The sequence below is a fragment of the Eschrichtius robustus genome, chromosome 7, assembly GCF_028021215.1.
Source record: "Eschrichtius robustus isolate mEscRob2 chromosome 7, mEscRob2.pri, whole genome shotgun sequence".
In the NCBI taxonomy this organism is placed as follows: domain Eukaryota; kingdom Metazoa; phylum Chordata; class Mammalia; order Artiodactyla; family Eschrichtiidae; genus Eschrichtius; species Eschrichtius robustus.
In genome coordinates, this window is record NC_090830.1 from 135170983 (window position 1) to 135233313 (window position 62331).

Genomic DNA, 62331 nt, shown 5'->3' on the forward strand with positions numbered 1-62331 from the left:
GTGTGAGCTGTGAGGATGGACAGTCTGGCTTTGCCCAAACTCAGAGTGACGGTCCCTGTGCAGGGACCCTTGTTACAAGGAAGCACCAAGAGCCTCTCCAGGGAGCTCAGGATTCTCTCCCTGGGCTCCCAAAAGGCTTTGCTGGGAGGTGGAAGCCATGTGTGTGTGTGCTTTGCAAGGGGCTACTGTGGGAATGAAAGGCAGAGAAATTATGCTCAAAGCCAGGAAAATTGATCGCTGGCAATTGACGGTGGGCCTTCTTACTGAAGTGTCAGAATTTAAGCAACCCAGTGATGTGCTTTAGATGCGACAAGGTGCACAGTTGTGCCTCAGAAAATCCTGACTTTGTTCTTGGCTCAAGGGTGACATCTTGCACTGATGCAAAGCCAAGTTTTTACTTGATTTTGATTTTGCTGATTGATCTCTTGACCCCAAATCCAGATATAATATCATCGGACCACAAATATAAGCAGTTTTTTCACTGAACTTCTGCCGTTTGGTTGCCAGCAACAGAAACCTCCTTAAGGACAGTTCAGTGTACAAAAGAAACTGCCTTAGTCTGACCGTGGGTCGGTATTTGGGTTTTAGAGCCTGGATGACTAGATAAATCTGGATCTAACCTCGCCTCGGTTTATATTAGATAACAAAACGACACACTGGGCTTTGGAATGACAAAACGGCCAGTGGCTTCTGCGGATCCCCTGGCCAGCTGGCCCGCCCCCTGGGGAGCCCTGCCTCCACTGTCCTCCGGGATTCCCACCAGCTGGTGCCTTTCCCTCCGGTGTCGTGTGGGTCGAACTACCAAGAGCACAACCCTGGACGAGCTCACAGCGCTGAGGCTCCAGGTCCATCCTGAGGGGTCGGTGAGGGGGTCCAGCCTGGCGGCCACCGGCAGGCTTTACTGGGAGCCACGTGATTTGAGAGGCATGGCTAAACCGTATCTCAGCCCCGCTCAACTCAAGGAGAGGGCATTTGTGCACAGGAGCGTAGAGGACCCAGGCGCTGAGACCTAACGTCTCGGGTGCAGGTGGCGTCCACCCTCCAGGTGCTGTGCTGGCGTGGAGGAGACTGTGGCCTCCTCGGCGGGGCCAGGGTCCTCATCCTGTGAGCCTTTGCAGCCAGAGCAAAAGCCCTGCGGGTTTGGGAGCTGCTCGCAGAATGGAGGCAGGCTGGATTTAATGGAAGTTAAAGTGCAGTGATCGGCTGGCACCTTGTTCCACAGACACTTGCAGCCTCAGGGCGGCTTCTGCACCCCTTCTCCCGGGGCCACCTCCACCCTTCCCCAGGGAGTGGGTGCTCCGGAACGCACGCTGTTTCCAGAATTAGCCCAAGTAGAGCACTCGGAAGAAAGTCAAGCTACAGCACCCTCCAAAGCCAAGAGTCTGTCATTCAACGCTCCTGCCGGGACCCAGGGTCACCCAGCGATCTCTTCTGCTTGCACTGTGCCCAGGAGTCTGGCCACCACCCATTACAGGACCTAGGTTGCCTGCTACAGAGGGGAAGAGAAAGGTCCAAAGACACCTTTAAAAATGCTCTTGGGGGGAAACAAAGAAGAAAAAGATGATGCTGGAGTTCCAAGTTTCTTACTGGATCTTTTCCCTTTTGCTTCTCCTGAGGCTGCTTTTAGGTGAAGGATCACCATCTTTATTTGGCTTTTTTGTCGACTCTACATCTTTTTCCCAAGGGCTTTGATTCCCAGTGTAATCAGCCTCAGTTTTCAGGAACGATTGTAGAATGTGCATTTAGTTACTGATCCCTGGCCGAGCTCTGTGCCCAGGCGATCGGCATATTTGCTGAGTTAAATTAACCCAAGGCTGCAGCAAGGATATCTAAGCAATTAGATGGAGGGTGTTGGCTTACGGTCCCTGGAGGTAGGGATGGAAGTGTTGGTTTATTTACGGACCCTGTTTGAAGGACGTCACAAATTGATTTACTGACAACAGCCCGGGTGAAAGTTGAGAGGAAGTCACGAGGTAGAGGAAGTGGTCTTACCTGATCACCCCCTCGGAGGTGTCCTGACCATATTCTGAAGCCCCGGAGAACTCTTCACACGCCTCACTTAAAGCACAAGCCCCTCCTCCCTCAGCAGCACCTGGGCTCCCCAGGGGCACCCAGCACACCTGCTCCCTGCAGGTGCGCTTCCCAGGCAGGACCCTAGATGAGGGCCGAGTGAGAAAGCAGGGCAGGCTCACCAGGCTCTTTGAAAATGGTGTCTGTGCCTCTGAGAATCTTCCTGCATCGGCAGGTGGATCCACATGGCCCTGATGGGTGTTCTTCCGGCTGTTAGTGAAATTCAGGTCCAGAAAAGGAGGCTTGGCAGCTTCAGAGTGGTGGGGGCCTGTCCTTCCCAGACCCAAAGCCGTCCCCCCGGCAGAGGCCCAGGCTTCCCTTGGCCTCCTCCTGACCACATCCCTACAATGTTACTGGATGCTTTGCAAACTCTGCCCTCCCCCTGTGTAGCACCTCCCTGCCACGCTCCCCGCCCTCAGGAAATGCAAGACCCTGAGATGGCAGGACTCCCAGGAGTTCGCATTCAAGTTCAGAAGAGGCAGCAGACGGGAAGGCACATGGATCAAATCCCACCCGCTGTAGGCACCAGCAGAGACCTCCAGGGTGCTGAGCTAGGGTGGAGAGAGCAGAGCTTCCCAGGGCAGGGGCAGGGGCAGGTGCAGGGCCCTGGAGGTGGGTGAGCTGCCCAAGTGGACGAGGGCACGGGTGGCATCTGCCCAGGAGAGCCGCGTGGACAGGCCTGAAATGATGGCTCAGGTGGAAAGAAACCACCATCACTGAAGAGTCACCTTCAGTGAGATTGTAGTGCTTTGGGCTGTAGCACCAGGACATCTCCGTGAATGTTACGGTACGATATCATGAGAACAAAAAATAATCCTAGTACCTTTCCCAGGGAGTAAAGATCACCCTTCATATTTGCTACACATAAATTGATAGCACCCTCCCCTAGGGCCATGGCGATTTCTGATTGAAAAAGTAACAAGAACTGAGAAGGCATTGGGGCAGGATCCTTGGTGTCTATTAATTGTTGTTTACTTATATCTGTAGAGATTAACTTTCTGTCTTCTGGGCACTTTTTTTCTGGCTCGTAAATAGTTATTCTGCAATAATAATTTGGTTGGTTTTGGTGAGATCTAAAGACTATCCCAACAGAAATGTCTTGTCACTGCTGAGGTGGTAATTTTTAAGGAAGAAAGGATTCAGTGATGTTATATCTTCTGTGAAATGACAATCCGCTACTGCAAGTGTAGGAAAAATTAATTATTGGTAATTTGTGAAGCTCACGAACAATTGATTGTGAGACATTGTTCACAATATTTGAGGTGAGGCAGCAGAACCTTCGTCTGTCATCTCTGGTGTTACGTAACTGCCACTCAGGATGAAGAGTTACACTTAGAGCTTTTCAGGGGTTTCTTCCTTTGTTCTTTCATGATAATAAGAAGGATGGTTTTCTTTTCAATAGGGAAAAAAACTTATGCAATAAAAGTCTAGTTGTACTTCATTCCTGTCTTATTTGGCCCCAACTGTGGAAACATGGTAAGTTTCATGTTCTCTAGTAGGTGACTGGTCCGTGGGCTCATCGGTGTTTAAATACATTCAAGTACAGCTTTGGGGTCGGTGAAAATGTGCTTTGGAGAAGCTTCCTTGGATCTTTAGTTATCTGTCATTCTGTTGTCTCTACTGTGATGGAGAAAAACTTACTTCTTACAGAAGAAGCTCTTCACTTTTTCTTCATCTTCAAGAGGGCACGTTGCATAATTGGAACTTGCAACTTCTGTAGGAAATTGAAATTATCCCCTAACAGACTTACAGACACGCCTGTGTTCTTACGGGTCCTTCCTTGTGGCCCGGGGAGAGTGCTGCCATGTCCTCAGCCCCTTGCTGTGCTGATCTGCCCCAAGTATCAGGCCCTGTTCAGTTTGGCAGGCAGGGAATTCAGTGCGGACCAGTACATGAGAGGTTCAGATACACAGGGGCTTTACGTCGTGCTTGTGATTTTTCAGAATTCTTTGATGAAATCCATTTCAGCATATAATCCACAAGTGTGCACACAGGTCTTCAGCAGTGCGTATAAAATAAAGCACAGAGATGAGTTATAAAGGACCTTTTACTCTTAGACGTAATGGACTTCCTGAATTCCTTGAAGAGCAGCTGCCACTCTCTGTTGCTGTGTCAGCATCAGCGGTAGTAGATTTGGTGGAATTCCCAGTGTGGACATTTTGCTTGGGATCCTCCGTCTGTTCCTTTGACGGGCCCCTGCTTTGCTCCGGGAAATGCCTTCTCCAGGTTCTAAGCCTCGCACTATAAGGAGGTAAGCTCAGCACACGGCCAGCTGAGGATGGAGTAATAGTAGGTTTATTGTCCCACTTTACAGACAAGTAAACTGAGACATCCGTCCACAGCCACCTGCTTTCTCCCCCTGAATCTAATAACTTAAAGTTTCCAAGAGACCAGTCAAATTTGGGCAGAGGTTGAACTTCCAGGGCTCGTATTCCCCCACACTGTACACCCTCTTCTTCCAGAATGTACCCATTCATCCAACAAATCAAGTCTTGTTCTCGAATCATGTAAAGTTCAGTTTACAGGCACCAACTTGGGCGTGGAAGCCGGGTCCTCTGCGCCCTGCGCCTGCACGTTCCCTGCAGACCTGAGCCCCTCCACGCAGCCTCGCCTTGTGTACCTGAGCAATCCGTGCCCATTTACAGGTGGCTCCTGCACACCTGGTCTCCTTTGAGCCCCCAATCTCGTGGACACAAGAGAAGAAGAACGTGACACGAGGACAAGAGAGAGATTAAGCTAAATGTCATGTACCCTCTGCCCTGCCATGGAGGACAAATTACCTACTTTTTAGGAAAAAGTTGAATGGCTAAAGATCCAAGTCCAATCACCATGTTAAATTCTACTGACTTTATTAAACAGAAAGGATTTCGTGTTGAGACTTTTACTTTAGACAGTCCTCGAACCAAGCCTGTGATGTTTGTAACAAAACTCCCAGTTCTGCTGGGAAAACTCCCACATTCCCAGGGAATCTCAGCTGAGGGTCGGGGGCTGCCCTTGTCTGCGTCTGCCTGGGCTGGGCCAGGGGAGCTCAGGACCAAGGACTGGCCAGAGATCCACTTACTCGTGACCACGTTCATCACTAGCGTTGGTGTAGTGGAGTTTCCGGCCCCATGTCTGGAAGGGTCTGAAATGCCAGGACTTCAGTGAGACCCAGAATCTGGAAAATCTGACCCGTGAGGTGAATGATCTGAGCTTGTGCTGTAGTTTTCTAAAGGAGAGTGAAAGTCAGTGTCACGGCAGACTAACTCCCAAACTGGACACGTGGAAATCTCCATTGCCACGACCACTGGAGGAGAAAGGACGTCAACAGCCCTGCCCGGTCACAGCTATCACGGAGGAAGGACTTGCGCCCCCGGCGGGCAGGTCTTGGGGCCCGGGGGGGGCCAGCCCTGCCGGTTCCCACGGCCTCGCAGCGATCGGCCCCTCCTCTGCCCGCCCCCTGCTTCTCCCAGATCTGTCTGACTCTTCCTTCCTAGTCTGTATGACTTTCTTTTCTCCAGGAGCCTCTAGGCGTCAGTGGTCCCAGCGTTCACTCCATGCCCCATTTCTTCTTTCACTTTTGCTTTTCTCAGGTCCTTCAGCCATTGCCAAGGTCACCTGCCTGCTGGCAGCTCCCAAGCTCCACCTCCAGCCAGATCTCCCTCGGAGCGTCACACCTGCCTGATGGACATCACCTGCCGGGGGGTCCACAGGGCTGCGAACTTGACCCTGAAGGCGCTGTCCTGCCCCTCCTCCAAACCAGCTCCTCCCCAAGGTCACTTTCTCCATAGAGCTCCTCGCTATTCTCTGGGCTTGTACTCCCCTCCTTCCAGCGAGTTACAGACCACGACCCTGACACCCTCTGGTAGGGGAACCAGATATAGCAAATTAAAACTAGCCAAAGGAAGCCCAGCGAAACCTGAGTTCCCAATAAACAGCGGATGAGTCTCAGTATAAGTATCCCCGTGAAATATTTGGGACATACTGATATCTGGGTGCTGCGTGTTTTATCTGGCAACCCTACTTCCCAAGTATTTCTCCAGTCGTTCTGTGCATGCGTTTCCGATCCTTCCCATTTCTTGCCTGCATGCTGCTGCCTTCCGGACACACCGAGCTCCACAGAGACATCAGGACCCTCTCCTCTCCCGTGTCCAAGGCTCTTAAACCTGGAAACCACCCAGCGTGGCTGTATCACTGCCTGCTCATGACTAGCAGTCCCAGCGGCCCTGAATTACTCATCATACCGGACCCATCATTTAGCCAAAGGGCCTCGCGGATAAAATATGTAAAAGTAAGTTGCTGCGTTGCGGCCGGCCTGCTGTCCCTGTGCTGTGGAACGTCCCACTCACGGCAACATTTGCACTCTGCGTGGATTTGGAGGGTGCCGGCCTGCGGGGGGTGCCTCTCACCTGCCCTGTGGCCGTGAGTTCTCTGGGCTTCCCCAGTGGTGGTAAATCGTGAACTCTGGGTTGGGCATGAATGGGCTGCAGGTGGGTGTGTGTCTACAGACAGGGGTGGGAACCGAGGGGCCCCAGCAAAGCAAGCCCCCAAAACTCCCAAGGGTGGAAAGGTCGGCAGACTGATTTGCTGTAGCCTTAGTGACGGGGGGCACCCCAGGCAGCAGGGTGCCCGCAGCCCTGCACACGCCTTTTGCAACTCAGCATCTCCAGCGCCACCTCCCTGCACCTGCTACAAACCTCTCACCTGCCCACGCTGCCCGCAGCCTCAGAGCGCATCTTTACACTTTGGAAGCTGCCCTTCGGGAGCGCAGAGGAGTGGGGAGGCAGAGGCCTGCGTGGGGGAAAGCCGAGCCCCGCGTGCCGTGCAGTACACGGAGCAGAGCGTGTGCGCCCCGTGGGAGCGGGCGAGCGCCAGAGTCCCGCGCCGGGCGTGGGGACTGAAGGCCTCCGGGAGCTGGGATGGCCAGCCTGGGCCTGTCCCCTTGGTGTTCACAGGGGAGGGCAACTTCCTTTCCGGCTGTTTCTGGCCCCGCTGTTTCCCACACACCGAGTGTCTTCATGTCTCTGCCGTTTGTGGTTAGAACCGGCCTGGTTGGGACGCTGTAAGCTGCCCTCCAGGCCGGCCGCCGAGGCCTTGGGAGGTGAGAGGCTGCACAGACCCGAGGAGCTGCCCTCACTTCTCACCCCCACTGGTCCAGGATGGCTCTGCTCAGACCTTCCTGCCAGACAGCAGAGAGCCCCGGAGAACCTCAGAGACAGCACACGTGGCCCAAGCCCGGAGCCAGTGGGGCCGCGTCTGAGGGCTGACCCACACCCGTCCATCCGGGCTCCATTTCGAGGACCCACTTGTCCTTGAATTAAACACGTGGCTCATCTTCTCTCTGAGGTGAGAACTCTCAAAGTCCCTCCAGTCATTTCTCTGAGGACAGTGGTGAAAAATAACCACGCAGAAAGTTTGGACAATAGATCGACGTGCTCATTGCTCCCAGTTTTCAGGATCTACTTTTCTTTGTAAGACCCGTGGACCTCGGTGAGCTTGAAGCAAGCCTTCAATAGTGGAGAGCAGAGAGGCCCCTTTTGCTCCTAAAAGCAGGCAGCACTTTGTCTCCTAAATATATCACTTTGTCATTGAACAGCAAGATGCATTTTCAGATGCTATTACATCAGCTGATTCTATTGTATCAATATTTCCCCCAATTAAAAGGGAGAGAATTTAGTTAGCTCTGCGGAAGGGCCATTTTTCCTAATGGATTGAGAACCCATGGCCTCAAATTTGGAAAAAGACTGTGGTATCCATTATTCCGAGGCCAGGTAATGTCACCTAACGGTGGCTGTGACATCTGCTTTCCTCACACCTGTCTCCCCAAGCTGCATCCTCTCACTCAGGACCCAGCCTCTCCTTGAGCTGAGTTCTCTAGTTCTCTTGTCTCGGGGATTCGCTGAGCCCAGGACGTGCCTCAGGCTGCAGACGGGGCACCCTCATTCCCCCCGTGCTCTCTGCCCTGACAGCCTGGGTGGTGACCAGCAGCTCACCCTCTGACCTCCCTGTCCTTGTCTGTCCAAGGCAGAGGTGGCGCCCGCCTCTCTGGGCGGCTGTCAGGGGAGGCTCAGACGAGGGGACCCTGGGGGACACGATGGGCGACGCAGGCCCTGCCTGGCCGAACTGCCCAGGCTCGCCTCCTCCATTTCCCCCGGCTGTCTTTCCCCCTTTTCTCTCCTAACACATGGGCTTCTTTGCTAGTCTCCTTTTAATGATGTTTCAATGGTTTGACACTTAGACCTGTGCAGTTGCTTTTGTCCAAACGCAGTTAAGTTCCAACCTTCACCAGCTATGATAAAAAGCACTCTTTTGCATCTTTTCCTTTTTAACAAGCAAAGCCTTCTCTGAAAAGGCAGGATGGCTGTGGATACAGGGGGAACTTGCTAAGTCTGCACATTTTACTGATTAAGGGGGTCTTACAATTGTTATTGAAATCTGTCATCCGTGTAAGTATATTCACCCCTGAAGCTTGGGAAAGGTCTGGGTTTGTTTCTCCATTACCGTGAAAATACATCTTTCTTCTTCTTTTTATTCTTCCCCAATGCATAGAAAAGTAATAATTTTGCCCCGTGGGTAATATTGTCCTGATTTTCTAGAAGACAGGTGTGGTGGGATCAGGTACCAGATACCTAGATAATCAAGGCCCCAAGGCTCGTAGTGGTCCCTGCTTCCTCAAGGGTTTATCAGGAGGCTGGGAGGGGCTCAGCTCTGTGCCCGGCAGGCAGAAAGGGCTTGACTTGTCTTATTAGGGGTGATTTCAGAAAATTGGTGCTGCCCTGCCCTGTCTGTTTCCCAGGCGAGCAGTTGAGGAAACCCGCTGTCCGTCTGTGCTCCTGGCGGCTGTTTTCCAAGCACAGTCCCTTCTGGGGGGCCTGAGGGATGGAGGGATGCCCGGAGCCCCAGGTTCACCTCTCACCGACCTGCACGCCACGGGTGTCGCGCGGTAACCCCGACTGTAGGTGAACAGCAGTGCTTGTTGGTTTTCTGGGAACATTGAGGTCCCATGTGTGATCATCCTGGTTGAAGCTGCCTCTCTGCCCTCAGGATTTGTCAGCAGGCAGAAGTCTCGTCCTCCTGGCCTTCGCTTTGCTCCCTAGTCCGGAAGGGTGCGGGCAGCGTGTGCATAACTGCAGGCCTGGGAGCGTGTGAAACTCTCCATCCGCGCATACAACCCGCCGCGCCTTGTGCACAGGTGGCCTTGAAGGGTCTGTAAAGCAATTTGGGGTCACCTGAGAGGGGGCGTGGCAGACATTCTCAGCCGCGGTGTTCAGGCTCAGGGGAGGTGAGGGGCCGTTTTTGTCTGCAGTTAGATAAAGGATCTGCACTGCTCTGCCTGCCTCCGGGCCGGGGGGTTTTCTGTGGAGCCCGGAGGCCTCGCCCCGGGAGGGCACACACGCTGCCACCCCGGGACCTGAGCCCACCGCCTGCCCAGGCGGAGTTGCCCACCCTGAGCTCTTCCATCTTCTCCTTCTCCAGCTGCCTCTGAAGGTCACTGTGACCGCCATTCCCCAGGAAAGATTGGGGAGCAGGGGACACAGTGCCCTTGGCCCTGGCTCTGCCCCGCCTGGGCAGGTGACAAGGGGCATGGGCTGTGCCTAGCTGGAGGAAGCTCGCACCCCTTCTACTCCTGGCCCGCAGCTCCCAGCACAGCTGAGGGACCCGTCACTAAAGCTGAGGGGCACAAGGGAGAGAGGCCGTGTGTCCGGGTTGGGGCCGACTTTGGACTCTGATTGTGGGCTGGCTAAGGCCCCTGCACAGCCGGGCTGGGCGCACGCACTTGGGCTCAGGGGCTGCCGGCGCCTTGCCCCACCTACGTGCATTGGTGGTTCCTGGGCATCAGTGTGGCAACAGCCGGATCTGTCCAAGCTGCTTCTGAAGCTTGTTTGCAGAGAAATGGTTCTTTTGTGGGACAACAGGGAGCTTATCTCCCTCGACACAGACCATCCCAGGAGGGCACGACCTCCACAGGAGACAAACGGAAGGGACGGACGAGGCACAGACCTTCTTGACGAGGACCACAGAGTGAGTGAGCACCCGGGCTCCGGGCCGGCAGGCTCAGTCGTGGAAATAGCAGCTGCTTCCCCCGCCCCAGGCTGTGCCCACGGCCCTGGCTGCTTCCAGGGGGAGTGATGGGGAGGAGGTCTTCTCGGTAAATACCAGCAGTCACTTTGCTGAGTTTAAAGTCTCCCTGCAGCATGCGTGGTGCCCCGGTAGTTCTAATAACTGGCCCAGGCTGATGAGTTCACAAGATTCACTCACAGTTATTATCTCGTTGGATCCTCTTGTTTTACTGATTGGGAAGGAAGCTCAGAGAGGTGAAGTGGCCTGGCAAAGACCTTCATCCTGGTGGGGGCGGGAGAGGAGAGAAAGAGAGAGAGGGTGAGAGCAACAGAGATACAGAGACAGAGAGACACTAAACGCAGCTGGGCCTTCAGTCCCAGTAGATGATGGGCAGGAGCCTGCTCTGCTTTGCCTCAGGGGTTTATTTCCTTCCACCACGTTCCCTGAGCATCTCCCCTGTGCCAGATGGACACACGCATGAGAGCAGCTCCGCCCTCAGGAAGCCCCGGGGCAGGAGTCATTCTGCCCCATGGAGTGAGCTTTACTGCAGTCCTGCTGGAAAGCTTTTCCTGGATGTCTTTAAGGTAACCATCCTCAGCGTTGCCAGGAGAGACCCTCGGTCTTCCTTACCCTGGGCAGGTCCTGGGGCTTCCTAAGGACCACGTTCTCTGCATGGGGGGGCCCCCCTGGCTCCTGCTGTCCCCCTGCTTCCTCCTCCCACTCCCCACCGTGGACCGGTTGACTCCTCATTGAGAAGACACCCCTCTCCCCAGGCGGCTTTTCAGACCTCCCTGGAGAGGGTAGGTGTCCCCGCCAGGTGCTGCCACCACACCGTGTGTGGCCCCCTCATGGCACGTCAGAGTTGCATTGTCATTATTTAGTTATTTCCTGTCTCCTGCTGAAACACCAGCTCCGAGGGAGGGAAGGCGGTGCTCGCTTTGTTCCATTGTCTCTCCAGACTTTGGCAAACAGTCGACTCGGTAAATATCGCTGAAAGAGGAAAGAACGAATGAACAAATAATCAACCCAACAGATCGTTGCAGGTCTACAGGGTTCACGCAACCAGCCAGTAAACTCATGCCTTTGAAATCAAACGTGTGTGTAAACCTAGCCACCGAGGTTTAGTCCACCCCTCCCCGTCTTTGGGCATCTCCACGTCTCATCCCAGGTGGGTGGAAGCAGCGTGGTCCGAGGTTCACCCAGCGGGGGTCACCCGGCCCTTGGAATTGGCCACCTTCTCTGTCGTCCATACTCCTGAGTAGAGGGTCAGTGGAGACCCATTTATCACCATCCTTTCACTGAGTCCCAAGGCACTGCTGCATAAGCATCTACTTAGCAGCTGTTTTAGGAACTCTGTGCCTGAGGATGGTGGATGGAAGATGCAGGGCATAATGCTCCGCAAAGCATGACTTTTCATTCAGATCAAACGGCTCTTCTTCGTTCATTTTGCCTGTTTTCAGCTCCAAGTGTCATTGTGCACTTACCGAAGGTGAAGTGATAGGTGTTAATGCTCCCATAGCAGACGAACCTCACAAACCATCAAACGAGGCCAGTTTGAGATCAGAGTCATTGTCAAATAGTGATTTTCAAACAGAAGATCAGTTAATTCCAATCTTAGTTCTGTGGTTTTTCCATTTCACGGAATCCAACCACAACTTGAAAATTGGCTCTGTCAAAGATAAGCACCTGATGTGATTGCTGATGTTACTGCAAATTTGATGAAAGAATTCAACATCTGTGATACAGTTATTTGTTTTGTAGGGTAATATAAATGTTCGTGGTAAGTGTATCACCCTCAGAATTGATTGTGGTGTACAAATAATTTATAATTGTGTCCAAACCAACTGGATGTTCTGTCAGTTAAAATAGAAGCTGTAGATGTCAGACTTTATAAATGGTGATAGCTACAAGAGTAACTGAACGAAAAATGTACGGTAATGAAGCCGATGTTGAATTTTCTAAAATACTTCGGCTTATAGCATGCATTTTCCCTTCTCTATTCAGCATCAGATTTCAGAAATGTTTAGGCCGTCAAAGAATTACTTTGTAAATCAATCTGAGTGTCCAAAGATGGTGAAATTTTCTCTAAATGAGGCCCTAAATGTTGGCTTCATTCTGTTATAAATTAGTTGGAAATAGTTAATAGTAGCCATCAACAAATAGAACACCAAAAAACACAACCGCAGAACAAAACCAAACCAAAAACTCTCAGCTTTGAGACTCTTATAGAATTACAAGTATTGAAAACATAGTTTATGAACAGGAAGACATTAAAATTTATTCCTACAAAAGCAAGGAAGGGATAAACAAATTAAGTGATGAGAGCTCACAAGATGCTATTTTGAAAAAAATTACAGGCAATTTCATGAAGAAATGTAAATATTAAGGATATTGAAGAACATATTAAAAAGTGAAACATACGAAGAACAGACAAGGCTAAGAAATTTATTGGAGCAGGTGAATATGTACTGAGAATAAATATTCTGTTCATGTTCTTATTTTATTTTCATAGAGATAATATAAAAAGGTTTTCCCCCCCAAATATTGCTGTAATGTGCATTGATACGTTAATTTTGTCATCTAGAATTTTTTCTTAAGTTTTAAAAATAGTTTTTGAACAGAACTCCTTAATAGTTTCCCATTTTAGTAAGACCAAAATGCTCTTCAATAATTATTTTAGAAAGCATATAGCTTTAGTTGTTTTAGTCCCTCCTTCACTCTCAAAAGGGTCCTGATTTGGATGAGAATTTATACGGCGCCCATTCTGAGGGCTCTAAGTGTGATGGCTTTAAATCTCCAGCATGATGGCTCCCAAATCCTCATCTGCTCCTTTGTGAAGGAGCCTGGTCTGTTTTATCAGTGTAATCGAGAACAGAAGAACCACCTGGGAGGGGCTGGAGCTGCAGAAGGAAAACACTACCCTCTTGGGGAAGCAGGGGGCAGTCTGGTTCGGTCTGCCAGGACACCCAGGGCTACTTGGAAAGGGCACTTCCAGGCCCCGCTGGGTAGGAGGGGTCAGCCAGGCAGCCCCTCCTCAAAGACACCGGCTCAGGGAAGGCGCCAGCCCTCCAAGCGCTGAAGATCCCAATCGCCTGGGGTGGCTGGGACAGCACCCGGTCTGCTTGGGACACCCAACACCCAGATGACTGTAACTCACACCGGGTGGTATGACCCCAGGGAGCAAGCGTCGGTCTCAGACTTGCTGGACCTCAGAAGCTGATGGGACAAGTCAAGGAAAAGGAGAGAGGGGGTCGCGCATGAGGGGAAGCTTGTGAGCCAGGGCTGGGGGGAGTGGGCAGGGGGCAGGAGAAGCCCTCTCCTGCTCTGGTTCCACCTCCATCTGCTTCTGTCCTCCTTCTGTCCCCCCGCTGCCACTGCCCAGTCTCACACCCAGCTCCCCTTCCCGTCCCTAAGCCAAGCACCCCATCCTCACCTGTCTCCCTCCCACTTACCCTTGGAGTGAACTCAAGCCCACCCCTCCCTTCCAGCCAAACCCCAGACCCCCCTCCTCTTGGTGGTCTCCACTAGAATGGCCCACAGCCCCCTGAAATACAACTTGTCGTCCCACTGCAAGGACAGCAGGACATTTCCTGTGGGATTTCGGTGAGGGTGGGTGAGGAACTTTATCTCAGAAGCTCAGCTAGCCTGTCACACGTCATAGGAGCCCCCCAAAGCGGGGCCCCACTCCCCCGTCTCAGCTGATGAAGGATGTCCCCTCCCATCCACCTCCCAAGATGGAAATCCCAGCGCCTCTGACACCCCACTCTTCACCACGTCTAGCTGATTACCATCCACGTGGATTCCACCCTTGAAACCCCCCTCACGTGCCGCCTCCCTTCCATTCCCATGGTCCTGCTTTAGTCCAGACCTGCCCCATCTATTGCCTAGACCAGCACATCTCAAATTGTAACGCACATAGAAACCACCTAGGGACCTTCCGAGAGGGTGAGAGGTCTGGGTGGGACCTGGGATCCTGCATTCCTAACCAGCTCCCAGGTGAAGCCCATGCTCCAGGACCATCCTGGGGCAGAAAAGGCTAAATCACCCCCCCTCCCCGCCCATCTTAGCAGTGGCTCCTGATGGCTTCCGGTGCTCACTCGAAACTTTCATGGCGGTTCATTGCTCAGAGCCAAGGTTTTCAGCTTCAGTCTATGTAAAACCCATCACTGCCCATATATTTGGATTTCAAACATCTGGAATCTGGAGTTAGGCCCAGGAATTGGCATCTTTGTTTAATGCCCCTAGTGGTTCTAATAATGTAGGTTTTGGTGGGGGGTTTGTTTTGGTTTTGGGGGGTTTTATTTATTTATTTTTGCCTGCACCTCGAGGCTTGTGGGATCTTAGTTCCCCAACCACGGATTGAACCTGGGCCCCAACAGTGAAAGCACTGAGTCCTAACCACTGGACTGTGAGGGAACTCTGATAGTCTGGGTTGTTGATGGAAAATGAGCCTTTAACACCAAACCAAATGCTTTACCATGGCACTCAAGGGGCTTTCTCAACTCAGCGCCATCTTTCTGCCTTGCTCATCCCTGCTGCCTTCACGTACCAGAGGTCCAGCAGAACAAACCGTCCACTGTCTGGACAGTAGGTCGTGCCGTCGTCTCCCTCAAGCCTCTGTCTGTCCCCTCTGTGTCCTGGAGGGACCGCTTAGCCCTCCACCTCTGGGGAGCCTTGGTGACCTCCCAGGTGAATCACTGCCCCCATCTTCCTTCCTTGGTGCTGTGGCCACACGTCTCCGGAGCGTGGGAGTGGGTGTCTTAGGGTTAGCTGTTTCCCACTCGTCCTTCCAGCTCAGGGGAGCTGCTTTAGGGCAGGGACAGGACTGTATTCATCTTTGCATCTCCAGGACCAAGCGGGCTGCCTGCCCCAGAGCCATTTCCTAAAGAATGGTATTAAAAAGGCATCAAATGGGGTTTAAAAAAAGACAATTTTAATCAAATGTATAGCTGGCTGACTTTTGAAGGGTGTGAAAATTAAGTCTGCTTTTTTGGAAATAATCTGTTTTGATAATCTCAGTTTTGGAGAGCAGTGTGCTTCATGCCCCACAGCACTTCACATTTGGAGAGCACACAAGCACTGATTAAATACAAATCAAACTCAGTATATATTTCATTACTGTTTGAAGCATTATTTTTGTACTGATTCGTGTCTGTGTTTATCAGGTAGCTCGTGCAGACCCTTTGAGGGTGAACCGCCAGGGACTGGCAAGTTGTCATTGGCCTCTTAAAGTGCTAAGATTAAGGGACTCTAGGTGGTGGGCTGGGTTTGAATTCTGCAACGTTTAGTGCCCTCTGCTGGTCACACCGGGCAAATCACCTGCTGCTCCAGGAGGCCCTTGCAGACCTCATGGTGTCTGATTCCTGATAAGCTGGTCTTGTCTGGCCTCCCTTTAGATCGTTGAACATTTGGAAAGGAGGGTTTTTAAATTAATGCACGGGAGACAAAAATGTTCCACCTAGGAATTCTGCCTCTCTGGGTTGTATTAAACCAATTAATACTTTCTAATCAATTACACTACAATTTACTCAAATATATTTTTTTAGTGATCTCATTTCCTTTTCTCATTTTTATTGAAGTATAGTTAATTTACAATATTGTGTTAGTTTCAAGTGTACAGCAAAGTACAGCAAAGTGATTCAGTTATATATATATATTCTTATATATATGAGATTCAGTTTTATGTATAGTATATTTATATATTTTACATACACTTTTTTCAGATCCTTTTCCATTATAGGATATTACAAGATATTGGGTAGAGTTCCCTGTGCTATACAGTAGGTCCTTGTTGTTTACCTGTTTTACATATAGTGGTATGTATCTGCTAATCCCAAATTCCTAATTTATCCCTCCCCACCTCCACTATCCCCTTTGGTAACCATGAGTTTGTTTTTTTATGTCTGTGAGTCTGTTTCTCTTTTGTAATAAGTTCATTTGTATCATTTTGTTAGATTCTACATATAAGTGATATCATGTGATATCTGTCTTTCTCTGTCTGGCTTACTTAATATGATAATCTCTAGAGCCATCCATGTTTCTGCAAATGGCATTATTTGCTTCTAAAAAGGAGTAATATTCCATTGTATATATGTACTACATCTTCTTTATCCGTATATTCAGAGTATCATAACGGTGCTTAATAACAATTTTTTAATGCAGTGTATGCAGAGTGCCTGTCAGGGGTTGAGGGCTTTTGTCTCCAGTGGCCCAGGATTGGAATAGTGACTCCTGCGTTTCCTCTGGACTGGATATGGACCAGTTCCCCCGTGGGACCTCAGTTTCTCAGCCCTGGAGGGATTTCTGTGAGGGTGATACCCATAGAAAGGGTCTAGCACACAGTAGGTGCTCACAGAACAAGAGCTATTTTGCATGTATGGCTCACTTTGTAAATCTAAAATATATTTTGGAAACAAAAAAGAAGAAGGAACTGAAAGTGTTGATCGTGACTGTGGTAGTTGTTCTGGGATAATTGTCATAATGTGCTCAGAATGGTTTCATTTTAATAGTGGTGATTGCTGGAAAATGATTGGGTTTTTTTGCGTTCATTCAGAGACTTCTCTAATTACAAGTGTTTCTTGGCTTTGGTCCGTTCGTATTCCCGAGGGAGGCTTCTTGCAGGAAAGTGCCATCTGTAGGGCCGGGCGCCCAGGCTGACTGTGGACAGGGCTTGTGGATGGAAACGGAGGAGGGCGTCCGGGAGGGAGGACACACCGGCCTCATCAGCACCAGATCCCACCCGGCAGGTGCCGCTGCCCACCTTCAGTTGCAGGGAGCCCTCGGGAGGGGTTTCTATACCACCGAGAGGTCACTGTCATGATTCCCAAGGGTTTATGGTGTCTTGCCAAAACAGAGCGCTGGGTAGGGGGTCCCAGGTGACCGCCGGCAGGTCTCCTGGGCGAAAGAGCCTTTTTCCGTGTCGAGCCGCGTTGCAGTCTGGGTTTGCCCAGCACGTCTGCCCATCCACCCAATAAATACTTTCCCCCATCCCCGAGGTGCCCAAGGCTCTGTCAGAGATGAGCTGACCATGGCCCCTCCTCCAGGAGGGGGCTTCCCTCTGCTTCCCCTGAGAGCTCAGACCGGAGCAGAGTCCAGATGTGAGGCCATCAGCCCGGAGTCGTGAAGGTTAAACGAGATGACCCAGCAAAGCTGCCGGCAAAGTGCTTGGCTCAGAGGAGCAGTGACATGACGCCAGCTCTTCATCCCCAAGTCACTGTTCACACCTCACGAGGCAGGGGACTGAGCTGAGCTTCACGACAGTTTATCAGGCTCCAGAGTGCGGGACAGGTGGACGGCCGGGGGCTGGAGATTTTCGGGGACCTTTTCCTGTAGCTCAGGTAGGAGGTACTCAAGGCCGGCACCCAGAATAAGGCCGGGGTGTAGTTGTGGTTGTGGCCGAGGGACAGCAAAGGGGGACTCTGTGCAGGTGGCTGGACCCCCCTTCCAGCCCCCCAGCCCTGTGACCACAGGCTACGTGACCAAGGGCGCTGATGCATCTCTGGGCTGCTGTGATGCAACACAGAAATATTCCACTGTGTCACCACGGGCACAGCGAAATGTTCCTACACGTTCAACAAGTTACCGTCGTTGGCAATCCTCGAGTCAAGGTGACCGGGCCTCTTGGAGGGTCTGTGAAGCTGCCTCTCAGAATCCCAGACCTCGTGATGTTTTAAGAGTTTATTCTCCCCTGGCACCTCCAAGTCCTTGGCCTCCTCTCTCCCTCCCGAAACAGACAAACAAACAAAAAAGGAAAGTAACCTGAACAGCAGGAGCTTTTATAACCTGAGGGTAGTTATGGAGTTACTAACCTGGCTTGTTCTAAGGTGAGGCTACTTCCCAAGTGCAGGTAGAAATCGTGCCAGTACAAAGACGTCTCCCCCTACCGCAGACTGACAAAGCCACGCTCCCAAAGGGTCCCCACTGTCACCCCGATCCCCGGCCCACTGTTCTTCTTCCCTAGTCCTCTGTGTCTTCCCTGAGTTTCCCGCCTCGGTGGAGGCTGGCCATCCCCAGGTGGGTGGTGGGCGAGTCCTCTGAGCCCGTCCTGCCTCTTCCAGGGTCGCCATGGAGCCCTTCTGTCCGCTCCTGCTGGCCGGTGTTAGCCTGCCCCTCGCCAAGGCTTTCAAGGGCAACGAGACCACCACCGCGCAGAGCAACTGGACCTCCACGACCGCAGGTAAGGGCCCCCCGCCTCTTCCTCCCTGCCCTCCCGCCCACACTGCCCACTGCCCCTCCTCCTGATGACCTTGCGGGGTGATGGGCAGGTAAGTGGGAAGTGTGCTTCTGACATTGCACGCCTGTAGAGCAGGCTGGCTAGGAGAGCAGTTGCTCTGTATTTGACTGAAGCAAGGCTGAGCACTCAGGAGGCAGCGGACATAACCTCCCACCCCTGCCCTGGGCTGAGAGTCGGTGTCAGCTTGGTGGGGCGGAGGGCAGGATGGCCCCCCGTTGTGCTGAACCCAACTCAAACCAGCCCTGAACAAACATGGATGAGTCAGTAGGGGATATTTAAACGCTGGTGTGATAGTTGATGACATTCATTAAGAAATTAATATTTCGGGGCGAGATATTGGTATAGTAGTTAGGTTTATTTTAAGAAATGAGTCCGTACCTTTTAGAGACGCATACTTGAATATTGACAGCTGAAGCGACAGGATGTCTAGGAGTGACTTGGAAAAGAATGAGTAGCGGGGCAGGCCACAGACACACACAGTTGATCCGAGAATGTCAGGAGGTAGATACATGGGGGTTCGTTACTCTAGTCTCTCACTGTTTTTATACTTTGAAAGTTAAAAAGGAGAAAAGGAAAAAGGAATGCCTGATACATGAGACAATATGGGTGGATCTCAGAAACATGCAAGGTGGCCAGACAGGGAAGAGCACGTGTTGTATTTTCCATGTATGTGAAATGCCCGGGATAGGCAGACCCCCGGGGGCAGATCCCTGGGGCTGGGGGCAGGACGGGGAGTGACCACAGATGGGCAGGAGGGATCTTAGTGGGTTGATGGAGAAGTGGTGGTGATGGATTGTGGTGATGGCTGCACAACTCTGTGAATTTACTGAAAGGCATTGAATTGTATGCTTAAAATGGGTGTGTTTTATAGCTTGGAAATGTTACCTCAATAAAACAATGTAAATGCAAAAATGCAAAGTTAAAAGAGGAGGAGGAGAGGGAGAGAAGAGATGCAAGAGCAAATGCCCCTGAGTCGCCCGCCTCTGTTCACATCTAGTTCTGCAGCTTAGTGGCTGAGTGACCTTGAGTAAGTCGCTGACCCTCTCTGTGCCTCAGTATCCCCGATTGTAGATGGCGGTGATAATAGTACCCACTTCTTAGCAGTGCTGTGAGGATTAAGAGAGATAACCACGCTGGGGTGTAGAGGACTCCTCAATGTTGGCCGTTTTTAACGGGAGACTATGTCATAGGTCATCCGGCCAGACTCTTAACCGAGAGTTGGCTGTTCAGTATCTTTTGGTATCTCCTTCTTGGACATGTGCCTGATACAGAGGGAGGCCCAGCTGGGTGGGCTCCAGGTCCCCAAGGAGTTGATATGGATTTCCTGGGCACCCCCGTGCCTCCCTGGTAGACTTGTAGGCCTGTCTGTGTCTGCCAGCTCCATCCCACGGCAGAATCAGCAGAAGCCTGTGACCAGCAGGGGCTGGGCCTCCGCTCTGCGCCCAGGCCTGTTGCCGGTCCCCACCCCCATCCCCATCCCCTCCTTCCCCCAAGACTCCCAGGCATAAAACTCAAGGAATTCTCTGATAGGGTATCACTTGGTGTATCGGTCAGGGTTCTTCAGAGAAACAGAATCCATAAGATATATAATTATATCTATATCTATTATGAGGAATTGGCTCACATGATTGCAGAGGCTGGTAAGTCCAAAATCTGCAGAGCCAGTGTGCCAGTCTTCGTCTGGAAACTGCCAGTCTTCAGTTTCCGTCTGAAGACTGTCAGGCTGCTGTAGAAACAGAAGGAGTGATGCCCCACTTGGAAGGCAGTCAGGCAGGAAGAATTCCCTCTTACTCACGGGAGGCTCTGGCTTTTTGTTCTGTTCGGACCTTCAACTGATTGGATGTGGCCCAACGCACAGTGCAGAGGGCAATCTGCTTTTCTCAGAATACCCACTCAAGTGCTGGATCTCATTCAAATGGCCTCGCTATAGACATACCTAGGTTATTCAGATATATTGACCAAATATCTGGGCACTTTGTGGCCAGTCAAGTTGACACATGAAATTGAGCCTCACAACTAACTCATCACAAACCTGCAGGAAAACAAAAATTATCAACTTCCCTCCAGGAAAAAGTTGGCCAAGGTGATTAGAGTTGACACCATTCAGCCTGGGGTCAAGAGTTCAGTCCCCATCCAGCCAGAGGGCTTTACATGATTTCCTAACCCTGGACAAACAGCCTACTAAAGCCCCTAAGAGCAGGGACAAGTGAGACTCCCTGCTGACCTAAGCCCCCAGCTAGGAGAGCCCTTCTAGGCTCCCGACCATCTTTTGCACTGAGCAGCGCCCTCTTCACATTGAAACCCCAGAGAAATTCAAAACCACAGAAGAGAAAGACCAGAAGCCCCAGCAAACAGAAACCGCACTCGTCATGCTGCCTTGTTTCAAGCTGGCCCTCTGGGAGCCAGGTCATTGGCGGAGCACTGCAGCCTGGGATGCTCAGGACAGTGCTTCCCTGGGATGGGCGGAGAGGAGCTGGCTTCTGCTGGCCCAGTGCCCAACACCTGCAGGAACATTTAACAAAACATCCAACCAGGCAGAGCATCCTTTGCCCAAAAAGTAGGGAAGAAACGCTGCAGCTGTGTGAATGCACCTGCAGATGGCGCTGTGGTCACCGTCAGGGTGACGGGCTCCCCACTCCTGGGTTCACTTAAAAATAAAATGCTTGGCTGATAATTGGCTGTGGCCGTCAGGTGTCCTTACAGGAAGCGGGACGGTTGTGTGACCTGGTGCCCACCAGAACGAACGTGAAAGTCACCTGCTGCAGCCTCTGCAGGCTTGGCAGTGGCTGCTGGTCACTTCCAAGAGGGAAATCATCTGGCTCAGGGCCCCTGTTATGTGAGTAGATGGGCTCCTGTGGCCTAGAATTCCGGAGGACACCTGACCGACCGTGTGGGGTGCCTTTTGAAACTTCATCTGTTCCCCAAAAGAAGGATGAAGCATCCTTTGGGATGATCACAGCGCTTTGCCAGTGTGTTCCAAAATAACCGGAAATCATTTCATTTGCTCACCAAACAAAATGTATTAAATAATCATCAGGAGACATTATTTTACACAAGTAGTTGAAGGCAACTATCTATAAATTGTATAGCAAAATGTTATCGTCCGGATTATATGAAGGATTCCTAAACATTAACAAGAAACAAAAAAAGACAGTAGGAAAATGGTAAAAAATTTGACCAGGCAAAATATGAATATCTAATTAAGTATGTTTGTGAATCATGAAAAGACGCCTAACCATCTAGAAATTAGGGAAGTGCAAATTTAAATGGTATTATTTTACTTATCAGATTGACAGAAATTAAAAGAATTACTAATATCTGGGAGAAATAGGCTCCATCGTACACTCTAGGTGAGTGTAGAAGGTGGAAACATTGGAGGTTGGCAATTTGCAGTTTCGATTACAGTTTAACGTGTGTGGGCAGAATACAAAGGGTCCACTTCCAGGAGCTCGCCTACAGAAACCCTTGTGAGATACACAAAGATGTCGACATGAGCTGCAGAATTGTAGGTAATAGCCAAAAAGTTGGAAACAACCTAAGTGTCCATCCAAATCTTGGTTTATCCAAAAAGTGGAAATTCAAGGGGCAGTTAAACAAAATGCAGAGGCTCCTGTGTGCTGACACTGAAACTCTCCAAGACAGACCACCCAACGAGAAAGGCAAGTCGCAGAGCTGCCAGATACCGTATTTCATCTGTTTTTTTTTTTTTCCCCACATTTCACATCACTGTATCCTGAAGTGTGCCTTAATATCTGTTTTCCTTTCTTAGTGGTTCATAAAGTAATAGCACATCTTACGATCCGTGGAGTCTCAGATGTGATGAGAGAGTAGTTGGGACGCCAGTTATCAGAGAACCTGTAGGCTTATGAATGTAAACGTGTAGGGAAAATGTCAGGGCAGATACACCCCACGAGTTTAACAGCGTGTAACTCTGGGAACAAGAAGGGATGGCTCTTGCCCGTGACTGTTTTGTGTTTGGTCTGAACATTTTGCAGCAGGCCTGGATCCCTGTGTTGCTCCTATAGACCAGAACCCAGCAAAACGCACAAGGTACAGGGTGGGAGCAGACTTGTAAAGTGCCCTCTTCTGGTAAACAGTGGGTCCTGCAGGGACCTTGCCCACCCCCCCCCCCCACCCAACCAGAACACAGCTGCTCTGCCACCTTCTTCCCCTCCCTCCTCTTCTCTCCCACCCCTGCCTGCCCCAACGCTTCCCTCCCCCAGGGACCCCCAAGGCAGAGCAGGTCTGCATTGGAGGAACATCATCCAGTGCCCCCCTTACTACAAGAGGGGACCCCAGAAGGGGGGGTCCCTTCGTCAAGGCCTTACACAGAGCTCTTTAGGGCTGAGGGGGGAACCAAGGGGCCTCCCCACCCACTGCTGCCCACCCTCACCTCACAGGGCCGTCCAGCACAGCGGGCGATCCGCACAAGTTTAAGTGTGCAGGTGCGTGACTGAGGTCAGAACTCACACGGCAGCCCCCGACTTTCAAATTCCAGGACCAGATTCCGTGTAAGCCGACACACACGTGTGCACACTTCTCAGGCGTGCAGGGGCATAAATTTGCACGAACATCCATACGTACCTGACTTGGAGCATTGGCTGCATAGAATTGGAGGAGATTTGGGGAGAAAGCTGCTCCGAGTGGACCACCAGGGTACTCACCTCCAGGAGGGCCCCCCTCTGCTCCCCAACCCTGACCCTCAGCCCCACCCAGTCTGAGTCACATCAACGTGAAATGAAAACAGAAAGAGACTCGAATTTCCTCTTAGTCATCACCCTGACTTCCCTTCGGGAGCCCATTGGTGCCCGGGAACGCAGCCCAGCCTGCAGAGGGTTTTTCTGACCCACATTGGTTTTCAAAATTGTATTTGCGTTGAATTGCTTACCAATATTTAAAAATCAGATCATTTTTACGTAAAAATATAGATTTCTTCCTTCGGTAAATTGGAAGAACTGAGCACGTCACGTGCACCTCTCCTTGGCCCCCGTGGGCTGGGGCTAAGACGCAGCCACCCCCGCAGACAGGGCATGGACACCCCGCCAGTTCCCTGAGCCCCATGGGGCCTGCTGGTCCTTGGCTGTTCCCGCCTGACCTCTGTCTTCCAGAACAGAGGCAGCTGCTGACAACTGACAGAGACCGTGAGCAGGGGAACACATTTGTCCCTGTGGCCCATCGCTTCTGTCCGGGTGCACGGCCCCTTTCTGGGGGCCTTGGGTCATTCAGCCCCGCTCCTTGAGGGCGTGCCGTGGAATGGCCCACGTCTGTAACTGCAGCCTTGACTCCGGGCAGCATGAGAGTGGAGGCTGGACCCTGGAGCCCCTGACGGTCCCAGGGGTGGGCTGTCTGTGATCCCGGTGCCCAGCTGAAGCTCCCGGCAGGCCTGCACGCTCAGCTAGGCCCATCCCGCCCTCGGGCCTACGAGCTGGCCCGTCAGTCACTGCCAGGGTTAAGCTGAGCAAATGCAGAAGCGGGGAGTTCAACACTCCCGGGACGCCCCGGGAGAGCAGAAGGGCACCTGCCGGGCTCTGCGGCTGCACCCGGACGGCAGGGATGGAGCTGAGGGGCGGTTATGAAGCGGACGGGCCCTCTCTGGGGCCGGGCCCAGCTCTGCCCCTTGGTAGCAGGCGTCTCCCCCATCAGTCTGGGCTTGAGCTGCTCCGAGGCCCTGGCAGGGTTCGGGGGTGCTCCAAGGAGCTGCAGGCAGGGAGGCCACAGGCAGGTCAGCTCCCAGGGTCGGGGAGGAGCGTCTGGAGCGGGAGGGTCTCCCGGGGAGGGACTAAGCAGCGCCCTCAGCCTGGCACCCCCGCCTCCCAGTGCAACCGCAGTGGTCTGTGGGCATCGCTAGCTCAGATGGGAGGGGCCTTGGGGTAGCCTGGAACGAGGGCGTCTCGTGGGCCGGCCAGGTTTACGGCGGCTGAGGTCACCTCGTCACCACTGTCCTCAGCGTGTAATACTTCTGCGTCTAGCATCGCTCAGGCCGGGAACAGTCCTTCGTTTATTAGGAGCATAAGCACGGACCACCCACGGCGTGCCGGCATCGGCGCAGGGCCCAGGCGGGGAGCTCCCGGCCCAGGGGTGAGAGGCCCGTCACACCTTTGGGATACGTGGGGAGGGGAGCAAGACGGGGGGCTGCGGGGCTGTGGAGCCCCCGCTGGGCTCAGGGGCCCCGCTGGTGCTTCTGTGGCTAAAAGTGATGACAGTCCAGTGGTGCCTTCCAGGGGCTTCCACTGAAACAGGGGTGAAGGCGGGCCGCCCCGGGCCTGTTCACCCCAGGAGAATAGGGCCTGTGATAAAGGCACACAGAGCCCCTCTGGGATCCACCGGCGGGGAGCTGAGTGGGCTTCGGGGACGAGGGGCCTTTGAGGTCCTCCTTGGCGAGCGAGGACACTTTGGTGAGGAGGGGGCAGTAGGGCGGTCTGAGGATACAGGAGCTGAGTCAGAGCACTGGGGGACGGGTGGGGTCTGAGGGTGGCGGCCAGGCCACCAGAGCCCCCTGGAATTCGGGCTTGCGGGCCAGGCCCTGGGCAGCCACAGGGTGGCCACGTTGGGTCCAGGGATGTGGGCCCTTCTGGTCCAGGAAAGACAGATGAAAGGGGAGCGCGGGTGGTGCCTGGGCACCAGCTTTCCTCTGGGCGGGTGAGGTCGGGAGTCACGGCTCTGGGAGGCCGGGTCACCACGCGACCCCGGGCCACTGTCCTGGGACAGAGCAGCAGGGCATCTGCACTCCCACCCTCCTCCACCTCCCGTTAGGGGCAGGGACAGGTGCCCCGGGACCTGGGGAAACAGGTCACACGGGGGTCTGGGCCTTCACTACCCAGCAGCAGGGGACCTTGGACACGTCAGGTCATCAGACCCTCAGCTCAGGTTCTTCCTGGTGTCAACGCTGCTCATCTAAGTAGAGGGGCCTTTGTGGACCCAATGGACCAGGATGGTGGACTGGGTTGCAAACTGTAAAGTAGGGTTCTGGTATCCAGGAAGAAGGGCAGATGAAGGAGGGAGTTTGCAAACCGTAAAGTGGGGTTCTGGTGTCCAGGAAGAAGGGCAGATGAAGGAGGGAGTTTGCAAACTGTAAAGTGGGGTTCTGGTGTCCAAGAAGAAGGGCAGATGAAGGAGGGAGTTTGCAAACTGTTAAGTGGGGTTCTGGTGTCCAGGAAGAAGGGTTGAGAGAGAGTGACTACTTTGCAAACTGTGAAGTGAGGTCTTGGTGTCCAGGAAGAAGGACTGTTGAGGAAGGGAGTTTGTAAACTGTAAAGGAGGGTTCTGGTGTCCCGGAAGAAGGACCGCTGGGATGGGGGGGGGGACGAATTGGTGACCTGTAAAGCGGGGTCTGGCATCAGGGAAGAGGGGCTGGTGGGAGGGCCCTTTGCCAGCCGTGAGGTCTGGTGTTGGGAACCTTTCCGTGCCCAGCCCCCGCGTTCCCTCGTGCCTCGAGTCCCGACGGGGACCTGCTTCTGTCCCCCAGGCCCTCCAGCCCCCGGCGCGCCGCAGCCCCTGCTGGCCTGGCTGCTGCTGCCTGTGCTACTCTGCCTGTTCCTCGCCGCCTACGTCTTCAGGTAGGAGCGTCGGGGCGCTGACTCGCCCAGACCTGCTGGGGAGGAAATGATGCGCGAGGCTGCGGCTGCAGATGAGCCGGCGGGGCTGGCCCGGCGGCAGAGGGCAGAGCGGGGGCGGGGCCGAGGGGCCAGGGCAGTGGCCCAGCCATGAGCGGCAGGGACAGCTTCTCCCGGCTCACCTGGTGGGTATCCCCGGGGCTCTGGGCTCTCGGCAAGCTCCCTGTGCTGACACCTAACGCGTCTGTGTCTCTCAGGTTCAGGAAGCAGAGGAAGGCAGTGGTCAGCTCCAACGACAAGAAGATGCCAAACGGAATCCTAGAAGAGCAAGGTAGGGGGCCGGGCCGGGCCGGGCCTGGGGGGCGGGGGCCGTGCCTTCCTAACACCTTAACACTTAAATGATGAACTCCTCCGGCTTTGCGACGTTCATCTGGCTTTACCTGGTATCATGCCGTCCTTTATAACCGGAGTTTCCCCGTTTCAGAACTTGTGTCATTTTCTCTACGGTGTGAAACAGACGTTTGAGGCATTTCAGTTTGTGGCTTTGGGGGAGACACTGTTCATATCCTGTCGTTCTTCCAGGATTTCAACATATAACATTTATCAGTAAGTCTTAGATCATCCTAAGATGAGACAGGTGGGCTCGTAATTTACAGTTCTCGAAAGGGCCCCCGTGGAATCCGCAGTTTTCCGATCAGCTACAAGAAGGGGATTGATGTACCAACGTGCTTAGCAGGGAGGCTCAGAGTAGCTCAGGGGGAATTTCCTACCTTTCTTTGAGGTTCCAAATTCAGCTACTAACTTGTAAATTCTGCTTACAAAGGCACATTGGTTCTCTTCCCATGCGTTGAGATGTCCAAGAAAGGTATGTGAGGCAGAGGCTTTTAAAAATATTGTTCACACCAGTGACTACAACTTCCTCAGTCAGCTTGCTGCCTGATTGTCCTGTGGTTTGGGGGAGCAGAGGTGCCGTCAGACTTCAGATGAATTACAAAACCGACCCGGCACACGACAAAGAATATCAGCAGCAAAGGACCCCAGCCAGACCCGGGAGGACAGTTTTGCCGTGCTGGGGGACCCGTGACCCTGGTACCATGATGACACGTGGCCTCCAGGCGCCACCTTCCTGCCCCCTTCTCCCTGCCCTGCATGTCCCAACAGCCCGAATGGGAGGAGGAGGCTGGGACTGGTTAGGCGGCTTGCTCATCCTAGAGTGTCTGTCTCAGGCGGAATGAGCCCTGGAGGGAGTTCTTGGCTGGCCTTCAGAACAGCTCTGCAGGTGGGGACAGGCCCTTCGGCAAGTGACAGCAAAGTAGTGTTGACCTTGTCGAGAACAGCAGCTCATTCCCTAGGAAGAGAAGCACATGCCAGGATGTCGCTTGCTGTCTCACTCTGAATTTGTGAAAGCAGTTTGTCCGGGGGACACCCTTGAAGTCTGGCCCTTCTCCTTTTCAGTGCCGCCAGCCCCTCCCCGCCCCACCCCCCCCGAAAAAAAAAAAAAACCAGCAGTGGTTTCTCTTATTTCTCTTGGAGCTTATGGGGCTTGAGTAACCAGGACTAGTTGTTACAAAGAAGACAAGGCTGCGGGAGACTCGTACTGGAACTGATTCCCAGCCTGTTACCAATTTGCGCCCAGAAACCTATTGTTATTCTGCTGCATTTCAAACCTGGACAGTTGAGCTGGAGTGTGAAGCCACTTGAATCCCTTGTGGAAGGAGCAGGGCCTGGAGGGAAGGAGAGGTGGCTGGGTGTGTGAGTGAGCTGGGAAGAGGAGGCATCTCTGGGTGGTAAGAGCAGGGGACACCAGCCAGAGGGGCGTCCGTCTGTCACTATGAGTGATCAGGGTGTGTTAAAAGAGACAGACTGGGCTTCCCTGGTGGCGCAGCGGTTGAGAGTCTGCCTGCCAGTGCAGGGGACACGGGTTCGAGCCCTGGTCTGGGAAGATCCCACGTGCCGCGGAGCAACAAAGCCCGTGAGCCACAACTACCGAGCCTGCGCGTCCGGAGCCTGTGCTCCGCAACAAGAGAGGCCGCGACAGTGAGAGGCCCGCGCACCGCGATGAAGAGTGGCCCCCGCTCGCCGCAACTAGAGAAAGCCCTCGCACAGAAACGAAGACCCAACACAGCCAAAAATAAATAAATTAATTAATTAAAAAAAAAATCTTTAAAAAAAAAAAAAGACAGACCTTGCATTCAGCTGCTCATGATCTGAGACGACCGCCCCCCTCCAGCTGTGTCATTTCCCCAGGAACGGTGTCCGTCTGCCTGGTTAATGTCACCCATCTGGGAATATGGCCTAATAAGCCCTGTATTTCTGTTGATCCCACAGAGCAGCAAAGGGTGATGCTTCTTAGCAGGTCCCCCTCGGGGCCCAAGAAGTACTTTCCCATCCCCGTGGGGCACCTGGAGGAGGAGATCCGGGTCCGGTCGGCGGATGACTGCAAGAGGTTTCGGGAGGAGTTCAATGTGAGTTTGGGGCCCCTCTTTCTTGTCACGTGGAAAGGCGCTGGGACATGGGATGTTGTTTTTCAGGATAAATTAGCCCAAAGGCTCAGAATGCTTGCATCCATCGAGACACCGTCCCAAAAACGGGGTTCCAGGGAAGCCTGGTTTCTGCCGTGATGACCCTCATTCCCATTTATAAGGTGAGATGGTCGAGGAAGAGGTTCAGAACCTCCTTCCAGCTCAGACACCCCGAGTGCCGTGTTCTAAAATCAAGCGTGATGAAAACACCGTTATCTCGATAATGTGCAAGACCAGGGCCTGAGTGGACCACAGGATAACAATTTCACACTGAGAGCAAAGGAGCCCCCAGACCATCCTGCACCACATCAACTAAACAGTCGAGGGGCTGCCTTGAGGGGACACTAGCTCTGCCTGGACAGCCCTTTGATTCTGCCCAAGTCAGTGTGTTCGTCCTGCTACCGCTGTTTTGGATGAACTTAGTGATGGCAACAGCTAAGATGAATTTGACGAACTGGTCCAGCCCGATGGTAGCAAACCGATCCTACTAACTATCAACAAAAATGCAAATGTACATTAATGACACCTCCCCTTGTGTTGCTGATTTTTTAATTTAATGTCCCATGAATTGTGTATCTGCTAGATAGATAGACGGATAGATGATAGACAGACAGACAGATAGATAGATAGATAGATAGATAGATAGATAGATAGATAGATGATAGATAGATAGATAGGTAGACAGATAGTTACAGGTGCTTGGATGCACACAGGCAGACAGACAGGCACACCGGGATGTGTTGTCTCGGATTTGGCTGTCCAGTGTTTATCCCGGATCGTGTTTTGAGTTTTCTTTTATGCATCTTCCTCGTATCGTATATAGCCGTGCGCTGGTGTTGAGCTTGAAAGAGGACGGGTTTCCAGCAGGGGGGGCCACCTGGTCCTGGCCCCTGCCTGTGGCACCGCAGCCCCGCCCGGCCCATCAGTTCATCTCCTGGAAGCCACAGCTTCCATCATCTGTGAAGGGGCGGGGGGTGGGAGGATGCCTTAATGACCTTACAGGTCAAATATGAGGCTCTGACTTCGTAAACAGCAAAGAGTTGTACCATTGTGACATCTAAAGACAGCATGACTCCTGCTGCAGACAAGTGACTTTTCATCCAGAAGCAACCCAGGAGGGCACGGCAGGGTGATGGCACATTTAGACCCGTGCTTTTGTTTATTTTTTAACACAAGCCTCACCTGCCTTTATTTTGCTTCCTTTTAATTGTTTCCAAATGTATCCCCTTTTTTGAGAAATTAGGTCATAGTGAAAGACAGCTCCAAGCAGTATTGTTTTGCAGTCTCTCAGCCTGACAAGAGAAGTTAATTCTCCATTTTCGAAATGACTATCCAAGTTGGCAGCTACAGGACCATTTCCCCCACGTCCATTCTTGTCCTGTTTCCTCTTGTACTTGTATCTCTCCACGTGCAGGCTGGTGACCGGCCTTGCCGAGGGAGGGCTGAGTCAGAACTCGCTGGCTGTGCCACCGTCTCAAAAGCGAGGGCCCAGGAAGAGGGTCGGGCAGGTAAGGCACTTGTCCCAGGTGCAAAATTTAAGGGGGCACCAAAACACTCTGTCATCTGGATAAATCTATTTTCATGCAGCTTTTAAAAATAAATCGAAATTAATGCAAGCAATCCATGATGAACAAAACAGCACAACTGTAAATAAAGACAGGGTCACTCTGGTGTTTCCTGTGGCCCCAGGCTCTGACATGGCTTATCACCACACTGTTGCTGATCCTGACGTTATTTAAAAGTTTTATATTTTGGTTATCATGGATTTTTTTTTTTTTTTTTGCATTTAGATTTTTTTAGATGTTGAATTTGAATGTGATTTTTCTTGATTCCTGGGTTTTGGGGTACTCCTTTCAGTTTTGCAACCAAAGCAAGTGCCTTGCTCTGCTCTCCCCACCGCTGCCACTGAGCAGCCTTCCCAGCTGCCCTCCTGCCCACGGCCTCCACTCAGGGAAGGGCCGGGAGAGAGGGTCGAGGGGTCGAGTCCAGCAGCATGGAGCCTGGTCCTGGCTCCAGGGGACCCAGGGCAGCTGCACGTCCCCCTGTGGACCCCAGTTTGCTCCTCTCTCAAGTGAAGGGCAGGCTCTACTGAGAGCATTGCAGCTGCCATGACCAGCCCGCTCTTGGCTCCACCGGTGGACACGCTTGAGATGGGCCCTGGACGCTCTCCCTCCTCTTTTCTCACCCTCTGTCCTGAGCTCCTCTCCCAGAAACTGTGCAGGGAGACGGATGAGCCTCAAAGTAGTCGAGCCAGATGCGTTGGGACTTGTGTGTGTGGCCAATGGAAGCTGCCGTGAACTTGGTGAAGTAAAAGAGGGCCTGGCACTGGGATCCGTTCAGTGGGATGATCAAGGCGTGGTGCTGGAGATGGGCGGCCTGGGCGCCTGCCCCAGATTTGCTTCTCACCAGCCTGGAGGGCTCGGGCCACATCCTTCACCTCTGCCTCAGTGTCCTCGTCTGTAAAATGAGGCCCTCCCAGCCCGCATGGGAGTGTCTTAACACGTGAAAGAGGTAAGGTGTGTGCCCAGCTCAGCCCAGTGTCTGCACGAGGGGAGTCTGAGCTGCCGTCCTTCTCAGGACGACTTCTGTGAATGTCCAGTCTGCCGTCTCCACCCGCAATGGTAGAACGCTGACCTAGCAAAGTCTGTTCCAGGCCCCCGGTTAAGTCCCTGCAGGTGAGGAAAAGCCCCCCTCCAGACAGCTTCTTCCACGCGCCTCTGTCCCAGCAGGTTATTTTAAGCCCAGTGCCTAAAAATGTCACCTCAAACAAACAAACCAACAAACCCTCTTTAGCCAATTTACGTAACCGGACAATCAATCACAAGGTAGTTACCAGCCAATTGCTCCCTGCACGGCTCACTCGGGGTGCTGCAGGGGTTCCCCAGCTATGGCAGACCGCACCCGCCCCAGAGCTCTCTTATTAGCCCTGTGCCTTTGGAGCAGCTCAGACATGACTGACGGCAGGAGAAAGTGCTGGCCTGCTCTGTGTGGGCGGTCATTCTGTGTGCTTGGACATGGGGTATAAGTTCGGGGCGCAGAGCGCTTCGCCTCCACTGTGAACTTCTGTGCTGCCCGCCCACAGTCAGGATCATCTCCCCATCTCCGTGTTCCGCTCTCCGGTTGCTGCCGGGGCCACACGGCTGGGGGTGGCAGAGCCGGGGCCATCCTTACCACTCAGACCCCTCCAGCCACTCCTCCACCTTCCTCACCTTCAGAGGAAGAGGGAGGCTTCTTGGTTTGGTTTTGTTTTTTTAATTTATTAATTTTAATAGAGTATTTTTTAGAGCAGATTTAGGTTTACAGAAAAAATGGTGCAGAAAGTACCAAGTTCCCATATACCCCATCTTTCCCTGCACCGTTTCCCCAGCGATTAACGTCTTGCCTGAGTGTGTTGCACCTGTCACAGCTGATGAGCCAGCATTGACTCGTTATTACAAACTGAAGTTGGGGTTAGGGGTCCAGCACTGCACATTCTGTGGGTCTCGACAAACGCACGACATCGTGCATCCCCCGCGATGGTCTCAGGCCTCATTTTTATCTTCAGTGCTGGGGTCTAAAAAGCTTTGGGGTGAAAAAGGGAAGACTCTAGAATGTTGCTACAAATTTCACGTTGAGGTTTGATCAAGAAACTCAGTGTTAAGACAGCTCAATGAAGAGCCAAGAGCTCCAGGCGGAGGGGGTGCTGGTCTGGCAGAGGACTGCCCACCAGCCTTGCCCAGGTGCCCGCCGGGCTGGCCTCCACACTGGCCCTGGAGAGCCTCTGCCTGTGGCCACTGGGTGTGGTGGGGAAAGAGGACATGGGCTGGCCGGGGCTGGGTCTGTGATGGAGAAACCCCCGACCCGGGAGAAGGGGCCTCTGGGCCCCCGGGGGCTGCAGACCCGACTCGGGCCCTTGGCTTTGATCCCAGGCTGTGCCTCAGTCTCCTGGGCACTTACAGCTGGACACAGGGAAGCCCTTGCTTGTCCCTACACTTAAGGAAGCGAGTGCCCTTCTCGTGGTCCAGGTGCCAGCTCCAGGTGCCCTCCCACGGCCTGCTACGTGCTAGCCAGGTGACTCTGGACAATTCTGCAGCCACCCCGGGGTTCTCTTTCCTCATCTGCAAAACAGGAGTGATCCTAGTGTCACCTGATAATAGGTAAGCTGTGAAGGCAGGTAACCCAGCTCCTCCCTCAGTGCCTGGCACATTGTAAACACTCGATGGATATTAACACCAGTGACCCCTGGTTCATCTGATGGTCAGGCTGAATGTTGAAGGATGTGATTTGGGGGTTCAGAAGGCTCTTTCCCACTGTGCACTTCGAGGAGCCCCCCTGAGCATGGAGCTCCCCAGCAGCGAGCAAACAGGAAGACAGTTGGAGCTAACAAGAGCCGAGGGCCTCTGAGTAGTGGAAAGAACTAGAAGTCAGGACGCTGGGCTGACACCCGCTGTGCCACACGTCAGCTCTAGGGGCCTAGCTGAGCCCCTATACTCATTTTCCTCCTCTAAGACAAAGGGAGGGTTAGGGCGGTGCGTGCAGGTCCCCTGGGGAAGTGGGTAGCTGCTGTGCGGGCCTGGGGTGGCCTGAGGTCTGCGTTTTCAAGGAGCCCCCAGCTGCGCCTGTCCCACTGGTCCTCAGAGCACACCAAGCCCTCAGCAGGTGAGGGCTCGAGGGTGGTCCTTCGCCATCACTCTCCTCGTCCTTCAGCCCAGCATCTGGGTCCTTGCTCCCGGGTCAGAGCTCTGCTGTGGCCAGTTCCTACGTACTTGTGCAGGGCCTGCTCTGGACCAATATTGTGAGTCCTGGGGGTTTGGTGGCCATGCACGGGCCAGCCCCTGCCTTAACGCACTTCGGGGTCCAGCTGTGGGTCATCACGTTATCTGCACCTCCGCTGGCCCCACTAGACGGCGGGCCCAAGGGGAGGCGGGCCTGTGTCTCCATCACATCTCTGCCCGGTGCTGGCCCAGCGCCTGAGGCAGAGACTTCCACAGGCAGGAGCAGAGAGACAGGCCCAGCACTGGAGGTGCTCAGAGACCAGACTTCTTGATTCCTGCGCTCAGTAGGGAGGTGACGGAAACACGGTGTTGGATTCCTCACGTTTAGTGCTGACCCTGCGTTTTCTTCTAGTCACTGCCGTCTGGACACATACAAGGAACTTTTGAACTGGCCAATAAAGAAGAAAACAGAGAAAAAAACAGATACCCCAACATCCTTCCCAGTAAGATTTTACTTTTTTTGCGTGATGGGTGGCATTTTGACTAAACTCAGCCTTGCCTTGCAGCTACTGGAGACCTTGCCTGTGCAGGCAGCAGATGCTCTGGGGCTTGGAGATCAGGGCCTGGGTCGGCGCAGCGGCTCAGCCTTCGCAACGGGGAGTCTAGGTGTCTGTCTCCCACCCAGGACTTGGGTAGCCTGTGTCGCTCTGGGTCTGGCGGCCAAGCCTGTGTTCACTGTTGAGACCTGCGCTGCGTGGTCTGTTTGCCCAAGAGGGGTGCCCCCTGCAGCGGCTGGCAGGGCTCCTCCTATGGACCCAAATTGTGCCTGGGTCTCGGGCAGCTGGTGGCCCTGGGCATCTCCCGTCTTGGACGCAGTGCTCTTGCCACCAGCAACAAGGCTCCTGTACCAAGGACAGAAGTGATAGAATAAGAGAGCTGTCTGACATTGGCAGCTTTGTGGGAAGGCTTAGAAGTAACTGGATCTTTACCATCACAGCTAAAGGTGGCCATGGGCGGGGGAGGGTGGCCTCCAGGGGGTGGGGGACCAGGGACCAGACACATCTGTCCAGGGGCGTTGCTGGATGGGCTGCACCTTGGCCTCGGTTCCAAGACAGACCCCCAGAGTTCCAAGCTGCCTTTGTAGAAGCTGGCCCGGGAGGTTTGCGACGTCCTTCCTCCATCCTGGGCCCTCCTGTTGGCTTTGCCATCGGGCTAACAGAAGGGCAGCCTCAAAAAACTCCAGGGAGTTCACGTTTGAACCCCAAACCAAGGCCTACCCCGTTCCAGGGAACCTCCCTTCTCGGGCGGTGCTTCCGTGGGATGGAGCAAGCTGGCCTGTGCTGGCCCTCAGCATGTCGGCTCTTGGTTGCATTTTTAGGGTTAGAATTGCGTCCATCTTCTCTGTAGGTAGGAGAAGCTGTGGCCCGCCTCATCTCTGTGGTCTCTGGATTATCAGCACTTGATAGAAACAATTCTTTCCCATTTTGCATGCATAGGATTTATTTGTGGTTTTGTTTGTTTGTTTATTTGTTTGGGGTTTTTTTTTTTGTGGGGTTTTTTCTGCAGAGCCCACCATGAGCCTGGGTCAACTAAAACCAGAGAAATTAACTAAGCAGTCTTTCATCCAACACATATTTGTAGAGGCAGCCAAGGGAGCACCAGGGAGACGGGTCAGGAGGCCACTGTGGTCACACAGCCGAGCTGAGAGGGTGGCTTGGACCAGGGTCCGGTTCTGGACACACTGCAATGATCATGTTGAGAGGACTTGCTGTTAGATTGAGTGAGGCTTATCAGAGGCAAGTTTCTCGGCTTGAATAGCTCAAGGGAAAGGAAAACCATGAAGGAGGTTGGGGATCTTTGGAATGTTTTTTGTCGAATAAAAATCAGGATATTTGGAAGTTAACATCTAGTATTAGTTGAATTAACTAGCTTAATTAATTACTTCATGCATTGACTGCAGAACGTACGTGTGGAGGACTCACTCAGCGCCAAGCCCTTTCCTAGGTTCCTGGCCTGCATTCCTTTCCTTATCACTCACTGAACACTGTATCTTTTAAAACTAACGATTACATTGTTAATTAAGTAGTTTTGGTGGGAGCTCAACCGGGCGGAATTAGCGGCCAGGTGTAGGAATTACCTGCACCCACCACTGCTCCCAGATGTGATGGCCAGGGGAGTGGGCACCGCCTCCCCGGAGGATCACCAGCGGGGACCAGCAGGACCGGCACAGCATCTCTAAGCCGTGTCCTCCAGCTCGTACTATGGAAGGGAGTTGGCCTTTCCTGCATGTATGAAAATGTGGGTCCAGCCTCAGCCCCTCCTGGCCCAGGAGTGCCACGTCAGAGGTAACTGAGGGTGCTGGCCATCCCCACAGGCCCGCGGGACCTCTGCCAGGATGTGTGAGTGTTCCATGTTGGTGGGAGGATGTGTTTTACGGAACAGTGGCCTGGAGGTACTCGGGGTGGGCCCTGGAGATGGCCAACTGGGTGGCATCTGGCGTTTGGCATCAGCCAGACACAGGAGAAGCGTATCTGATCAAACTGAGCAGTTGGCCAGAGATGCCCTGCGGCAGCTGGATCACGGGGGTATCGTGCAGGCGGTCCCAAGGCTGGGAGACCCTGCTCTTACTCAGGGTGGGGTCAGGGTCAAGGGGGGGGCCCAAGGCCCTCAGTCCGGTACACCTTCCCTGCCCCTCCCCCTCTTCCCCAAGCAGAGATTGGCTGTAAATGTATCAGATTTACGAGATGCCCCTGGGGCAGGAGCCCGGTCCTGGATGTGGCTCTAGGGAGCTCTGAGGACAGAGGTCAAGATGCCAGGTGTGTTGACAGGCTGCATGTTCCAGGGGCTCCATGGCTGGTAGCAAGAGAGCGTCCTCTTTTCTGGAAAAAAGCGCCATTTTAGGAAATAGTGTTTTGAAAGAGAAGTGTGACTTTTTAGAGTAAAAAGACAGGAAGCTCTTAGAACTGCAAGATGCTAAATGTGACCAGAATGCTATTTTTAACCCCCTGCTTCCTATAGCTGCCCTCAAAAGGGTAAATTGGTCCAAATTATGTTCAACTCGCTTTATACGTGTTCAGCCAGAGCTATTTCTGCCTCAGGGCCGTCAGCCCCCGAGCAGGAGGGTCTCATGGCCGAGCCTCTGTGGGCTGCGAGTTTGAGGTTGGACACCCTGACCGCCCTGTGTGGGCCGTGGTGACCCTGAGAGCCGCACCGGCCTGTGCTCGCTGGCGGCAGTGGTGCGGCGTCCACACAGCAGGTGTCTGAGGCCACCCGCTCGCAGTCAACCCAGCTTCCTTCCATGTAAGTGGGAGACGTACAACCTGTGACTAGGAGGGGACAAAGCAGGGACCAGGACGTGGAACTATTCAATAATTAATGCAGTAAATACAGATGAAGTACCCACCATGCGCTGTGCCCAGCGCAGCATAATAAACGCAGATGCAGCTTGATCCCCGCGCCCCGGGCCGAGTCTGGGCATCCTTCATATTTCTACTCCTGGGAGCGGCCGGCCGCTTACCCACCAGCGGGGAGAGCCAGGGCCGGGGCCACACCACCTGTAGGGACCCATGAAACCATCTAATTTCTTTTCGAATCAGAAGAAAATATATACCTAATCCAGCCTGGTTCACACTCATCTTTTTTTTTTTTTTTTTAATAAATTTATTTATTTATTTTATTTATTTTTGGCTGCGTTGGGTGTTTGTTGCTGCGCACAGACTTTCTCTAGTTGCGGCGAGCAGGGGCTACTCTTGGTTGTGGTGCGTGGGCTTCTCATTGTGGTGGCTTCTCTTGTTGCAGAGCACGGGCTCTAGGCGTGCGGGCTTCAGTAGTTGCGGCTTGCGGGCTCTAGAGCACAGGCTCAGTAGTTGTGGCTCACGGGCTTAGTTGCTCCGTGACATGTGGGATCTTCCTGGACCATGATCAAACCCACGTCCCCTGCATTGGCAGGCGGATTCTTAACCACTGCGCCACCAGGGAAGTCCCTCACACTCATCTTTATACCAACTACTAATACAGTTGTAAAGTAAAATATAATTTTTTTTTTTTTGGAGAAAGGGGCCCCTGAAGGCAGAAGTGACATGGACCCACATAGGTCACATAGGGCCCCAGTTGAAAACTCCTCCACATGTGTGTACACACAAATACATACCGCAAGCATACACATACACACCACAAACACACATATACACCACACTCACGTAAATACAACACACACTACACACACTGTATACAAGACACACCACTATACACCCCACAAGTACACACACCACACACACACACACACACACACACACACTCACACACAGCCCTCCCTGGTCGGCCCTCCCACACTGGAAAACCGCTTGTAGCACAGGCCGGAATCTTCCAGGCGGTGGCCCATCCTGCCCAGTCGGTCCATGTGAATCTGGCTGACCTTCCTGCTCTGGGGCAGAGCTGAGTGTGAGGACTGGGGTCTGGAGTCCCAAACCCCGGAGCCTCGTGTCCATGTGTCCAGAGGCAGAGCTGTGCTCCCCCTGGAAAGCCTGGGAGAGTGGACCCCAGAAGTGGTCCTGAGGGCACCCGCACTGGTCAGTACTGGGGCCCGATTTGGGGTTCGGAGAATATTGCCATCACACTGTAGGGGCCCCGCACGTTCTGCTGTGTCTACGTGATGGCTCAGCGGACCGACTCCTGGACCCTGAAATTCGTACCTGTCATCATCCCACAGGTTGTATCGAGCTCCTGTTTGGGGCCTGGCTTGTCCTCAGTGCTGAGGTACAACAGGTGCATCCCCGACCTCAGGACACTGAGGATCTCGTGGGAATGTTTAAGGAGAATGTCCCTTCTGTCCCGTGATCGCCATGGTTACATCCTTTGTAGTGTTTAATACTGTGCATGTGATTCCCTTGTCCTAATGTCATGGTTTTTGTGTTGGCTTTTTTTGCAGATGACCATTCCAGGGTGATTTTAAGCCAAGTGGACGGAACCCCATGTTCAGACTACATCAATGCTTCATACATAGATGTAAGTATGCCCAGCCCCCCACCCAGCATGACACTCACGTCTGGACCATTGTGGGTTGAGTGTAAATCATGACCGTTGGGCACGTTCTTCTCTGGGGCCACAGATGTAAATTGTCACAACTTTCCTGAGCACAGTGGCCACAGTGGTCACAGCACAGAGAGCATAAAAGTGCTGGGCCTTTTGAATTAGCACCTGTGTCGGGAATTCGTTCTCAAGATGCAGATAAGCCCAAAGGATGTCCGTTACAGAATTATTTGTATCACTGACCAAACAGAACAGAGGGGACCAGTTAAATAAATTGTGGTAAAATCATACACAATGGATTATTAAGAATCCATTTTTGTTGAACCTTAAAAGATCATTTACTAGAAATTTAAAATTATTATAAAAATTCAATACATACATATTAACCAATTAAAATATATATATATGTGTGTGTGTGTGTGTGTCTGTGTTTCTGCTTGTGTGTGTGTCTGGGAAGGTATTCACAGAAAAAATACTGGAGAGGGATATACAAAAAATAGCATGTTATTTCTGGAATTCCTGGTGAGTTTTCTTCGTACTTTTCTGTGTTTTCCAAATTCTCCATGATGGATACGTGTTACTTTCCTAACAACAACAACAAAATCCCTCCACAGTGATAATTTTGAAAAATTATAAATCTGATTTTATTTTTCTAGGGTTATAAAGAGAAGAATAAATTCATAGCAGCTCAAGGTAAGCTTTTTGTTAAGTTACTTTCTGAACGTGATTTTGGTAAAATGACATGGAAGGCGATTGCTTCTTTATCCGGTACCAGCCATCCTGAGGGTTTACATTGGCTTTTTGTACGTATGTGTGCTGCTACATCTACATGGCCGATCAGAGACCGTCTAGCCTTTCCCTAAGCACAGAATTCAAAGCTGTCATGAATCTCACACAGCCTTGCCACTCACTGTGTCTGCTTCACTGGCCAGGAGTGTCCCATCCCCTGGGAGCTGGTCAGAAATGCAGCAGCTCAGGCCCCACCCCCAACCTGCTGCTGTCCCTGAATTTGCATTTTGGCCAGCGTTCCCAGAGTTTGAGAAGCATTATACTGTGAGGTGAGGCAACTCCTCCTAGGAACAGGGCTTCAAAGGAGCAGGAGAGTTGGAACCCCTGAGAGCATATGCCCCCCGTCTGTGGTCAGGGCAGACAGACATGGAGCATTTGGGGGCGTCTGTTACACAACAGGCATGTTAGATGTGCAGCCACACGATGTGTATGTGCAGACAGACAGACAGACAGACACACGATCTGTTTCCACACCTGCATGATTTAAACCCAGACGCCCAGTGGTCTGGGTTGCCGTTTCAGCCTGTCGATACTTGCGTTAGAAAACCTTGAATTTCTCTCGGCTGGCTGAGCTCTACGTGGCTTCCAAGTTGTCGGGTTTGGGGAGCAGCGGGGAAGGGAGTGAGTAGCTTTCCAGTTCAAGGCCATAACCACGAGGACGCTTTAGCCGTGAAAACAGCCCTTAACCCTCGCAGGTAACCCTCTTTGTGATTTTGATTACTTTCAATCCAGCATCTCGTCCATCTGCCCAGGGGTTGTCATCCCCAGGAGCCAGTGCGGTTGGGTGTCACTGGAGCTAAAACTAGGTTTCCTGGACGTCCTCACTCCTCAGCAAGAGTCTTTAGAGCCGTGGGTCCCAAAATTCAGTGTAGATCAAAATCTTAAATGCACATTCCCTGAAAAATAGGGAGATACACATACGCCCACAGTCCGTCAGGAATAGGCCCAGCTTTAAATGTCAGAAAACCTGACAAACACTAGCTGACACCAATAGAAATGTCTTTTTCGTTCTTATAAGCAGACATCCGGGGGAAGCAGCCCAGGGCTGGGGCGGCAGCTCAGGGCAGAGGGGCCTCTTTTATACCTCTCCACCCTCCGTAGTGTCATCCTCAGGGTCACAAAATGACTTCTGCACCTCGAGGCCCTGTGTCCCTAATCAGGCAGGAAAGAGGGCAATGGGCAGAGGACTTTCTTCCAGGGACACTTTATCTTTTGTTCAGATCCCCTCCCCAGGGACTTCAGCCCACATCTCACTGGACAGCATTACTGGCTGTCAGGGCAGCCAGAAAATGAGATGTTTTCAGAGGAAGGGGGGTTAGACATGGTGCGCGGGTCGGTCAGCCTACAGTGTGTCTCTCTCTCTCTTTCTCTCTCTGTCTCTCTCTCTCTCTCTCTCACACACACACACATATACACACTCTGCTTCAGCAGTTCTGGATGGAGGGTCATATTCTGAGGCTTTGACAAGCACCCCAGTGGCCACAAACCACTTTGACAGGCAGCTTGAAACCCAGCTCCCATTTGAATAGCCTTTACTGCCCATGAAGATAATCACCCAACTGGGTCTTACTTGGCTCCTGAGGATTTCCCAGCCCCAGCGGGATATCGGGGGGGAGTGGTAGGACAGAATGGGGAGGCTGCCATCTACTTGGGTTCTGGGACTCTGTAGGGTGTGAAATGCACCAGCAGGCCCATCACCCCCTTCCTCAGGGCAGGTGGGGAGCAGCCGTCCCGGGGGCCTGAAAGCCAGGGCAACAGGCCCGGGGCTCGCAGCGACCTCTCTGTCTGACTTCGGGACCATCCTCTACCCACAGGCCCTAAACAGGAGACAGTGAATGACTTCTGGAGAATGATCTGGGAACAGAAGTCTGCAACCATCGTCATGTTGACGAACCTGAAAGAAAGAAAAGAGGTAAACCCAGCCTCTGAGTCACCAGCAATTTCTTCTCAGCTGCTTAGCTGGGGGTTTGCTTGCCACTTCCTTTTCCTTTCTCTCCCCCCCGCCCCCCGCGTGTCACTGCAGAAGAGAAAAAACACCCGGTGGCTCGCAGCATTTTTATTTTGAAATAAATTCTCTGTGTTCCAAGGATCTCACTGTCCTAGACTGTGATATAAAAATGATGCAGAATTTTCTTCTTTCAGCTGAGGGTCACCTCTGGTAGGCTACTCCATGGTGGGAGCAATGGATTTTAATATAGAGATTTTTAGTATATTGGACGTATAATGTGTTGAGCCTCAGACCATAAAAAAAATGATTTCCCGCTTATAATTCAGACCAGAGAAATGCATTTGAAAAAACAAGGCGTATTGAAGTAATACTGATTTGTCGTGTCAGTGTGTTTAATTAGCTGTTTCTAATTACGCTAATTATGTAATGCATGTACATTATAAGAACTTGAAGTCTCTAGGCTAAGCTGGTTCATTTCCTATGGGGACATTTCCTACGGGGACAGGTATACGTTGGCCTCTGTCTCCTGGACACGGCTTCCCCAGGTGGGGTGCATGCAGTGAGCCGCCCGGCAGACCCCTCATGCAATTTCTATTCCACTGACGGGGGCTGGCGCCAAACGGAGAGCATGTAAATGTAGATTATGTCAGGAGGTGACAGAAAATATAGAGGAGAGTAATGGGGACAGTGGTGGCCCGGGAGGGATGGGCCACCCGGAAGGCAAGGCCAGGCTGAGGGTGCAGAGACACCGGGACATTCTCATGCCTGGGAGTCACTCACTTTTTAGCCAAAGGGACACAGAACCCTGTAGGATAAACCGGAACACAGCATGATTGTGGCTCTGGAGGTGTGGAGGAGAGGAGGGGTGGCCCCCCTTGGGTCCTGGGCCAGGACCGGGGCAGGAGGGCTCGTTTAGGGGGTGATGGTGTCGCTGGGTCTCAAAGACTGGGCTGGTGGGGGGAGGGACTGCATGAGATGCAGCTGGAGAGAGGCACTGGGGCGGGGAGGTGTGTTTGCGAGGCCGGGAGCGATCTGCTGGACCAGATCCAGGATGCCCACGCGGGGGACAGAGCGGCTACAAACGCATCAGGGAACCGGGGCTGAACATCGGGCTGAGACGGGTGGGCAATGGAGGCCCTCGGTGGGTTTCTCAGCAGTAAGCTGGGGCCTGTGCTTTAGGAAGTGAGCTCTCGCTCGCTCTCCAGAAGGAAGGAATTGGAAGCTGGAGGAATGGACGCTAGTGGCAGGGAGACTGTTCTTCTCTCAGATTCCAGCGTGAGGGCCAGCACAGGGGTGGGCACGAGCAGACCAGGAGGAAGACCCAGCCTGGAGGGAGACGTGTGTCCTGCTGGCCTCTTCCCAGGGTCTGCGCGTCCTGGCACTCGGCCAGGCACGGGCCCAGAGGCCCTGATTCCCCCGACCCCGCGCCCTGCGCTCCATCGTCACGCACTGGCCTGGGGCTGGCTGGCCTGTCCCCAGCGAAGCCCAGGCAGCTTGGCTGGGGCCGGGGCTGGAGGGCGGGGCTGCCCGTTGAGATGGAAGTGACAGGCCGTGGGGACCTCAGCTGGGGCCCGGATGGGGAGGCCAGGCGGCAGGCGGGGCAGCCGGAGCGGCCGCCACCATCGCTAATTTGTTCCGCCCAAAAAAGCACCGGAAAAGGCTCCACCCACACTTTCCGGTAGGGGAGAGGAGAGGGGTTTTCTTTTGTTTTCCAGGGAGCTGGGACAGGGCTGGGGAGGGCCAGCCTTCTCTGTGTGAATCCTGCCCTGGCCTTCCTCTCTCACCGGAAAGGGGAGGAAGCAGGGGGTTCCCGGGCAGGGACACGGCCCCGGGGGCAGGGCGGCTGCGCGGGAGGTGTCCCCACGCTCTGGGCAGGTGCTGCGGCAGGATCTGGCCCTAGAAGAGGAGGCTGACCTGGAGCCCCGTGTCCCCTGGGACCAGGCTTCTGGGGGCTTGTTTATAAACATGAGACACAAGGAGACCAGTGCAGAAGCGGCGGGACTCAGAAGATGCCCCCAGCTCCCCCATCAGTGATCCTGTTGCTACGTTACTTGACATTTTCCCTCCATCTTTCTCTGCAGAAAGATCCTACTGCATTTTTCTGTCTCTGTGACTCAGAGCTGGCCTGCTTCTGTGTCTTGATTTTCACCGTTTCAGATGAAATCATTTCTCAATAGAGTTCCCTTTTTCTTAATCGCTTACACTTCTGTTGTGGTCTCCCTGGCTTCAACATCCTGACTTGCTGTTGCGAAATGTAGGTGCTCTGGCATCTCATGATCTGATGGGAGGGAGGGGACGGTGCCCGCCACGTAGACGGGAGCCATGTAGACGGGAGGCCGAGGGCGTGGAAACAGTGCACACACTGAGCCCCCTGGGGGCCTGAGAAACAGCCCTCGGGTCCCCGAGTGAGAGTTTGTCAAGGTGAGAATCTCTGGAGGGTCCCTAGGAGGCCAAGACTGTCCCGAACCAGGACCTTCAGGGCTTGGTTTCTCCTCGGGGTCCCTTGCGAGTCACCCGGGCCCGGGCCGTGGAGGGGAAGTTGTCTAGTGGGTGTCATCACACAAGCTGGTGAATACCAGCTGACTCTTGTTTTATAAGATTATTAATCCCTCGTGACTCGACAGCTGTGCCCTGTGGGCAGTTTCCAGGGTAAACGGCTTGCTGACCCCAGGGCCTCTCCCTTGGCTGTGGAGCAGATGTCTCCCCCTTAGGTGGGCCTCATGCCTTCAGGTCCTCCTTGTAGGAGGACAACCTGGGATCAGGGGCCGGAGGCCCCATCCCCACCCTCTCGTGTGGCCCTCTGGTAGTTCTGGGGGAGGGAAGGCAAAGGAAGGGCCTCTCTGTGACCAGGTGCCCGCTCTGCAGATTCCCACATCGGCCTCCTCCCGGCTGGAGAAAAATTAGGAACGTTCAGCTGGCCACAGGCTCATGACTCTCCCACAGAGGACGGGCGGGATGCAAATTTAGTTTGTCCTGAATCCGACGGGCAGTGTTTGGGGAGCACGTGGTCCTCGGGGGCTTAGGGCAGCCCCTCCCAGGTGAGGCCACTTCTGCTCTGGTCCCCGGCTCTGCAGGGGCAGCTCAGCCAGACGGTTCGGTCGATGTGTGGGGTTAGTGAGTGGATGCGTGAATGAGACATGAACTGGAAATGGTCCGATCCTGGTCTCAGCCCTGCCGTCCCCCAGCTGTGTGGCCTCAGTTTCCCCATTGATAAGATGGAAACACGCTTCCCCAGCTGAGGACTGTTTCACGGGAAGCTGGTGTGTGTGAGGCCTTGCGGCCATGGCCAGGGAGGGGGCAACGAGGTGCTCAAAGGTCCCAGAAACAGACCTATTGTTTCTGTTCCATTGTTCCACGCAGGAGAAGTGCTATCAGTACTGGCCGGACCAGGGCTGCTGGACCTACGGAAGCATCCGGGTGTGCGTGGAGGACTGCGTGGTCCTGGTGGACTACACCGTCCGGAAGTTCTGCATTCAGTCCGTAAGCACCTGACATCCTGGGCTTTCTGGAGAAGCAGGGGAGGGAGTCGATACCTGTCTACGTTTATAATAGGAAGAGCTTTGCCCGCGGCTCTCACGAGCGGAGGATGAGGCTGGAGGAAGTGCCGGGCGGGGATGCGGGATGGTCGTTAGTGGGCCCAGGCCGTGAGTCTACAGGGCAGATGGCAGACAGGTGCACGTGGGCTCTGAGTCAGTGCCGGATGTTCCTGGCTCCCAGGGACCTTGCTGGGTGGAGGAAGTCGAGTCAGTGGGAGGGTCATGGGGGTCCCCACTCAGTGACACAGTGTCATTTCACACGCTGGAATGGTGAGGTGAGTTTTTTTTAGCAGTTTCAAAATTATGTCTGAAACACCTCATTAGTTTTCCCACTGATTTCCCGCAGTCCTTCCTTCCCCGAAAGGATTTAAGGCAGTCTTCAATAAAGACACGTGTACGCAAGGCAGATGAAGTAGAGGTTTAAGAGATTTTAAAAAACCCAGAGAAAACAGAAGGTCGTGTCATCAGGAATCAAAGATAGAGTGAGAGGTGTAGTTAGATTACAAAATATGAGTCTGAGGTTCTGAGAAACCACAGCAAAAAAGGAAAGAGGATGAGCTTTATCGTTCTTACTATCCCTGGCCTGCCTGCCTCCCCAAAGCACGCACACACACACACACAGACACACACACACACACACACACACACACACACACAACTTCGCAATACACCATATAACTTTCTGTGGCTTTGGGCAGAGAACCAAACTCCTGGGTTCTGGGTAATAAAATCTGAGAGAGGCTTTGAGGCGGGGGATGGGAGGGGTCTCCCGAGGGTAGGCCAACCACATCTTTTCCCCGAAAATTAAGATGCTTATGAGAGTGAAAGCTTATGCTGTTGGTAGTTACACAGGCATAAAAGCTAGGCACACTGGGATGTAGCCACCCTGCCTCCCAGCGGGGTCCATGAGCCCTGGGGCCGTCTGTAGGGATGTATCTGGCTGCCTGGGTCCTGGCCTGGCCTGGTCCTGGGACAGGTGACCGTGGGTCCTGCTCTGCTGCCCCTGCTGCCATGGTGCTGTGTCCAGAGCCGGCAGTAAGAATCAGGGTCTCTCACTCTGGGGCGTCCAGCCTTCACTGATGGGCCCCCCCTGTACCCATACCCATGGCTGCCCACACCTGGATGGCAGAGGGGGACCCCAAGCAAGCATTCTCAGAGCGTGATGTTGGGGAGGCATAGGGGCCGCCCCACCCGCTCACATCTCCGTGTATCCCCGCAGCAGCTCCCCGACGGCTGCAAAGCCCCTCGGCTCGTCTGCCAGCTGCACTTCACCAGCTGGCCCGACTTCGGAGTGCCTTTCACCCCCATCGGGATGCTCAAGTTCCTGAAAAAAGTGAGGACACTCAACCCCACGCACGCCGGGCCCATAGTGGTCCACTGTAGGTACGTGCGGGGCCGGGGCCACGGGGCGGGCCCTCCAGGGAGGACTCAGGCCCTCGTGGGAAAATCAGCAGGGGACGGATAGCCGGGTGGGCAGAGGGGCAGCAGGGGCGACGTGAAAGCACCTCCCAGATACTGGGTGCAGCTCAGAGAATCCCTCAGGGCAAGAGCTGGAGGGATATTCCCCATCCGGGGCGGCAGAGCCCTTTCCTCAATGCCACCAGGGGGGAAAGCCTAATGTCGGACCCAGACAAGAGCCAAGAGTCCCAGGTTGATGGTGGGGTTGGAACTCTGCCATTCACCTCCCCGCCCCCCGGAGACCCTCAGGTCACCTCAAGGAACAGAGATGGAAACCGCACTTCTGTAGGGCGTCCACTTGACCTCTCTCAGCAGAGGCTTACGCGTCTGTAATGGGGAGGACAGCCTCGGAGGGGCTGGGACTCACCTCTGGGAGTGGGCTTTGCAGGATGCTGGGCACTGCACCCATGTAAGTTGCTGCTGCTGTGGTTACAGTCGCAGCAACTAAGGTGGTGGAAGGGCAGGTTATGAAATGATTCCTTTTCCCAGAACATGTTCCCCTCTGCCTCTGCATACCGGGACATCCTCTGGTTGTTCTCACGCTGAGCTCTTATTTGCTCCGAGCTCCCCAAGCCATAGAGTCGGGCTCAAATCCACCCCCTCTGTAGCTCATGACTAAATGCCAGTTCGGCTTCGAACACAAAAATCGTGTTCATGGAAAGGCCTTGGACTTCTGGGTGGCCGGCTGGTGTGCGCATGTTTTGTTTTTTAAGACAAAGGCACAAAGATGAGAACATTCCCCAGCCGTGCTCCTCATCCTTCGGCAGATGCACGGTCAGAGCCCGAAGGTGCTGGCCAGATCCTTTCTCTGCCCCAGCCCGGGGGCTTCTGCTGTGCCCCTCATTGCCCAGGCTGGGAGGTTTGGGGGTCGCTGGGGGGGAGCGCCTGGCGTCCTGGCCGGGGATGGAATCCTGGATCTGCACCTGGGAGCTGAGCAACTACACATCAGGTGAGGTGACACCTGTAAGGGTCCCGTTACCTGGCCCTGCACGCTCCTCCCAGCAGCTGCATTGGAGGGGGTGGGACATGGTCTAGCCCCGCTTGGCCCCCTCGAGGGGGCAGCCCCTGTTCTCAGACGTCCTGGACGCCAGAGTCTGGGTGCCGCTTCTGCTGGACACCCGTGTGGCAGGTTCAGAGCACCTGTGTCACTAGGTGCAGGTGCCTTTTGCCCCTGGCAGGGCTGTGATACTCAGAACGACCCTGTCTTTAACAGCTGGAAACCCAGTGTCCAGTCAGCGTGACACCCAGTGAGCAGGGCCCTTCCTCCTCAAGCCTGGACAGCCGGGCCACAGGCCTGAGTTCCTGCACGGGGATTTCTGAGGAACCCTGCAGAGATGGTAGCCGAGTCGGTGGGGTCGACGCCGGCAGCTGTCATCAGGGCGGAGAGTTTGAAGGGCCCTCCGCTGGAGAAGCCGCTGGCAGGGGGCTATGTGCTCAGTTCCCATCAGCTTCAGGGGCCCACCGGCTGTGCTCTGGAGGGCAGGGGATGAAGAAGCAGCCTCTGTGTGGCGTCAGGGGTGGCTGCAGGGAGCCGTTAGTTCTGTTCTCTTCTGATGCCTCTGGATCCACCGTGCGTGTGAAAACTCAGTATGCGGCCCTCCCCTGCTCCCCTCCCCCTCACCACAGGTGCCCCGGGAAGGTGCGTTTGCCTTTCATCTTGGTTTCCATCCTTGGCTCCCCTGTGGCTGTGAATCCCAGCCTTTGCCATTGAACACAGAAGTAGTCTCTCCGGGGTAATGCTTTATTTCCGTGCCGCCAATGCAGCTCCCGGCCCTCCCTGCTGCTCTGTGCTCTGCTTTGCCAGCGCGTTTCTGTGTGCGCGGAAGGGAAGCCCTTCTCTCTGGGTCTGTGCTTTCCCGCAGAGCTGAGGTCCCCTGCAGGCAGTTGGGTGGTCTGGGCTCTGCCTGGCAGCAGGTCACGTGGTGACAGCAGTTCCCACCAGGAGTTCAGGCCAGCCAGAGGCCCCCCTGGAACAGGGAAGAGGCTCCCATGGGCTGGCAGCCTCCAGTCTCGGGGGGAGCGGACTAGACCTCCTCATTCCTCCAAGTTCATCTTCTCACGGGGTCTCCTGGGGCTCCAGAACGTGCACTGCCTGGGGGTGGGAGGTTTTGCAATTTCTTTCTCTCTCCCACACTCACCCTCAACATCTCCCCCTTAATCCCTTAAAAAGAACCCACTGCCTGCCCGGGGGCCCTGTAGAAACAGCAGGGAGAGTCTCTAGCTAGGGCTGTGAGCTCTGCACCAGCATGCAGAGCCCAGCAGGGAAAGAGCGCCTGGCCCGGGGCTTTTCCTCTTGGAACCGGCCTGGTCCCTTTCCCTGCTCCCAGGTGCTCCCCACCCTCTGCCCCGCGTGCACCTGGGCCTCCTGGGCTCTCGCAGCCTCGAGCCCGCTATTTCCCGGCCCTTACCACTGACCTGTTGGGTGGGGCGCCTTTAACTGGCTTTGCACCTGATGATTTTCTCTTACTTTGCGCTTGTAAAGAGCCAAGGCTCCTGAAGGAGCCTCTCCTGTCTCGTCTGCTTCCCCTCCCCTCAGTGTGATGAGCGGGGAGTCCTTCCAAGGGCGAGGGCCTTCACTGTCTGTCCTAGCACCATTCTGGAGACTAATGGTCTGGAAAGAGCGGTACCACCCTCCCCCCAGAAAGAGGAACAGGGTGGGGGACTTCATTCATTAAGTTGTGAGCCTTTTCGTTTAAAAGATCACGTTGGCTGCAGGGGCCAGAGGGGTAAAGCCCCGTTCAGCCAACTAACCCGACACCCTGGGCTGCCACGTGCAGTTCTGGTCGACGCTGCACATGAGTCTGGGCCATTAGGGGTTTATTCGTCCAGCGGATGTTGGCTGAGTCCGTTTGTGTGCCCCCTGAGCCCTGGGTGTTGGGGAGACACATATGGACGGCCCTCACTGGCTGGTGGGCATCTAGATGAGACAGGTGGGGTGGCGGGTAGAGAATGTCCACAGACTGCTGTGGGGAGAGCACTGGGAGGGAAGGAAACCCGGACCCAGGAATGGAATCGGGCAGCTTCCCGAGGCGGAGACCTCTCAGTGGAGCCCCTAAGGACCAGCTGGCCCCCGCCAGCCCAGAGGTGAGGGCTAGGATCCCAGACAGAGCCCCCGTTTGCATGACCTTGGCTCCAGGGCCAGCAGACCTGACCTGGGGTTCTCCATTCTTATGAAGAGCCTGGAAAAGCCATATCAAGCGTGACAATAAAAAATCCAATTACACAAGTGATAAGGAGAAGACGACATTGGGTAATAGAGGAAAAATTATCTGTACAACTCACCCGAGGCTTACGACACAATTTCCAGGTAGAGGGAGAGATTTGAGGTCTTTCCACTAAGATTGTGGTGCCCTCTGGTGGCCTCGCCTGGATTTGCTCTTTATTAACCGAGGAAAGTTGGTGTTCAGGGATGAAGTGGAAGGCTCTGTGGAGGGCGGGGTGTCCTCCCGTCCAGGCTGCAGGCGTGTTCCGGGGCCCTGGCATTCATTTCGGGGAAATGTGACTCACGACTTGGCGTCTCTGTTCCTCCCCAAGCGCGGGCGTGGGCCGGACGGGCACCTTCATGGTGATCGATGCCATGATGGACATGATGCATGCCGAGCAAAAGGTGGACGTCTTTGATTTCGTGTCCAGAATCCGCAATCAGCGGCCTCAGATGGTTCAGACGGACGTGAGTAACGCCCTCCTCGGGCCCAGCCGCCCGTCCTGGTGTGAGCTTCGCACAGCAAACCCAGACGCCCCGGGCTGTGTGCCCTCCCCCCAAGACGGTGCACGCAGAGTGGTGCCCGGCAGGGAGAAGGTCCTCAGTCACGCCCGCTGTCACGCCGTCAAGGCCATAGATGGTCGTTATAAATGGCCATTAATCTGAGTCTGCCCCCAAACCTCCTTCCCTTTACACAAAAGGGAAGAGAAGGGCCCCCGTGGAGCCCATCTGCGTCTCCCCACAGATGCAGTACACGTTCATCTACCAAGCCTTACTGGAGTACTACCTCTACGGGGACACCGAGCTGGACGTGTCCTCCCTGGAGAAGCACCTGCAGACGCTGCACGGCAGCGCCACCCACTTCGACAAGGTCGGGCTGGAGGAGGAGTTCAGGGTAGGTGCCGACTTAAGGGCCGCCATTCACACGAAGCTGCTTTCAGTTGCTTCCCCCCTTGATTGACCCCAGAAAAAGCAGGGGAGCCGTCCTGCCCGTGACTTCCGAGGGAAGAATACTGGGGACTTTCAGAGCTTAGCAACCATCTGTGCAGGGGGCGTGTCGTGTATACACTTTTATTTCCCAAGACTCGGGAAATGTCTGCAGATGCAGACAGGTATTTCCACTGAGCAGGTGCCCTTGACGGTAGAGCTGTTAGAAGGCTGAGTGATCTCTCGGGAATGTCCGGGTTTTAACTGCACGGCTGTGTCCTCTTGGCTGCAGAAATTGACAAATGTCCGCATCATGAAGGAGAACATGAGGACAGGCAACCTGCCGGCCAACATGAAGAAGGCCAGGGTCATCCAGATCATCCCATGTAAGGCAGCCCGGGCCGCGGAGGGTAAACCCTTGAGGCAGGTGTGATCGGACTGGTACCCTCTGGCTTCAGGTGCTAAGAAGTCATGGCCCACCCACCCCTGTAAACCAGGGGTCAAGGGCAGGGCGCCCTCTGGGAGCTCTGTCAAGTGTGGGGAAGGCACGCGCGACCCAGACAGTCCTGTGGGTGTCAGGCGGGCAGCTTATGACCTGGGCGTGGAGGCAGGAGAGGGAGGACTTCCTGGAAGCAGTGAGATCCTGGCCTGACTCAGTGCCTCCTGATTCTACATGTCATCTAGTTCTCCCCCGAGCCTGGGCAGAGGCATGGAGCCCCCTGTACACAGAGCGGGGGTCCTGGCCCAGGATGTGCAGCAGGACCAAACTCAGCTGAGACCTTCCAGGAAGAGGCCTGGGGACGGGCAAACCGTGGGCAGGGGGGCATCGGGCACTGGGCTGCCCGGGGTCTGGGGGGAGGGAGGGCCTGGGGGCCTGCAGGAGCATCAGATGAACCATGGGGGAAAGGGGAGGGCATCCACCTTGAGGGGAAGAGGAGCGCCTCGTCCAGACGTCCCCTCCACCTCCCCTCCTGGACTCAAGCTCGGGCAGGAGTGGGATCTCACGTGGACCTGTCCAGGCAGGCGGTGTGTGGGCTGAGCAAGTCCTCTTCAGCCTCAGACCCTAGGGTCTTAGTGGCTGTGATGTCCCCGGCCGGCTACCCCGGCTTGCCTGCCTGGCCACACTCCTTTTACTCTTTAAATTTACTTTAATGCTTATATTTTGGTAGGAATTACCTCAGTTTATGACAAATGAGAACGATAAGTGGATTACTTTAGAACTTTCCTGATAAAGCACAACTTCCCTGGGCCACTTGGATTAACCTATTTTAGAAAGTAAACCTTCCGATGAATTGACTTTTTTTAGTGATTTTATCCATAAGTTTTATGTCTCGGAAGCTCCTAGCAGCATGTTCAAGTTTGCAAGGCAGGATGGGGTTGGTTCTGACCCAGGGGACGCACTGCTTTGCAGATGACTTCAACCGCGTCATCCTTTCCATGAAAAGGGGCCAGGAGTACACGGATTACATCAACGCGTCCTTTATAGACGTAAGTGCAGCGGCCCCGCCCTGCTTGCGTGCCTGGCGAGGACGCATGCTCTCTTCACCTGTAATCACAGAGACTCTTGATCAACTTGCTTTCACAATCAGAAAGGATGGACACGCCCACAGAGATCCAAACCATTTCGTTAGCAGACACTTGCTTAAAGAAAATGAATAAGGAACTTTGGAAATAGAGGATGTAGGTGCGCTGCTAAATAATTTGCTATTTTTCCATTCTGCTTTTTAAAAAAACTTAATTAATTAATTTATTTTTGGCTGTGTTGGGTCTTCGTTGCTGCGCGCGGGCTTTCTCTAGTTGCGGCGAGCGGGGGCTCCTCTTCGTTGCGGTGCGCGGGCTTCGCACTGCGGTGGCTTCTCTTGTTGCGGAGCACGGGCTCTAGGTGCGCGGGCTTCAGTAGTTGTGGCACGCGGGCTCAGTAGTTGTGGCTCGCGGGCTCTAGAGCGCAGGCTCAGTTGTGGCGCACGGGCTTAGTTGCTCCGTGGCCTGTGGGATCTTCCCGGACCAGGGCTCGAACCCGTGTCCCCTGCATTGGCAGGCGGATTCTTAACCACTGCGCCACCAGGGAAGCCTTCCATTCTGCTTCTAATACATAGTGACTTCCCTTTTACCTCTCTGTTGCACACCAGCCCTCTCTCCGTGCTTGCACACGCTTTCTCTCGCATGTGCTGTGCGTGGACAGCACGATTGTGCTCAGGCCCAGTCTTAGGCTGCCTAGTGCACAGCAGAGTTAGCTGATGAATGGGCAGGAGAGAGCGTAGCAGCCAAGTCTGTGCGAGGATCTTCGTTGCAGATGAGAACGCTGTGCCAGGGGTCACTTGGGCCCGAGGGGAGGACCTGGGACTTGAACCCACTTCCTCTAACTCCATGCCCAGGCTTGCTGCCCCACTGCGATACTAACTTAGCTGTGACACATACAGACATGTTAGAATCAAAGCCAGCCAAGCAAGGGGTTCATTATACCCATTCAGAGGTGACCTGGGGCTGAAGGGGGGCTGTCTAGCTTGGGCATCTTGACCCGTTTCCTGAGCGTGTGCCAGCTGGGGCTTGGCTCAGGCCCTGGAAGCCTGGAGAGTACTGTCCCTCATCCGGCCCTGGGCTGTCCTACACTCACATGTCCCACGGTGGAAATGGGTTGGAAGGAAGTCGGACTTTAACCTCTGCTCCCATTTGAAGGGCTACCGGCAGAAGGACTACTTCATCGCCACCCAGGGGCCCCTGGCGCACACGGTAGAGGACTTCTGGAGGATGGTCTGGGAGTGGAAGTGCCACACGATCGTGATGCTGACCGAGGTCCAGGAGAGAGAGCAGGTCAGGGCGCCGCCCAGCCCACCTCTGGGGCCGTTAACACGCACCAGGTGCAGCCCACCTGACGTGACTATCTGTCCCTTGCGAGTGTCCCACCCGCTGTCATCTGTGAGGCCAGGCCACAGCTACTGAGGAGGGAGAGAGGCTGGAAATGAAAAAGGTTTTATTTCATCACCATGCCCACCACAAGTTAACCGTAACTACCCACTGGCTTTATTCTTAGCCTGCATTTTATTTAACCTGCCTTTGAAATTCTGCCATCTTGTGTTTGCCACGAATACAAATTTGGTCACAACCTGTTGAAGAAAAAGACATTTATTCACTGTTTCTCGGAACAGAAAGACATAGGTATTGATATATGTACCTAATTAATATAGTTCTGGTAAAATTGAATGAGTTAAATGTTTCTTTTTTCCCAAAGATCCATGCATGGCCTTCTTGTTTTTATTTAATAACGTAATAAACAGTCACGAACCCACCATCCAGCTGAAAAACCAAACTTTTGCCAATAATGTACATTTATCCAGATGCTCTCCCAAGAGGTAACCGCTATCCTGAATTTGTGTTTTTTTGATTTCTTTGCTTTTTAAAAACAGTTTTGTTGGGATATAATTCACATACCATACAATTCATCTTTCTAAAGGGTACAATTCAGTGGTTTTTAGTATATTCAGAGTTGTGCAACATCGCTAATTCCAGATCATTTTCATCACCCCAAAAAGAAACCCCATACCCACAAAAAAATCACTTACCCACTTCCTCTCCCCAGTCCCTGCAACGACAAATCTACTTTCTGACTCTATGGATTGGCCTCTTCTGGACATTTCCTATAAGTGGAATCATACATGTCTTTTGTGATTGAGCTCTTTCACTTAGCATAAATGTTGTCAGGGTTCATCCGTGAATCAGTTCCTCACTCTTTTTTATTTTTTATTGTATAAATATACCACATTTCATTTATTCATTCATTAGTTGATGGATATTTGCGTTGTTTTCACTCGGGCTATTATGAATAATGTTTTGAACATTCATGGACACGTTTTTACATGAATGTTAACTTTTCATTTCTCTTAGGTAGATACCTAGGGGTGGAATTGCTGGGCCATATCATGACTATATTGCAAACTCATATCACTTAACATTTGGAGGAAATGCCAGACTGCTTTCCAAGCAGGTGCCCTATTTTGCATTCCCACCAACAATGTACAAGGGTTCCATTTTCTCCCCATCCTCATCAACACTTATCATTATCTTTTCAATGAAAGCCACCCTAGAAGATATGTTCTTAGCTTTTTTAAAAATCTTTTTATATCACGTGTGTGTATTCCTAAAGAAACAACTTTAGGAATTTTAGTTTAGTTTTGTCTGCTTTTGAACTTTATTCAAAAGTTGAGTTGGTTTTTCCACTCCAAATTATGCATTTGATATTCTCCTATGTTGCTGCCTATAACTGTGGCTCATTCATCATTATTTCCTTATACTCCACGACACAAACTGTACATCCTGCATCCATTGACTTGCCCCTTCTCCTGTCATGGGTGTTTGGGTTGATTCCATTCTGTTGTTTTACAAACAGTGCTGTGGGTACTTTCTTGTACGTGTCTCATGATGCACAAGGAATAGTAGGTTCCAAAGAGACAAAATGCTGCGCTGGAGAGTGTGTGTGAAAGTTTGAATTTGCAAGACATTTCCTAATGGCTTTCCAAAGTGGTTGTGGTTTCCAAAGTGGTCAGTGGGTGAATATCATTCATCGACATCCCTAGGGTTGTCTGATGTCCTCATTTTTGTTAATTAAATAGGTATAAATATCATCTCTTTGTGGCCTTGACTTGCACCTCTCTGATCCCTGTGAGGTAGGCATCACTATGCATATTTATAGAGGACATATTTCGTCTTGTGCGAAGTGCCTGTTCATGCCTTTCACTCATTTTTTTAGTGGGTTGTTTGCCCTTTTCTTACTGATTTATAGGATTTCTTTACGTATTCTTGGTACTGATCCCTTGTTGGTTTTACGTATTGCAAATATTTCATCCCAGTTGATTGTCTGTCTTTTCATTCTCTTGATATTTTTGGATGACGCAGAGTTAATTTTATTATAATCTGATGTTGCAATCTGCTGTATCATGGTTGGTTCGCTCTTTGGGGCTCTTGTTTGTTAAACCTGTACCCCAAAATGAAAAGGTATTTTCTTCTTCTAAGGCTTTCACAGTTTTGTTTTTGACGTTAAGTCTGACCCTGTCTTGGTTTGTTTTTATTAAGGTTCAAGGCTACCATATATGGTAGGGCAAGTTCTACGCTGCCCAAATCCAGGAGGGGCTGGGGCATTCATATCAGCCCAGGTAGGGTGTGAGTCAAGGATCCAGTTCCCTTTTCCCATATGGAGAACTGATTTCCCAGCTCCATTTACTGACTAGTCTCTCCTCTGTGTCATGTCACTTCTGTTCTGTATCAAAGTTGCAAATACACGCATGTCTGTTTCTGGACTCTGCTCTGTTCCTTTGGTCAACAGGCACTGGTAGCATTCATATTCGTGTCTATAGGTTATTTTCTTGGTCAGGCGAAATACGGTAAATGTTTTGAGAGCAATTCTGCATCATATCGTCAAAACTGCTAGCAGCAAATTTTTTTTCTGTTATCCCCCAAGGATAAATGCTACCAGTATTGGCCGACAGAGGGCTCAGTGACTCATGGAGAAATAACGATCGAAATAAAGAGCGATACCCTTTCTGAAGCCATCAGTATACGAGACTTCCTGGTCACTTTCAATCAGGTATTGTTGCCAAAGCCCTTTCATCTCTTGTGGACATCACTCGCGGTCTGCTTGTCATTGTGCCAGAATGTCCTGCTCCTTCAGGCTTTTCCGGAGCCCCATGTTAGCTTAGTATCGACGGTCAGTGAGGACAGTAGGATGCTGGGTTATCAAGTGGCCGATCTCCCATGAGGTTTGACCTCTGTGGTCCCCTGCCTCCTTGCTGGAGCACGGGGATGGCGGGGCAAAGTGGCCAACCCCGAGAGGCGTCCCACCGCCACCCGCTCCCCAGGAGCAATGACCATGGCCCAGAGCAGGAGGAGTGAATGGATGAAGCCGCAGAGGCCTCTCTGGGCCTCTCTGCCATCCCCCCTCCCCACCGGGTCTTGGGCACTGCTCCCTGGCAAGAAAGGGGACGCTGTGTGTCAACTGGGGGTAAGATGACCCACCTATGGGATTTGATTCTGAGCTCAAGGCGGTCAGAACAGTGGAACCCAGCTTTGCCCAAAGACTTGTTCTCCTCCACGCGGGTCACCGGACGACCCAGGGCCGCTAGACTCAGAAACTGCCCATCTGCAGCCTTGAAGGGACGTATAGGGTCCTGGCTTCTTAAAAAAAAGGGATGGTTCCTGTTAGCTCAAGCAAAACTGCCAAGGATCCCATAAAGGGGTCTGGTGGGCCCTGGGGACTCGGGGGCACATCCTCTGAGTGTCCTGATCCCCACCCAGAAGGAAGCACTGCTGGCCTTCTGCTTCAGGGTGACCACGGCCTACAAACACCCTGACCGGGAGGCCAGCCAGTTGGGAGCTCTGCTGGCCGCCAGACACCATGGCCCGAGTCCCCGGGAGGGCAGGGGGGCCTGCGGTGGGGCAGCACTGAGGCGCCCTTCCCGCCCGGCAGCCCCTGGCCCGCCAGGAGGAGCAGACCCGGGTCGTGCGACAGTTCCACTTCCACGGCTGGCCGGAGATCGGGATCCCCGCCGAGGGCAAAGGCATGATCGACCTCATTGCGGCCGTGCAGAAGCAACAGCAGCAGACGGGCAACCACCCCATCACGGTGCACTGCAGGTGAGCCGCCCCTGGGGGCCCGGGCACCCCTCCTGCTGGGACGAACGCAGACCCCACGCCCAGTTCACTGCTCCCAGCAGCACCATTTCCCTGGACGGTATCCTTCACCTTCCCCTTCGCACATAACATAAGGCAAATGCATAGGTGTCATCTCACCATACACGCAGAAGCATTGGGGCAGAAGGAGTCAGGAAATGCCTCAAACACACATTTCTTTGTGCTTTTTAAGTTGTCAAAAAAAAAAAAAATTGCCAAGCACCGCTCAGACAAACCCTGAACTTGAGTCGTCTTCGTTTTGAAAGACTGTCTGACTCTGGCTGGTTTGCCCACCCAGCACAGCAGGAGGCTCTTCTTGAGCTTCTCACGGATGTCCAGGCTGGGGTCCATAAGGAGGGCCCGCAGCTCCACGCCCTCCCTCTCAGCCCGGCTCCCGAGTTAGGCCCAAGGGCAGAGGGACACACTGGGGGGACCCCTGGACACAGCTGGGCGCCCCCAGCAAAGACTTTGAAAGACAGCATTACGAGGGTAGAGGGTGAATCCGGCTGAATCTGGAGACGTGCCAGCTCACCTTTTTTCTGGGCCAGGCCCCGCTGCTGGCAGGAACCTTGACCACCCTTGCAAAGCTCTTCCCTCGCGTTTGGGGAGTTTAATCTTGGGGGTGCTGATTTGCCTCCAAAGCTGCACTTCTGTTCCTTTGTCTACATGTGTGGCTCCCATTTTTTTGCGACTGCCATTGGCACCGACCCACTTCGCCTTGTAGCTAATAACACCCAGCGTGAAGGGTTTGGGCCTCTTTCCTTGTCTGGGACCCGCCTGGCGCACTTCCGGCCTGGCCAGCAGGGGGAGCACACGCCTCGGTTTTCTGTCCCTGGTGCCTTTGTAGATGTCGTTTTGAGTTCCTTCTTGTTCCACCTCCGCAAACCCCGACTGCCCTTAACACGTGTTGGGCACCAGGGATGCAAAGGTGAAGGAGACCCACAAGGTCATCCCACCTGTGGGAAGGCAGACGCAGGGAGAACAGCCATAGGGTCAGTCCACGGGTGGGATTCCAGGGCCCAGAGGGCAGCCGTGCATCCCCAGAGGGCTCCCTGGAAGAGGCCAGCCAAGCCCGCCTCCATTAGGTCTGGTCTACACAAGGAAGAAGGGAAATGGTTCCACCAGCTTAAAAACTTGTAACCGGTCCTGATTCAACTCATGCTGTAATTAGGCAAGTGTTTTAGGAATTTTATGTTTGCTGACTGTTAGTCCAAAGCTAAGCTACCTATAAATGATCATTAAAAACCCAAGCTCCGATCGTTCCAGTACTGACGTGTAGGGCTTGACGGAGGCGGTGGGATTCTCATGCCCGTGGGTGAGTTGGAGTATCTCATCCAGCACGTTTTCTCTGCAGTGCTGGAGCTGGGCGTACAGGGACTTTCATAGCACTCAGCAACATTCTGGAACGGGTCAAAGCTGAGGGACTTCTAGACGTATTCCAAGCTGTGAAGAGTTTACGACTTCAGAGGCCACATATGGTGCAAACCCTGGTAAGAAACCGTTTCCGGAGGAATCGAGAATGGTCTCGTGTTGAATTTGATGTATGTTTCGTTGACGGAGTTCAAGTCCCCGGGGAAGGAGGGAGGTCAAGTTTCCAAGAAAAAGAGCTAAAGGTTTCAGTCAGCTCACAGTGAAGCTCTACAGACCCCCTTCTTCCCTTGCATCTGGCTGGTGTCTGTCCCGCGGGCAGGACACGTGAGGAGGGGCACACCCATGACTTCAGATGATAAGACCCCTTGGACAGAGAGGCACAGATGATAGCAACCGTTATGTCGAAGTGAACTGTTCCTCCAGATTCCAGTGTACATTTAAATATGTACCAAGTTCAAAAGTAGCACTGACATTTACAGTCCTGATTCCTGTCATCTATCTCCCACTGTTCGTTTGGACTCTTTTCCTTGGCTGGATCTCACTCAGCCTCCAGACGCTGCCCAGGGGCCTTACTTAAGGAGTCCATGCAATGCACAGTTCCTTCTTACATTCTCTTTCATTTCGTGGTGAAAACACGCACTTTCTGGTTTTCAGAAGAGATGCCTCTTCACCAAATTTGGTGATTGTTCTGCAACAGCAAGGTCAGTTTTAAAGGCTGTTATAACCCGTCGTTTTCCCCAAGGCTTCTTATTTTAGCACTTGCCCTCCCGGCCCGGCCCACTCATTCTCTGTGCTAACTGGATCCCAACTCAGGCACTTTCCTTTCCCTTCCGGGGGGCGCTGGGTGATCGGGTGGGAATCTTAGTAGCTGGAAGGGAGGACCCCTACCGTCCATTCTTGGCTCTCCTGACAATGTCCCTGCAACCTCAGGACAGCAGTTTTCTGCCTCATCTTTTCGTCCCCTGGAAAGCCCAGCTCCTTCCCATGATGGCTGGACTGAGATTCCGGAACAGCCAGACAGGCTAACGCTTGGCCTCTTCCAACCCAAAAGCCTGTAGATTTTTGTTCAACGGGAATTTAGAGAAGAGGCTGAACCCAAGGTGTTGGGAAAGAAGAGGGAGGGGGCCGGGGAGCCGCCCTTGGTCCCCCTGCTTCCCCAGCTCCCATGTTCACTGGGCCAGCAAATGACCAGGGTCTGCAAGGAACCAGACCCTTTTAGGGTAGCTGTTGTTACTTGAACCTGCCTGCTGACCGTTGTGCACGCGTGGTTTTCCAAGACGCACAGTAGGCTCACTAAGAAAGCCCTGCCGTGGCCATTTTCCCCATCCCTTTCATTTCCTCTTTTGAGTGCCCGTTATGGGCCCTGTCACACAACCCGCTTTCTGGTCCGCTGTTAACCCACCACCTGGCTCTAGTCTCACCGCCTCCAAGAGCCACTGGGAGGTCAGGAGTCAGATGATGTCCAAGTGTTCTAATAAGTTAACAGCTTTATACATATGTAACGCATTTCTCTTTTAAATTCTAGTGAAATTGATATAAAGCAATGCCCTTTTACAGTGTAAATTTAGGCTTAAAAATAATCTATACTTCTATCTTATTTAACTTCTATAGATTATTTTCATTACATTATGAAGTTTGATGTTAAGTATGCTCATTTTTTTTCAGTTCAAAAGTGGTTGTTTTTAAGTTTAAATATGAAAACTAAAGATCTCTCACTCAGACTGTCCAAAATACACTAAGCTCAAGTTGAAACTGAACACTGACATTTTCTATGTAGAAAAACAGCTTTATTTGGAAATGTTCATGTGCCTAAAAACTAAATTATATAACAGAAGCTGATACGCAGTAGGATACACAGTATTTCAATAACTGGTCAGACTTTTTTCTATCTTCTCTTTAAAGTTTCTCCTAATTAAATTAGGCAAAATTTTTTTTCATATTATTTTAATGTGTTCTTGTTTTTCTTTTTCAGGAACAGTATGAATTCTGCTACAAAGTGGTACAAGATTTTATTGATATATTTTCTGATTATGCTAATTTCAAATGAAAATTCCTGCCTTAAAATATTTTTTAATTTAATGGTCAGTATATTTTGTAAAAGTCATGTTAATTTATTTCATAGTTGACATTAATATCCTCCTAATTTCTTTGTATATATTTTGTTATGCTTTAAAGGCCACCTGCTGTAAAGTTATTAAATCTTAAATACCCCTTTTAAAAACTGGAATAATGTATTAAGGTCAAATAATATTCCATAAAATATATATTTCTGCTAATATCAGTAAAAATATTTTAATTTTTCATTAGATTCATATCATTTCATTTCACACAGTCAGCACCTCTAAATGTTAAAAATCTTAATATGACAAGTGTGTTTATTTATGCAAGATACTAACCACAACTTCGTTAGAAAACAGTCGAGGACTCAGAAATCGGTGGAAAATACATTTTCCTGACACTGACTTTACAGCCCTGAGCAGTGGCGGTTTTTTGAAAGCAAGCTGTTTGTGAAGATACAGTGTAAATAGGGAATTCTGTAGTCCTCAGTCTCAACCCACGTGGTTTATCTTTACCTTTTAAAGATCAAAGAAGACTTTACAACCTGAGTCCAAGTCTAAAACACACTGGAGTAGTCAGTGACGATATAGTAATACTTAAAAATGCATTTATCCAAGGCTGTGTCGTGCCATCTTGGCCAGATGAGAAAAGATGTAAAGGCCAGCGGTCCAGTTCGCCCGGGCCTTGGGTCCGGCAAAACCAGTTATCAGAGCTTCAGTCCCACGGCGCTGGGCGCCGCTTGCTGTCTGTCTGTCTGAGAATCACACCCACCGCACTTCTCACTCTCCCCCGCGCCCCCCGGCCCCCGCCTTTCTGCCCTGCTTGTCGTGAGCTGTGCCTCAAGGCATGACAAAAAGCCACTTCCCATTCCAAAAGGTCAGATAGAGCATCTGACACGCGTGGAAGCGAGGAGCTCCCGCCTGGTAGAAAGAGTTGGACAGCCACAAGCAATTATGCTTTAAACTTTCTGAGAAGCATTTTGGTATTTAGAAATCTCTTGTAAAAGCTAAGACTGTTTGTAAGAAAAGAAATCTTAAAAAAATCTAGATTTATACAGTTTTTTTTAAAGTCCCACTCCTCGATATTTAATAAAAGAAAAAGAGAAATCCTTAATCTAAAGGCTAATTTATTTTTAAATGGTTACTAGTGAGACCTCTGACACTGGATAATAATGATCTCACTGCCAGACAGGATTGGCTTATGGGGCAAAAAAAAGAGAAGGGATGAATGTAGAAAGGTTTGATTTAATGGCAGTGATCTGTCTGTGGCTGTTAGGTACCTAGCAGATGAGCACAATATAAAAAAAAGACATCTGAAAACATTTAACATGTGCATTTTTGGGTACATTTTTTGCTTTTTAAAAGAGATGTGAATCTGAAGGCCTTTATTTGATATTTCCACTGGTAACTGATTGCACAAAGGTAACCCAGGGTAAGTTACGTCCTAATAACAAGCCCATGGGTAATCAAGCTTCTGCCACTCCTCCGAGCCCCACCCAAGGGTCAGCTGAGGTGCCCAGCTGGACGGACAAAAGCACAACTTCGTGAGCGCTGCCATGGCCACCAGCCTGCAGCCCTGGGCTCCACACACAGCTGAATGCGTCCCTCACCCTTCTGGGTGCAATGATTATGCATTTGGGTCGAAGAGAAAATGGAGGGAGCTTTGCAAGATGCACCTGGTGGCCCTGTTTGTTTTCATTGTTGAAGTCCCAAGCCCGAAGCCCTTCTTGACTAAAGGGGAAGAGAGAAAACTGAGCACCAAAGCCTAGAAACAGAGCCAGTGTTTGTGGTGAAGGCGACATATAGGGGTCATAGAGTCGAGGCGAGGCGCCTGGATTGGGGTCCAAATTTAGGAGCCTTTAATGAGAATCCTTCAGGCCCTTCAATGGTCTTACTGGCATCTCTTGTCTTGAGATTAAGGTAGACCTTCTTGGGGAAGCGCCCCGTCTGTGTGTTCTTCTGCCCCCTTGGTGCATCCCCCTTGTCTGCTGCGGTTCTGCCCTCGTGGTTCTGAGAACAGAGCAGAAGCCACTGTCCCTGGGTTGCAGAACCCCCTCCGCCTTTGGGGCAGTACTTGCCTCCCAGTAGCTGCAGCCTCCTGGCCTTGGCCGCGGTCCCGGTTCAGACAGCCTTGGTGGGCGCTCCGGGACTCCTGTCCTCTCTGTCTCGCTGGGATAGGTTGACTCTTCCTCCCCTTCGGTCAAAGAAAGTCCATTGTACATAACAAAACAGCGCCAGGCTGG

At 52.7% G+C, this 62331-nt stretch overlaps 1 protein-coding gene across 3 annotated transcripts; it reads left to right on the top strand.

Moving 5' to 3' along the window:
• Window positions 1-18174: 18174 nt before the first annotated feature.
• PTPRE (protein tyrosine phosphatase receptor type E) lies at window positions 18175-60136 on the top strand. Of its 3 annotated transcripts, none has more exons than XM_068549085.1 (19): window positions 18175-18286; window positions 25809-25899; window positions 26154-26227; window positions 28225-28361; window positions 33525-33615; window positions 38040-38116; window positions 38797-38833; window positions 40744-40841; window positions 44238-44357; window positions 45633-45796; window positions 49406-49541; window positions 49819-49968; window positions 50293-50386; window positions 51412-51488; window positions 52677-52811; window positions 55453-55578; window positions 56458-56624; window positions 58015-58150; window positions 60004-60136. In XM_068549085.1, the coding sequence occupies exons 1-19, from the start codon at window positions 18175-18177 to the stop codon at window positions 60076-60078; spliced, it is 2097 nt and encodes a 698-aa protein (XP_068405186.1). In that variant the 3' UTR covers window positions 60079-60136. The 3 variants fall into 3 exon arrangements, with proteins under 3 accessions (XP_068405186.1, XP_068405187.1, XP_068405188.1); XM_068549086.1 differs by having other exon boundaries at window positions 26160-26227; XM_068549087.1 differs by lacking the exons at window positions 18175-18286; window positions 25809-25899 and adding an exon at window positions 26047-26081.
• Window positions 60137-62331: the final 2195 nt, after the last annotated feature.

Coding starts and splice junctions, on each gene's coding strand:
- PTPRE (XM_068549085.1), top strand. CDS start 18,175: ATGGAGCCCTTCTGTCCGCTCCTGCTGGCCGGTGTTAGCCTGCCCCTC. Junction 49,542..49,818: donor CTCAGATGGTTCAGACGGAC/GTGAGTAACGCC, acceptor GTCTCCCCACAG/ATGCAGTACACGTTCATCTA. Junction 58,151..60,003: donor CACATATGGTGCAAACCCTG/GTAAGAAACCGT, acceptor TTTCTTTTTCAG/GAACAGTATGAATTCTGCTA.